This window comes from Ruditapes philippinarum, unplaced genomic scaffold, assembly GCF_026571515.1.
Source record: "Ruditapes philippinarum isolate M1 unplaced genomic scaffold, ASM2657151v2 ctg1825_1_1_1_1, whole genome shotgun sequence".
Classification (NCBI taxonomy): domain Eukaryota; kingdom Metazoa; phylum Mollusca; class Bivalvia; order Venerida; family Veneridae; genus Ruditapes; species Ruditapes philippinarum.
Window position 1 is genome coordinate 2,813 of NW_026861938.1, and position 72,089 is coordinate 74,901.

Below are 72,089 nucleotides of genomic sequence, written 5' to 3' on the forward strand. Positions count from 1 at the left end.
TATGAATGTAAGCGACTTTATAAGTTATTAGTTGCTAAAATAAATTAGTTTTAAAGGTACATTAAGCCTGAAAAATAAAATAAAAGGTGATGAAAACAATAATGTTGTATAAATGGATTTTACCTTACAAAAATATTGCTGAATTGATAGATCCTTACTCCGATAAAGATAGATTTAAAATAGTTATTATTACAGTTATTCAATAGTTAAGTATCATTACTGTTTTTATTATTATTAATATATTATTATTATTATTATCATTACATGTATTATTATTATTATTATTATAATTATTATTATTATTATCATTATTATTATACGTGATAAGTATTGTTAAGCGAATCATGCTCACTCAGTTTGAAGTACCTACCTCAAAGGTCAAGGTCACATTTACAATTTGAACTTTCACTTTATCACAGTAAGAGTTTATAGGTACACACATTTGTGTCCGGTCTGTAACTTTGTCATGCTTCAAAGGATTTTAGAATAACTTGGCATAAATATAAATGTCTACCACATCAAGACAATATGTTGCAATTTTAAGTTAACAATATATAAAATCTATCAATTTTAAGTACTTAAACAAAATAATAGTAGAAATAATTGTTTAAGAAAAAATTCTGCAATAAGAATGTGCGTTGCAGAAATAGCTTTATATTTTAGTAGTAAATGTTATGATGCTCAATCATCATCAGAATGGTGCAAATTAAAGCTACTTAAGTGAACACTTGGCGTTAATAATGGATTTATTGCTTACATCAATTAATAGAATAAGATTGTTTCTCGTATATCAAGCAAGCACATTCATGATTTAATATAAACTGAATTGTATCAATATAATTTTATCAAATAAACATTATATACTTCAGAATCAACACTTGCATAAAAATATACCTCTCAATACATTTTAGGCTGTCAATTGGTTTATTAGCGAAATACTAATTATAGTACCACGTTAAAAGCATATAATAAATCTGAATAAAAATAAAGGGAAAAAAGGAGAAACATTTGTGCATAACAAATGACAAACTTTGGCAACATACAAATTTCATTCAAATTGTCAGTACCAAACGCATTTCTTTTGTATTTGATGCTCGGTGACGTCAGTGTATTTTCTCTAATCATTTATGTAAACAATGAAACTTCATTATACATATCAACAAATATCTATCTACCTGACCAAAATGGCGAATACTGTACTTGTTAATTTTTATATCATAATTACCGTTAGAAAATGTATAAACAAATATAAACCAGGTATTCAGTAATATTTGTTCACGACCTTGACTGAGTTTAAACTGATTTAAGCCAAAAAATACTCATCTTATTGAATGAGTGCACTTGATTATGCTGGATGTCTCATGTTAAATTCCCTGGACGGAATTATAAATGCTCGATATATATCGATGACAGCTTGTATTTAAATGTCTAAATCTTTATTTGCTACATATTGTTGATAAACACAATAATTTGCATTAATCTTCGAAATTATTTTCTGCCATTGTGAAATCCTCGCTGCTCTATTCTACATTTGTGTAATTTTAAAAATTAAAAAATCGAAGTATGATATTTTTCATAATTATTTAAAGAAATTGATCTCGATATAAGTTAAAGTCTACCCTTATACTTCCATGAAGCAATACTTATATTTCAATTCTAAATAATTATATACATTTTATGCTGTTAACATAGCATGGAAGCAACACAAACTTTGCATTTACCGAACTTCATTAATCAGCGAAACAGTGTATTTCCTTAAAAATAATGTTATCTTTAGGCAGCGGTCATTAATTCTACTCCCCCGAAACGAACTACGAACTTAATTATTGATGGTAATAAATACGTGACGAGAATGCCCGAGGAGAAACGATTCTTAATGACATCCACATTGTCTCACAATTAGTTCCAATCGATTTGATCATTGTAGCTAGGGGCTTTTTGCAAAGAACGGTTTTAATCTTGATGTACACCCCGGAAACATGACATCACATTTATCACCTGTCACTTAACGTACATACAGAATAAATAACTATGATCAGGCCAGAAAAATTCCGAGAACGCATCTGCCCGTTTATGACGTCAATCGTTTTTATAAACTGACGTCATAAACGTTATAAACGTGTCATTTAATAAAACACTTGTTAATAACGATCAAGATACAGAAAGAGACAAAACTATCCGAAATCGGATGTTTTTACGTTGGCAAAAGTGCCAAACAGATCCGAAAAATTACATGTAAATCAAAGTAAAAGAATTGCCTAACTGTATCGTATAGTATTTCAAAAGTGATTGTACATTTATTAATTTTATCAAAAGGTAAATTAAAATGTGATACATAAAGAATACGTTTTCGTCATGGATTTGCAATACATAACTGTAAATATCGGTTTATTAGGTTTTGATATTGCTTTTGAAATGATTTGATAATGTATGCAAAAACATTTTAACGGTTTGCTGTAAGAGTTTAGCAGATTTCTGGATAAACACTTTACCGCTTACCTCATTTTTGAGATTGCAACACGGAAATGAAGTTTATGGTTCATTTACACCATATGATTATATTAGTTCGCAGATATACTACCTGGCTTATTATAGGTTGTGCTAACGTCTCGTTCAATGATACAGTTCAGATAGGATAATCTTTATACTATAAAATAAACAAATAACAACGGCGAAATTAGTCTTGACAGATTTGGAAAATAATCATGCGTATCTTTTTTCAGCGTTTTGTTAACAAACGCAACTTGTTTGCCGTTGAAATTTTTGAAAGCTATGAACTGCGTAGCTTATTACTGACTATATGCAAGTTTTTTTTCTTATACAGAAATAACATCAAATTATATTCACGATGTGTAAAGAAAATATATCATGGAAGTAAAGATAAAAGATATTCGTATTGATTATATTGATACAAAATCACTTAATAATATATCTGCAATTATAAATGAAAGCACATTTGTAGATCTTTTAGCCATTCACACCATTCTTAATCCTTTCCAAAGTCAGTGGTATAAATGTTATTTAATGTTGGCACTAATTGATTCATTGATTGCCAACTCCATTTTGTCCGAAACAATTTGTAGTACATGTATTACCTAATATATAATAATTTTGTTGTCTGGCCAAGAAATTGTATCCCATCAAAATTTTTTTTTCTTATACCATTCTATTTCTTGCCTTGAGATTATTGCAGATATTTACTTTAAACCTATGAACTATTTATGCAATCAGTTTCTAGCGGGAACCAGAAATTATCCTGGACTTTATGCTATATAGCACTAATCAATTGTATTAACTGCTGATTTTCGAATACTTTTTTATTTTATTATGTTTTACATAATAATACCATAATACTTCGCATTATTATCATATTATATCAACCAGTGCCTAATTATGCCTTGATCTGTTTATGCACATAGATGTGACATAGCAATGAAATGTTTAAAAACACATATTCAGTTATCAGTATTTACATTGGCACATTTATAAATATAACATGTCCGGCGAAACGAAATTGGCATTATCGTGTTTAATGTATATGCAACACAATTTAAATTATGTCAAGTGCTTACCTATAATTTATTAATTGTCATAAACATCACACGATATTAAAATCAACCTCTTTAACCATAAATAAAGAAATAGCAAATTCAATAAAGTTATACAAATGTTGCATACAGCATTCAAGAAACAATACATGGTGAAATCATTATCTGTAATACATTTTTAGAAACATAATAGAGCATTACCTTTGTGGTTATTTCAAAAACATGATCGATTAATAATCTTCTTCGCATGTTGGAATATATGCTTTTGTTGATATTTATTTTAAAGGGATTGTTTGTTTCTGAAAGATTATAGCGAAATATGCTGTAAATAGAATTCAATGTTATACATTTCAAATGATATTATAAACTTATATGCTATTATATAACAAATACAATATTTTCTTTGGCCCTTTGATTTGCATCATTGATATCGACAATAAGATATCAAGATAAACTAATAAGCGCCGTATGAACACAACTGCGGATGGTTTTAAAAATTACTATTATTAAATGTTACATTCTACGTAAGCCGGTGCTAGGGGGCGTGAATGGTAACTTGCACTTCTCATTACCGTCTATGATCAGGCTCAATCAAACCGAGCCTATAAAAATTTCAACTTTGTCGTTTTGTGCGTTCTTTAGGGATTTTTTTATTTATCTCTATCATATATCAATACAATACATATATACAATATATAAATATATAAATTATATGTATTGATATATTTATATCGGTAATTATATTAACATAGAGTTATATCGACAATTGTAAGAATAAAATATTCATATCGGCAATTACATGCTTAAACATGTCGATAATTTTAAGAATATATCTATATCTACTAAATATACGTTTAAAGGCACTTACATCGGCTCTTTCTTTAATCAACCGATTTATGTATTTTCTTGATCATGCATGTTGCACATAACGGAAGTTATAATCCATTTATTTTATCAAAGGTTTTCAACATTAAATATATAGTTATAAAAACATGGAGTTGATTGCCTTTAATAGACGGATACTCTGCTTGTAAAAATTGCTTTGTACCGAAATTGAAACTGAAGATAAACTGGTAAATAGCATGTTGTCGACTTTTATTTAGTTTTGTAAGATAATACGTGCACAAAACAGTTACACTCATTGAACTTGTTTACGTTTTAACGCTATATTTTTCTTCCACAGAGCATGGTCAAAGAAATATATTTTAAGAAGAGGATTCTGCATGTCGATGCTTCTTCATAACGAAAGCAAACGTCCCAAATCAATTGTAAAATGTGTCAAGTTTCTTTAGACTACAAGTTACAAGCATTCAGTGGTTTCATTTATACATCAAAAAAGTTATGTTCATATATCAAAAGGGTGGTGTTTGTATATTAAAGTGGTTGGGATATTTATAAATGGGGTTATATGAATATATTAAATGGCTTTCTGTAAATATATCAAAGGGTTATTTCTATGCATAAAAGTGCTAGTATTATTAATAAAAAGGGCTGTGTTCAAACATCAAAATGGCTGTGTTCATGAATCGGAAGTTTTTTGTTTACATATCAAAGTGGTTGTACTCATACCTTAAGTGGTTGTGTTCGTATATCAAATGGGTTGTGTTTGTATATCAATTTAGTTGTGATTTGGTTGTGTTTAGTTTATATATCAAATAGGTTTTATTCATATATCACATGGGCTCTGTTCGTATATCAAAGTAGTTGTGTTCATATAATATCAAAGAGGTCGTGTTCAGATTTCAAAGACTTTTTGTTCATTATAATATATCAAAGGCAATTAATTGAAACTTTGGTGCAAACCTTGCTGCGGAAATTCTATACACGTATATTGTAATAAAAGTTATACATTGTCTATTTAACTTTGTAATATATTTTATCTTTATTAAATATTTATTAAGTTGTTTTTAATTGATATAGTAAATTTATGTCTTAACGTTAATTTATCGTCTCCTTTGAAAACGTTGGTATAAAGATGTACCCAAAACCTCAAAGACTGTTGCCACCATGGATGAATATGAAATTGCTTTATTGCTTTTTAAATAGCATTACCAGTATGTATTGTTTACATTAAATTTTCTGAAAAGAAAATGGTATATGTACTTTATAATTGTCGACCCATATAATGTATTTGAACAAATGATCATATACGATAAAATTCTGTAATACATGTAACAGTTTATAATTTTCTTAACATTCATTCAGGCAAAAATTAAATGAAAAAGGCTCGCGTGATCATGGACTGAAATCAACATAAGTTGTACAAACAAAACAGTTTAAAAAAAACTTTGTTGTAAATTATGACACCTGACACTTAATACTAGTATAAAAAGGCACATAAATATTATTAGCTGTTGCTAATAAATTTCTATTAAATTTGAAACTTCATCACCATACTCTGATAAATGGTCTTGGACTATTTCACTAACTGCAGAACTATTTTAAGTAATCTGTACATCGTAATTTTTCATTTGCAGTTTTGTACTCTTTTCAACCCAAGCAAAAAAAAACCAAAAAAAAACAACGTAGGAACGCACAGGTCTTACTTGCTGGACTCCTGGAAAATCATTTACAGCCGAAGTGACTTTTCCAATAGCAGTGGAAATGACTATTCCAATAACTTGCTCTCCAAAGCTTTGAAACTACTTCTTGTCTCCGAATATTTGTATAGGTTTATAGCGTTTGAGAAAATACTGTGGATATAGATATCGTAGTAATAACAACGAACTCTAATTATAAATTCTTGGATTAAAATTAATTTATACGGATAATCTTCGCACATGTAAGTTAAGAATTTGGTAGTTTTCTGTTAAATTTAAAGTTTAAAATTTATGTTTATTTCTAAACCGGTTATAGCAATTACAGAGTATTTTAGTATCAATTTTTCCGGTTATCGGCGTATAAAAAAATACGCTGCATGTCTAACGACTTACTAAATGTCATTTTAAACAAACGCTATATACATGAATACATTGATATCATACTTATAATGATATTAAATCTGCATCAATATTATATTAATGTCATATTTAATTGCTTTTTCAAACGGCAATTAATTTATTACTTATTTAATTTTGCCTTCCTTTATAAATTATTATTTTGAAAAATGAAATACACGGCCAAACTTATTAGTTTTATTTTCAGGTTCATTTTATATCTTCTTTCCGCAGTACTTGTTTGCATTTTTTTTTGTTACGCATCAATTTCTAATATTAGATATTAATCATAAATACTAGTTTTCACAATTTCAAACATTTTCTGATTTTTAGTTTCATTGTCTTAAATGTCGGCCATTTTGTTCTTTATTTAGATTACTTCTAGTCATGTACCGAATGTTTCTGTTCCCATAATGATTATGATATTATTGATTATTATTACTATTTACTATTATCACCACCTCCATCATCATCATCATCATCATCATCATCATCATCATCAATATTATTATTATTATTATCAATATCATCATCATCAACAACAACAACACCATCATCATCATCATCATCATTGTTACCATTATCATTTGGCCCTAACACTTTATGCAACAAATAACCTGAATATGAGGAACTTTGGATATATCTGCAATAAAATTATTTAAATATTACACAGAACAACGTAATACTTGAAAGAAGCATTTGTAATGAAACTGCAAAAATGTGTGCATTCCAGAATCCACTTCATTTTCGATTAGTAATAATGGTTATAACGATAGTCAAACTGATGCAAAATAAAAAGTTTATCATAATATTATTATGTTATCAGATTGTGTAACATATGTTGCTGTATCATAAATCAATGAAACTAATAAAAAGGTGTGTGGTAGCATTGCCGAGTGGTTAACGAGCCGGAATTGTAATCTAATGATCGCTAGCCGCAGGGGTTCAAACCCCGTCAGGGGCCAGTCGTTGTTTTCTTAAGCAAGAAACTTTACAATCATTGTTTAGTTCTGGTTGGTTCCATGAACGGATTCGAAAGTGTGTCTAAAAGCTTATAGCTTCATATACTTTCGAACTAAAATAAATTCTGTATATTAAACCAAAAGGTGTTTTCATATTGTAATAAGCTGAAGTACATTCATGGTAATAATCATTATTACAAAATTGCATTGTCAGGAGTCTACTCAAAATGTACTTCAGAAAACTGACACTAAACACAAAACTAACCTTTCTTCACATTGTCAGACTGACGACACAATGGTAATAAAAGTGTTAGTACCTAATTAATCTGAGCAAAACAAAATAAACCAAATTGCATAAACAGATGACAAACATTGGTAACCTGTACCAATCTTCTATACAATTGTCAGATATATTATCAACTGTTGCAAGGTTGTGTTGCTTTGCTTACTTAACGTCCGAAAATCATCAATGGAATTTTTCCTGCATTCATTTATATACATTGTAAATAGCTGCGAAATCTAAACAAATGAAATGCATTAAACATATATAAATATTTGTACCTGACTGAAATAGTGTGTAGTTGTAGCTAACTTTAAAAAAATGACCCCCGTGTTTAAAAATTACATGCAAATTAAATCAACATTACAATAAGATAATACGTGACCATATTAATATCATGCATGTAGTTTGTATTTATCACCAGATTTCATCCTAAAGATTTTATAAAACTGTGCGAGTCTAATCTTTATAATTTATTTCATAACGGAAATGAAAAGCCATGGTTCATTTTGCAATATATGGTCATTGATACCATTTAACCATTTTTGATAATACGTGACGAAATGAGCATAATGTACGCCGTAGTTCCGATAGGTTTTATAACATTCGGGGTCAAACTGTGTAACTTATAATACGGAAACGAAGTGATTGGTTTATTTGCAATACACGAGTATATTAGCTCAAATCCAACCACGACTCATTAGGTAGGTCAATAAAGATAAGGTTATATTAAATTAATTCCACATCATTTACAGTTACAAATGTATCTATTTTCCTTTACTACTTAAAGAATGTTATACATATGCTTATATGCATTACTCTTGATTTCAAGCAGATTTCAGATATAGTGTGTTTTATATCCTTTGTTTTGTGTTAGGAATTGCAGCATTTTTAAAATGGAAGATAAAACATATGCTGATTTGCACTTTTTAAAATAATGAACTGTTAACTGATAACTCTAAGGAAAGCTACATCTAAATAGCATAATTATATGCTTACAATGTGTTACAAAAACATACACTCATTTTGTTAAGCCTAGTGTCCGGAAAAAAAGACAAACAGCCGGAGTATTTCTAGCTATTGATACTATTTTCTTAACATTTTAACACAATTTCGCAAACTCATACATAAAGTTCTATAACTAATAAATTATTTTACCACATTCACAGCATGAATAATATCAACAGAACATTTTTGACAAAATATTTGAAAAAAAAGAAGATTACAAAATTCTATTTGGATTTCAAGGAGTGTATACCATGTCCATTAACACAATACTTCTTTTCTATTAATTCTCTCTGGTGACCTACCAGAATCTTGCAGTAGAAATTACTTTTCCAATATCTTGCCAATAGTATTTTTGTCTTGAGATAATTGCAAATATTCACTTTGTTAAGACAGTAGTGGGCATTCATGCCATTAGTTGATTCCAGCATAAGCATAGGAAATTATTAAAGACCGGTTATTTATTACCCTAAAAAGCTGCATTAATTTTTGAAACACGGATTATCTTTTTAAAGGTAAGTTTCGAGAATTTCTTTGATTTCCATAAACTCATCGCTGATTTTAAATGTCGGCAAAAGCACCAATACATCTTTATGTTTGATTAAGGCCCTGTCACACTAGACTGCGCTGTCACTGCGTTTGCACGGCGTTGTTAAATTTTTCAAAGCGCCGCGAGATCGCAAGAAAAATCTGATATTTTTGATGACACGGAGACTTCGCGGCGTCTTCATGACGTCCTCACGGCAATCATGGCGCTGCTACGGAGCTTCCACGGCGTTGCAATGCGTTCTTACGGCGTTTTCATTGGCCATTTCTGCGTTTGGACTGCGCTTCTACTGCGTTCTTTGCGCTTCCTCTGCGCTTTCAGAGCGCTCACACGGCGCTATTGCGGCGCTCACACTGAGCTGAAATCGTGCTTCACATACAAGTTCTGAATAGTCGTGTACCTGCAAGCAAGCAGTATTCTAGCTTGCTGCCGTTCATCATACATGGTTTAAAGGATATTCACGTTCTATATATACATTTAAAACCCTCTATTAAGACAACAAAAGGGACTGCAGTAAAGTGGTCTTGATTGCAAGTGTGTGGATATTATTAACTATCAAGGCATATCTATTTCATAACTTCTCTATTTGAATTATTATGTATAAACATGTTGAAACAATTATATTATAACCTTCAAATATTACTATAAACTGATGTTGTTATATTTATTAATTCTAATTAGAACATTAATCTGACGATATTTAATGTATAAATTATATTTTTTCATAGGTCTTGTGTCATGTACATACTTCACCTATTAACGTAACAAAAAATGAGCAGAAAGTAACATTAAATCAATCTGAAATTTATTGTCTTACCTTTATACAATATTCTAATCATAACAGTTTTAACACAATTTTTCGAGTGTCATGCTTTAGAGAATTCAAGCAGATGAATAACAAAAAACTTGTTATCTGAGTAGGTATTTACTGGAATATCAGAAGTCCCAACAGTGGGGTTAGATAAATAAAACAATGAATTGGGACTAAAGCTGGTGGTCTTAAATGTGGATAAGTGGGATAGTCTTAATTGTGGATCATGTAACCATTAACATTACGAACAGAAAATTTCGTTCTTTTAAAAAATGGGTCTAATTAGAGGGTTGGTCTTAATTCTGGTGTGGTCTTAAGTAGGGATTCTACTGTACCGTATTCTGCAATTTCAGATGAACGCAGTAGAATCGTCTTGAGTGCGCAATGGTCGCCGTGACAGTGCCGTAGAGTCGCAGTAAGAGCGTTTTAGAAAAAATAAAGCTGCGTAAAAGCGCTGTACACACGCAGTACAAACGCGATAGAGACGCCGTACAATCTCCGTACAAGCGCCGAGGCTAAATACGGCGTTTATTCGGCGATCCTTCTGCGCTTTCACGGCGCTCCTGTTGCGTTGTAGGAGATGTTACTGAGTTGCTACGGCGTACTTACTGCGATCCCACAGCGCTCTTTTCAGAACGCCGAGTGACGGCGTTTGTTTTGAGCATGCTCAAAATGCGCGCCGTCGGTCGGCGTTCTATGCGATGCCACTGCGATGCTATGGCGATGCTGCGGCGATGTTTGCGATCCTACTGCGCTCACCTCGGCGTTCTGAATTTTCTTTGGACGCCGTGAGAACGCCCTAGTGTGACAGGGGTTTTAGCATTGCACAAATTTATTTTCGTATTGCGTTCAACGAGGTTAGGCATTTGAAACATTTGAATTCTTAAGTTTTTAACTTTTTTTTCTCTCAAAATATTGCCTTTACATATGGAAATGTTAGCTACATTTTAACAATGAAATAAAAAAATGTAACATAGAAAAAGAAACAGATAAAAAGATACGTTTAGAAACCTGTTTTTTTTAAACTTAATAATATATAATGAAAAAATATATATATTGTTTTAAATTAGCATTTTATGCTTAATAAAAACTTTGTTTAAATTTTTTTAAGATTGTTTTGAAATCTCAAATCATTTATTGAAATTGTTAAATTCAGTTAAATTATGATTTTTTTTTAAAATAAATGCATTGTTAACGTTGTGCTACATGTACATTAAAAACATATGATGCCTTATAATTTTCTGAAAGACAAAATAATTATATGTTTTTTTTAAACCACGGGTCTATATCATTTATATGAGAATATATAGAGGATTCTCAAATGTTTTCCTTAATACAGGATTTATTTTCATCGAGCGGTATGAAAATAAATATTTCATGCGTGGTGGTAGCCACGGGTAAAATCAATATTATAATGTTCATACCACAAGATAAAAATATATCATGTATTTATAGAAAAAAACTTGAATTTTCTGCTTATTATATACATTTTTTTCTCTTTTTTGACATTTCAATTTGAAAGACTTTCCCTTAAGTTTTGTGTCCTGGCAGAATTTAAAAGTTTCCGGCAACACACCAGTGAAAATACGGAAAATATGTTTCACTGCAGGGAAAATTAAATTTTACAGTCAAAATACTGAAAATAAAATGCACGTTTTATTTCATCAATATTTCTCAATGTTTCATTTATAAGAATATAATAAAATAAATGTCTGCTTTAAAAATATCCAACCACTAGTTGTATTTATATATACATGTCTTAAAGTAGACGTGTAACAAGAAGAAAAACATATTGTAACGAAACGTCATATCGTAATCAGCACAATCTGTGACCATTTGATAAAATCTGTTGTTGTTTTTTTTAGAAGACATAACATAAAGATTCTATATTCAAATGCAAACGTGTTTTACTATCACTATAATTATTATATTCTACGTGATTTATATTTAAAGACCATTTCTTTGCAGGAGACTTTTTATTGAAATCAGACTCAACATTTAGTTTAAGAAAATGATAAATCACCTATGCCTTTTCTGTACATAAAATTGTACCAAGTTTTATATACCAGTAAAATGTTAAAATCTTCTTGCGACAAAAAATGTCCATTTGAAAGAAATACCTATTTATCTTTTACTAAATAAAACTATTATTTAAACCACATAAACTCATATTTTCCCTTTTTTTCAGAAGATAAAATTGATGTATTGCAGAGGCATAATTAGCCTTTAAGCTATTTATGTTGAGTCACAGGATATTATGCTTACTATAAACTTAATACAGCAGTACAAATTGACCAACTTTTTGCACAACTGATCAATTTCTATCTGTAAATAAAGACAGAATATTTGCAATTATGTAATCAAACGTGGAAAAAAGGCATCAATCAACATTCGAGAAAAGCAAAATAATACATGGTAATCACTGTCTGCAGTACATCCTAAGAAACATAAAAAGATCATAACCTTTTGTAATACTAATAAAGCTTCACACGCAACATTTTCTTCAGAAGTTGTTTTACTTCAGTGCCTGTGTTTTCCAATAGCGCCTTTTTCTCCAGCATTGACAATATTCTGTATCTCTCTCTCACTCTCTCGTATTACCGATTGTTTTTGCAGTAAGTGAGTTAGGGTAGTGAACTAAAGTTAATGACAGACTTTGAGTGTTATGACAGGTATTTGTGTAAATAAAACATTAATGGAATCAACATCGGATTAATGGCAAATCATAAATTTTGCACAATTTAATTGTTTCAGGTAGGATTCGTTATTACACAACCATTTTTTTTTATTTTAAAAAAAGAAACATCTGTTCCTATTGTTTCTTTTTTTTTCTTTTCTTTTTCTTCTTTTATAACAATGACTGTCCATGAAAAAGCAATGCAATGCCAATACTAAAAGATAATCATTAATGAAAAGAAGAAATTGACTAACAACCAGGGAGAGAACCGTTTGTTTGCTGTTTTATTTTGTTGGTGTTGTTGTGGTTTTTTTGCGTTGTTTGGTGTTCGTTAATTGATGTTTTTTTTGCTGTTTTTTGTTTGTTTTTTTTTGGGAGGTTTACATTTGTATTTATTCGTATAGTTTGTTTGTTTTTATTTTGTTTGTATGTAAATATGTTTAAGCTAACGCCCATATAGTAGTTGAAACGTCGACGGTTGATATAAAATATCATACATGTAATACAATGCCCTGAAACATATATTTTTCTCATAGATAAATTGTATTATAGATGTACAAATATGATAATGCTAAAAGAACATAGAATAGACATAAAAGGAACGATTCAAGTATGTAAAATTGTGCAAATTTTGTCTGATCCCAAAAATATTTCTATGTGCTTTTCGATTTTTTATATAAATTCTATTTTAATTTATTTATTATTGTATTTATTCACTGATTTATTTCTTTTATTTTTTTACCATTTTTTTAATTGTTCCTACAAACGTAAGTAAAATTACCATTTAACTGATAAAAAAACAATAATTATTGCTTGAAATGTGTGTGCCTCAATGAATGTTCTATGCATCTTATTTCATGGCCGATTTAAATGTTTGGCAAAATCCGTTATTCTATGATATCATATATTATATCTATCTCGATAACAAGGTAACATTTTTCATTAGCTTAGTTTATCCTTTTATGTTTCAAATATATTATTTCCTAGAAAAAGATAGAGTGGAAGTCAGTGCTTTGCATATAGATTGAGTTCTGTTATAATGCTTATAAGTGCTTAGCATAATTGTTTTAAATAAACGTGAATCAAATTCCGTAATGCAGTAAACAAATTGTTTTGAAGAAAGATTTTATGTATCCATGCAAGATACCACCAACTGTTTTTTTATTTCTGGTAAACATAATGAGGGAAGATAGGGACACAATATGTTAACCACAAATAAGACATTAACAACAGTTTATGTTTTATTGTGTGCAATAACTGAATGTAAATATGTTAGTGAATATAAAACTAACATAATAAAAACATTAAATTTTTGTAAGCCCGAAAGTTAAAACAAACGAATGAGTGCGAAAGTGCCGACAACATTACTTTCTTTCGTATTTAGAGAAACGTCTTCCTATCTATTTCTATAAGAAATATCACCAAAATACTTTTATAATGTTGATTCTATTTAAACAGTCTTTTCCTATGAATTTGAAATGTAGTTCATAAAATTTATTATTGCTAAATGCTTATTAATAAAATTTATAAATAAATAAATTCTTAAGATTTGATTGGCGAAAAATCTTTAATTTCCATAGAAATCATTTTAATGTGACTGCCATTCAAGAATCCAAGATAGTATTATGCAAGGCTTTGTTTTGTTATGTTTTGTTATTTCTTGTTATTTTTCGCATCATTTTACATCATTCCATATTTTACATCATTCCATTAATATTATTTTTTCTTTTGGTTATAATTGGTTGGGTTAAGCACCTATTCATTTGACAATAGCATACGAACTGTGTCGACAGTGTCATGGAGATTTTCCAGACTTATGATTAATTGATGATTGTTTGGGTATATCACTTTCACTTCCGTAACGTGTTGCATCAAAAGTAAATCATTGTTATGTATAACAAACGAGTAATTTCGGTTAAAGATGTTGGCAGGATTCCATATTGCCAGTGAGGTTTACGAAGAAGTTAATATATCAATTAATAAAAATATATATGAACGAGATATGGATAAGATCATGTTTTACTCCTGTTTTACTCTCTGGGAGGAATTCAAGAGCCTGTTATAATGATTTCAATCTTGCCATTTGAACTTTTTAATATGATTGCTACATTGCAACAATTAAAATAATAGTGTTTTCCTTTTGGTGTAAGTCCTTAAAGATATTCGTGTAATTCATCTCAGCGTTTTTTTTTAGGTGGGGGAGGGGATTTTTTTTTTTTTTGGGGGGGGGGGGGGGTATGGAAGAGGTTCTTTGATGTCAAGGATCCAAGCACGTGTTTTGTATTGAATATTTAAATATACTGCTTTAGCGGGGCTAGGGGCCTGAGAAACGATTCGACTTTATTACTGTAATGAACAGCCCCAAGCTCAATTGTGTGCATTTAAAGACTTTTTCTTTCATTTCTTTTCAATGCATTTGGAAGATCTCCCTTTTCCAGAATATCTTAAGGTTGTTAATTAAAAAAAGTAGTTCTTATATTAGTTGAGGACATTAGCATTATCTCTTGAATATTTGTATTTTTTGTTAGTCTGCTTATGGCAGCTAATTTGAAATTTTAAAATAATTCAATTCAAATACAAATTATATTGGCCAGCAGCGCAGATTTGTAGGACATATTATTAGGAAAAGTTGGCACAAGCTTTAATGAGCAGAATAAACTGAAAGTTTAAAATATAAAAACAAATCTGCTTAGATCACTATGTTGCACATAACCGTTCAGTTTTTTTTTTCTGGGATGTACAGTATCAATATTTACAGGAGTATATAACGATAATTATACAGCAATAAAAGGTAAACAAGATAATCGAATTTCATGAAGTTTGCTCAACATTTTGGAAGATTTGTAAAATAAAATGTAGACAACGTGTTTAATCATTTCTTTCAATTTGATTTAGTACTAAAACATACTGGTTCACTTAAATACCGTGGTGCACGTTTCGGCCATAGATTTGCACAGATACCTTATGCATAATTCTTGCACAGTTTTCACATTACTAGGTAACACGTAGACAAAAAAATTAACACTTGCTATTTTGTTATTGGTTAAAGTTGTATCAAGGTAATAATGCAACGTTTAAATGACGCATGTATTGTCTTATATGACTTCATTTAATTGTGCATGTATTATTTGTGTCACTATTGTATCAGTGACGCATGCATTCTGTTTAATGACTTTTTGTTTCATGACACATGTACAATGATATTAGATTTGTTTTGTTTAATAGCGTATATATTGTTTGACCGCTGTGAACGAAAGAAAACATGTATGTTAACATTGTAAATATGCTTTTTGCATCATGCAAATTGTTAACATAAGACGAATGTTGCCTGACCGCTATTTGACATTATATACTTTTATTAGTCAAACACCAACTATTGCTTTATCATATTTGCGCCATAGGATTTAGGTTGGTGAGTTATTCATTTTTTAACAATATAAATGATTTAAAACTAACAGATATATTTATTGATATGCTTTTAGTTTCATACCAAAAGAAACATTATATGATCTAGTACATATAACCTCGTGATTATGAACAATACGTAACCAAATACTTGCCTTAATAATATGTGTATAATTGTATAATTACCTTTATAAATGTAACACTTATTGGAGATATTTTGCGTTGCAAATCATAAAGCCTCTTTTTAGTAAATAATTAAAATTCTTGTTCAGTTATACGAGTATTTGATGTTATTTATCTCAGAAAGAAATATGATTTTATAATGTCACAGTTATGTCTCATTTGATGATATGTAAATTCTCATATGTTTTTATGCATTGTAAATCAATAACAAATATTTGAGGAAATATTTATGCAAATTATAAAACAAATCACTAATTCCAGAACATAAAATAGTGGCTTGAGTTTTTATATCTTTTAAACAAAAAAATATCTTTATGTTAACATATAAAATGTATACAAATGTAATGTAAAAATCAGTTCTATTCATGCATGGATGTTCATTTGATTGCCTGGTCGAGCGGAAGTGCGCCTAAGGTTTTCCTCCACTAGTAGAAAGGATGGCATACTCTTATGTCCTTTATATTGTAAGTTTAACTTAAAACCCAACAAACAAACTAACTAGCAAATTACTATGTACTTCAGATATAATAACAATAACAAATCAAGTATTTAAAATAAATGTTTATACATATATAATTGCTGACTTTAATCTACAACAACAAACAATAGAGAAAAATGCAATTTATTAATCAACAGTCTTTGAATGTAAATATATATTTTAAAATTACAAAAGCAAAAACATCTTGCCGCCTATATAACCTTTCAGATAGGATATAAAAATATTTAAAATTTTATAGTCCACATGCTTCAAGTTACAGTTAAAGTATCTCTCACATAAAAATATATTGCATTTTAGTATCCCTGCGCAAATTTGTAAAGTGCTGAAGGACTTGAATTAAACTATGAGCTAAATTCCTGTTTAATTGTATGGGAAAGAGCTTCTGGCATACAGAATGCAATAAATAAATTGTTAAAATTTTACAATGTAAGTAAATACACTTAATTAAAACCCTCTAGAGATAATTAAAATAAAATTTGCGCTTATTATTCAGTGTTTTTAACTGATTAACAATAAGTTTACATTTGCACTGTTATAGTTTGTTAGGGTTCACTTGCTGAGTGCATCTAATTAAAATGGAACTTCTGCAATATAGCAGTAGCTCACCGTTTCTTCATGCTGTTATCATATTGTGGTAACATTTCAATTTTAATGCATGCAATTAAAATGTTTCCTTTGATGATTTGAAATAAAACCACAAGAGCAATTCGTTTACGTATAAAGAGGTTTATTCAAAGAAAAAATACTTCTTTTAAGAGCAGTTTTCCGGAACTATTATTCTTGATTTTGATATTACAATGTTCTATGAAAATTGCGATTGCCAAAGAATTTGAGAAACAGATCATGGTGTTAATTTATATAAAAAATACATCAACGAATCGATCAATTTCTTAATTAGATATTCTAAGAATCGATGAAATTACTTAAACTCTATTATAGTAATGGATTTAATTATGTAATTATTGCTTGGCATTTCCAGCATCTATTAACACTGTCTGGCACAGATGAGGTCCACATGTGTACAATTTTTACAGATGTAGTTTAGGATAATAAAAATTCTTAACAGTGGCAAACGAAATAAAACTATGTTTCCCACGATGGAAACAGGCTGAAACCAATGTTAAATATTTATGAGTATTCATTACAGATAAGTCCAAAATATGTATTCATTGTTTATGTGCGAGTCAGTTTTATGTACAACTATGTTTAATTAATATTTTACATTAAACTTCTGAAAAGATTAATATTATAAAATTATCATGAAAGATGCTGATCTCTCATTGTTGTGGGTAAAGCACCGGCTTACGTTATTGTAAAACGACGCAAGAAATTTAATCTAATATCTTTTAAAGATTGTATATGAATGTGCACTCATTGTTAAAATATGACAACATATACAGATATTGTATATCTGTTTTCATTTCTTCATTATAAATATTGACGAAAATTCTACAAGTCGGAAGACACGTAAAGAAACTCTAAGTAGGATTGTGAGAGGAACTATAAGAGAACATTTCTTCTTCTTGAATTATAGTATTTTCACACGTAATTAACCTAATCAACATGTTTCGTTAGCATTACAAATTGAATTTAATTCTAAGTGAGTCTGAATTTGTTGAAATTAATCGTATTTACTATTGAATCGTAGAATGAAATTCTAAATGCGACAAAGATTTGAATGTCGACCCATGTCCATTGACTTCTCAAAAACAAATTATAAAGGTTTTGAGCAAAAATTAAAAGCACAAATAAATGTCCTTAATGATCAACATTATTTTTTGTCCAATCACATTGTAGTATTTTTCAAATTTCTGCTAAGTCTAACTTTGGTTAATATGTACTAACTAAATACAATTTACTTAATCTGTCGTCTAACCAGTCTAACAAATTTCAATAATGCAATTAGGGAGGAGTTAGAGGTGTGGTTTGCACTCTGAATTGTAAAATATCTAAGTTAACAAAACAATGCCAACGTAAAAAAATTTACTTGATAGGAATGAATTGCATTAACCATCCTTAATATTAAGAATACAATTATTACATTTTTAGGCTGGAAAACGCATTGAAAATGGACAACCTCCACTTGTAAACCTAAATTGACACACAGAGAAAAAAATGAACTGTTTTTCAAATGAGCAAATCAATGGGGATTTTAAATGTTAGTGAATAACTTGAAGCTAATAACAAAATTGTATCAATTAATTATATCTAATATATTTTTCTCACATTTTCCATTTATTTTAAAATTATGTACACATTTCATTAACTCTATGTTTTTACCTAATTGCATCGTTTTCCTCGCTGTTTTTTTCCAGATATTTTATAGAAACATGATAGTCTTACTGTAGATAAAGGTATAAATTCTGTGACATTTCAGTAAAAAATGTGCCTGATTATATGTTGAAAGGGCCATTTATTTAGCTTATTTAAATGTGACAGGTTAGAAACTTGACAAGGTGTAGACATCTTGTAGAGCGAAAGGGCGGAGCTATCAGTGATTTAGAGAAATGTCTTGTTTTTGGTTGAAAAAAATAATGTTGATCATAAAATTGGTTAATGTTTAATAATACGCATTTAATAAAAATGCCTGCGACAGGCTTGACCAATTATTTTTGTTAATACGTATTATTCAACACTAACCTATACATGGTTCTAAAACTTTGCACTGATTTGTAGACAAAAGTAGTAGTAGTATTATTATTATTAGTTGTATTATTAGTATTATTAGTATTATTATTATTGATGTTTTTGTTGAAGCTGATGTTACTTTTTAATGATATGTTTTGAAATGTGATTGGAATACCATTGACTGGATTATCAGTGCCATCATTGCAGGATATTTTTGTTATGTAAACATGTCAAGATTTTCCTAGGGGTACCAAATCAAAAAATAAAACACAAACAATTAAAAAATGTTTTCATTCTGAGAGAGTTACCTTGAATTTACGTGCGTTAAAAGAGAATATATATTTCTTAAATTACGTACTCATTCAGAAAATCGTTGAAATCGGCATGCATTCTAGAAATTAAGTGGATCCGTTTTTTGGGGGTCATTAAACTAATTTGTTGGCAATCTGTTTAGTATAGTAGGCAGGAGCGGAAACTTATTTTCAAAAACACCACGCGTGCATCACGCTGTGACTAGAGTTTCAGCGACTCCGTCAGAAATGTAACACGTGTTTTTGTTTACTTTTGAGTGTTTTGAATGTGCCAGTACTCAAACAAATGACGATTAAGTTAATTTTTACTTTCAATAGTAGGTGCTTGGTTTTTCATGTCGCTTGTAAAATATTGCCTTTAACGTGTTCGCATTATTATATTTTAAGTAGTGTTAAAGATCAATTCTAGCACAAAATTGCGTCGTGAACAAACTGAAATACCAGCAATCTTAGTTTCCGTTCCTTTTAAGGGATCTTACTGTTTGAAAAACTTTCACAAAATATTTACATATCAACATTTTTGTGATATTTCGTAAACCAAAGCTCTTTACTGACAGTGTATAACACGGCACAATTACAACTTCAGAATGAAGCGCCGGTCCCTCCAGAAATTCCCTGGATGAGTAACGTTTTATGACAAATGAAAATGTAGAAATTTAAATACTATATAATTATTTACTCTATCTTTTCTTCATAAGTCGCGATGGCTTTATTTATTTGATGTAGTCAATTATCACGTGTATAAAATATCTTATAATATGGAACTTTATATGAAGTTTTTATCATTTGTTTAATTGTATTCTTTATAGTTTTAACGTGTGACAAATACAATTAAATAAGATTTTCCATTATGTCAAACAAAGTGTAACACGCTAATCATGAACAAAAATCTCTATTGCGATTTCTTCTGTGTGTTTTTGCCAATATGGAAATCTTTCGTAATTTATCATTCATCACACATAAAGTGCACAAATAAAACTGAAACAAGACTTAATTACCGTTAACAGCATGTGAGATCTCACAGCAAAATGAATAAGGATGTTTGTGATGTATTTTAGGAAATGAATCGGCGACAAAATAATGAAACATCTTTTAAAGTAAACATCTTTTGAAGCAGCGGTATCGGCATGCAGCGCAAACCAACGACACCCACTTTGATTTTAATAACTTAAAAAACCTACAATCGCATTTTTTTTTTATTTTTTTATGTATTTGTTTTTAGACTATGCCTTAAAATAACTGATACGTAATAAAGTTGGGGTCGTGTAAAGTATGCCATTTTAAATCAATGTAGGTTTGAAATACTATCAGTCTAATCTTATAACATTTTCATAACAAATTATATGGTGAATAAGTGTTTATAAATTTTGATTGCGTTGTTTCATTTAAATATCTTTCAGTTTAAGCCATAAAATTGCTGTCTCTTTAACTCAAATACAGTCCTTACGGATCATGTTCCGTAGAATGACACGAAAATATTCCCTTAAAAGTTCCATAATAGCCCCCAAATGAACACATTTATTACTAAGTAATCAAGGAAGGGATGAAGAACAACACATCTATTATTAGTTATAAAGATTGCTGACAGATTATATGGCCCTATATAAACGAGCCGCTATGCGAGGGTTATATTGCAAACAGCCGTTTATATACGGCCATATAACCTGTCAACAATCTTTATAACGAATTTATGATACAGCAAGCATCATTTTTATAGAAAAAAATGTAAGATTTCTTCATAAATCGACAGCAGCCGTGTATATAAAACTAAATAAACGTCACGATTATCCAATGAAAAATGACGTTACAAACGTGCAGTATTATAAGGGTATCTAAGGTACTTAAGGGTATCTTAGTTTGCGTTTATATAAAAATTCCGTTAACGGTAATGTTTAACGCAAGCTACTGTCCATCAAATCTGCGTTCCTTTAGGTTTGGTTTTATAAAAATTGTTACCGTCAAGGCCTGTCAAATAAAACCATTTACGAAAAGTGTACTATGCCGATTAAAATTACTAATTTATAAATTGATAACCTATGCAGCGTGTTTTTTTTTTCTAATATATGTTCATATATTCACTGAGTAATTATAATGTACAGTAATTGTCGGACATTATAATCTTTAAATAATATTATTACGTAAAAGGTACATGTATGTACCGTGAAGAACTATAAAACTTCAAGTTCAAAGTGAATGCCTTCCATTCGATAGAAACATCAATAGATGTCTGTAGTACTTTAAGCAAGTATTATGATACTCTAATATTAAAATATCTTGCATTGCCCGCATATCAGTTCGTTTGCATTAGGTTGAAGTTAGTTTAAGTTGTATTAATTATATTTTAATCATGTATTATATATGGATTTTAATCTTTGATTATTATATTACGCGCACATAGGTTTTCAATCATTGGAAATAATGTCAAAAATTATTTTGCTTATTTTTCTATATTTCTACATGCACCTTGATTATGTCATGAAGTCTTACAATATACGAATCGTTAAATAGCGTCGAAACATCATTGCGGTACTTGTCCACCACGACCTTGTTTTTGTTGATAATCAACACCTAATTCTCACACAAAAAACTGGCCTACTTGATACTTATCAGTTACCATTTCAATTCCTTGTTCACCGCCTGCTTGTTATAATCGTTAACTTTTCTTAAGCGGATAGATGTAAACATGATAAGAATATTCTCTGAATACATAAAAAATCTAGCAAACATGTGTTTAAATTATAAGCAGGGACACCAACGAGCTCACATTGAAAAAAACTGTTAACTTTCATGAATTTAACTCTTCATACTTTATGTACACATTAAAAAAAGCAGAAGGCAATTCTTTGCCTGTTAATTTTAAAAATTAAAAAGATCGACAATGTTTCTTTGTTTTAGTTATTGTTTATAACAATGGTTCCATTGAGACTGATCTGCTGATGTCATGTAGAATAAGTAGTCGTCACCTGTGGACTAATTAGTAATTATTGGTTAGTTACCCAGAAAAGCGGTCAGATGGAAAAACCGCAATACGTGCTGAAATCGGCGTAAAATCAGGAACAATTCATAAAGTACTGTATTATTTAACCTTTGCTATTATATACATGTACAGTACAATTTTAAATGTTCTGTTCAGTTCTGAATGCAGCAGTTTCAACAAACAGATTTCTTTTAATAATATTAAGTAATAGAAATAGTAATTCGCTAATTGATTAAGGTTCTAATTTTGTAAAAACAGTTAATATTGTGTTAGAACAGGAGTTTATTAAACAAAATAATTTTTTTATCTACCTGAATATATCACATTTATGTAAGATGCTCGAAGTAAATGTAAAACTTTTGTTAATTGTATTTTTTTTCTAAGACAAGTAAATGAGTTATACATGCGTGACAGGAAAATCGTGTTTTTATATACGTGTTGTATATTAACCATGCGATACCTGCTTGGTTCTTAAATATCATTTAATCTAACTGTTACATAGTTATACTACAGAGGTTCTGTACATACTTAAAGTGACTACACTGAGGTTTTTGACATGACGGGAAATAAATTTTCGAGATAAAAGTCTCATTTGATGAAGGTCACACAAATAATTTGTGTCCAAATTCCAGATTATTCGCTCACTCTGTTTTAAGAATAAGTATTCTTATTGTATAAAATATCCAAAATTGAAAAGCAAAAGCATTGCAACCTTAGAATAGTACAAAAATGCGCGATTTGAAATTTATTTCTCAGTATATTTTCTAATTATCTTTGTATATCGTTCTGTATATGTGCCCTAACTGATCTATGTAAGAACTTAAAATATCATGTTTTATATACTTTATATTTCTATTTATGTTTCAGATTAAAAAAAAACAATTATATGACTTGTGACCACTCTGCGATTCTAAGCGTAACGCATAACATACCGAAATCCGGCTGCATTCTGTACATATATTGATGTCTTTTTGATCATATTGAAAGCCGATTAGTCAATGTGTTGCGCATTTTATTTTTCACGTATTCCGTTATTTTATGTCAAATTATTCGTCCAGTGCCCGTTAATTGGATGAATAAGGTTTGGTTTGATAAATTTGCTAACGCTGTTTGTTAGTATGGTTCATTTTGAAAACTTCGAACAAAATGATAGCGACTGCTAAGTGCCAATTCATCAATTTACAATTTATTTCTCCTTACGTGTTTCAATAGGTGTCTGTGGCAAGGACAGCTTCAATGTTAATATAACTAGATATCGTTTGCCGAATTAGTACGAAGATAACATATACCTTTGAATAGCGAAATAATTAATTTGATATTATTTGTTCAGGTAGACATATAAATTTTCAAGACATGAGCCTTTCTTAGTGAGATTGATATATTTTTAAAAATTTTAAGAATTTGTTTCTTATTCGTGGTATCTATACATGTATCTGATTATCAACATGATAGATTTGATGACGTTTTTTTTTTCCAATAAACTTTAATATTTTAACTGTTTAATTTTTTTATTTTACATTTTCATCATTTACCTTTTTTGTTGTTGTTGTCGTCGTCGTCGTTGGGTTTTGTGTCGCACCAACACAGTATAGGTCATAGGGCAACTTTCCAATGGTGGAGGGAGACCTCGGGTGCCCTTCCGTGCATTATTTCATAACTTCCATTTATTTTTTATTTTTTGTTTTTGTAAGAAAAACAAATTATGATGCCTTTGTAAATAATGCAATAAACAAAAAGAGAAACGAAATAGAGTTATGGTTTGCTTCAACTAAAACCTTAACCTATAATTGCATGCAATTACTTCTATGTACTTATCCAATATAAACGATTTCCCATAACCATTACATTCCTTTTAGTAATGGACATCAATTACATGTCTGTGATTTTTTAAGTTTCTTAAATAAGATATTCTGATTTATAGTGACGTTTATTCAATTCAAATGCACTACTGCCATGTTACAAATCACAGTAATGGAAGATAATGTTACGATTCGAAATGTGTTTGTCTCCTAAAGAATAGATAACGTTAAAAGGTGCGTGAAATATTAACTGAATGATTTGTTTTTTCATCTTATTCAAATTGCACCTGTTTTGTGTTGTTGGTGTTGTAATTATTTGGTTATAATGTTGATAACAGGCTTTGAACGGGTTCCATCATACCAAGCCTGAAGCATTTTCAGTACTGCCGGTTTGGTTGTTCTTTTTTGGATACTGCTGTCCGGTAATTTGAAATGCCTCATCTTATTTTAATGTAGCACAGACAGACAGCTTATGTATATCAAAAAATTGCAGATGCATTTTATTAATATTATAAAATGGCTTATCATTTATGACATATGCCATAGTTTTCAATGACAGCTTTAACAACAAAGCCTGCAACGGAGGAAGACGTGTATTTTTGTCATTCCATGTCCGATCGTTCGCCGATTGAAATAAAATAAAATGTGCAATAATTGATTGTGTGTGTAACACTATTTCCATAATGCTACATCTATATTATTACAGATTTACACATGTAAGGTATCAAAGCAGAGGTAAAGATGACCTCAATGATGGAGCATATGAACGATTTCAGACGTAAATATGGATTCCTTCAGTCAAAGGTATATCAATTGTTAGTTTGATTAGTTTTTGTTTGTTTGTTTGGTTTTACGCCTTTTCATAACAGTATTTCAGTCATATAGACGGGTAGTTTCCTAACCATCGTTCCTGGAGAGTTACACCAGTACTAGACTATCTTCCTCTGCGCTAAACTACCAAAGCATCTCCCGGGGATCGGACCCACGCCAGAGAGGTAACGTAACTGGATTAGAAGTCATCGACTCTAACCCCTCGACCACGGAGTTTGATTAGAGCATTATATCAACAGGCTAGCTTAACGAAACACAACAGTCATATCATGGATTTCTATACAATCAAAATATTTATATTTCGGATCCAAATGTTTTATCATAGTACCTATTCTTCTGTAATTCCCAATATAGACAATGTTTATGCTACATGTTTAAGATGTTGAATTCATTTCATAAAATTCGAATAACTCAACCGTCTATGATAAAGCCTTTGGTATGCTTTGCGAGAATGATCGTGTTTGTTTAGCTATATTAAGGCATCAAGCAACAAAACGACATGATGTCTCAGTAAATGAACTTTTCACATAGATTTCTATCAATTCTATTTTCAGATAAATATCAGCGACCCATTTTTCTCCCTGTGTTCAAACAATGGCACAAACGGAACGTCGGTCAATAGTACAAATTGTTCTTCGGATGGCCACTTGCTGCGGTCTATTACAGATGGTAACATCTCACACACTTCCTCAGCTGCGCAATCATTCTTCACGTACTTCACTCCTGTAATATTTATGATCGGAATATTTGGAAACGTGTTGTGCTTAATTGTATTTACGTCTAAAAATATGCGTAAATTGTCAGCGAGCATCTATCTTGCAGCACTTTCCACATCAGACTTAATGGCTCTCTTCTTCTATGTACTTCCGGAATGGTTAAAACACGGACTTACGTCACTTCCGGGACATCATTCAGCAACTTTTCTACAACAGCCAGGAACCTGTCAAGTTATGCTATATTTACAGTATATTGCGCGATTTCTATCTTCCTGGCTTGTTGTCTTCTTCACAATAGAAAGGTTTATTGGAGTTTGTTTTCCGCTTCGAAGGAAAGATATTTGCGATCCGAAATCATCGTCAAGGGTAATTCTAGTTGCTATAATAGTTGCCTCAACCGGTTGTGTATTCAAGCCAATACTTAGCGGATCATATACGGCAGTCAACGGTGATCCCCACTGCACAAGTGACCCAGAACACAGATACCTATCATTTATTTTGGATTGTATATTTGGCGTCACCATCACTTTCATACCATTTGTTTTAATCACTGTGTTGAACCTTTTGATTATTCGGAAGCTAGTTTTGAGAAACAGGCGTCATCGAAAAATACGAATAATTACCGAAGAATCGATAATTCGATTGGAATTTACTTTCATTTTACTTGCAATATCAATTTGCTTTGTATCCTTGAATTTACCATATTTTGCGATTTGGTGTAAAAGTTACTGGATGTACAAGCAAATGTTTGACCAGGTGTTTGAACAGTCAATCTTAACACCGAAAGATCACGAAACAAATATTGGTGATCTTGACGAAATATTTCACGTGACAAGAACAATTTTCTATATTAACTATTGTATAAACTTTTTTCTGTACTCCATTACTGGAGCATACTTCAGGAAAGAACTCAAACATTTGTTCCTGCATAAGGAGCGAGGCTATAAGTACAGCCATCATTGTTCAGCATACTATTCGAGGTCAAACTCTCATTCGACTCCACAGTCATGGGTATGACTAGGCCGGCAACGCAGGTCACATGAAGGCCTGCATACGCAAGTGGGTTTAAGACGCTACTCGGCTAGTCACGGCTATGGATAAAAAATGAAATGAAAAAGACAAGCATACACATAATGTTGATATCATTTACTATTTTAGATTCACTATTGAAGTGGAACTTTTTTGTTGGTTATATTTTGCTTTTTTATCGGATCTTTTCGATTATAGGTTGCGGTTATATCAGTAATTCCACATGCACAAGAGTTGTGAATTAAGTAATAGACAAGGAACGTTAGTGATAAGGAACCTATACAAGCATGTAACATTTACTAAAATATACAGGTTGCAAAAGAAATATGTATAATGATGAATGATACTGTTTATTGTAGTCAAAAGATAACTTACCATGTCAATTATGTATGATCCGTTCTGTGTTTGATGAACTTTGTATATAGTAAAGACGATATTGGTGTATTGATTATAGTCTGCCTATCTACAAACTGAATACGGATTTAATTTGTTTTTTTAAAAACTAATTGAAAATTTCATATCAAATAATATCAATATATAATGCAAGTTGAGTAGAAACAGTCCAGGACCGAAGCACTCAAAATCTAGTTAATTGGTCATAAAGATGGTATTAACATCTCTTTTAAAGTTTAAACCCTTTTAATCATGCCAATGTACACAACTGGGATGTATGAGTGTCATAATTGCGAGTGAAATAGTAAGCAAATCAACAAATGTAATCATTTTATGTATGTACAAAGTGTGATGTACTTACAGGATCTTTATTATTTTACTTAAAATTAGAATATTTGATGTATGTCACAGTCCGTGACCGATCAAATACGCATCAATGTAGATACATTACTTAGCAAGGCAAAACATTTTATTGATAGAAAAAAGTTTTTTTTTACTTTGGCAGATTGATTTAGTCTTTCTTTTTGCATATTAACAATTATTTTTTTAAATTTTATTTCGTTGATCAATCAAAACGCGATACATTTGTTTGTATTTAGTAAATTGTAGTATATGTGTATAACTGTAAACTGTTTTACAGACTCAACATTTTAGTGTGTGAATGTTTAGACCATTTAAATGCATTCATGTCATTTGTGAAAATATGTTATCAATAATAGACAGAGGGAACGTCATGATTTGTCTGTATGGCTGTAATACTTTCAAATAGCATAGGCATACTCTTTTGCGTATCATTGATTCAAATACTTTTAATGTTGAGTATACAATACCCTTTCACCCGTTGCTAGGGACGTGAGGGATATTGTTCTATATTTGTTTCTTATAGCAAACTCCAACGAGTCTTCTAGTGTCAGCTTTTTGCATTGTTTTTGATTTCTCTCGAAGGATCTAAATTTTTGTAAATTTGATACTCTTATTTTAGGAATCTGCAAGGATTTTCGAACTAGTGTATGTTAAAAAGTGGTGTAAAGGAAGTTTGGGGTGTCCATGTATTTGGGGTGTACAGTAAATTGCATAACAATAAATTTGCTGATCGTTATTTTCACTGGGAAAATTTGATATTAATGCATTTTTTAAAGCCGGGAAAATTGCCAGCATCTGCATTGCTAAAATGTTAAGGTTTGTATTGGTTATAAGTCAAACGATCAAATAGTCAAATCTTATATGCTATCGGTCGTATAATTTTTTCTTTTTTATACATGCAAGCATATTTTTTTCACTGTATTGTTCTACATTTATTTTGAAAATGTTAAAGACCTTAAAGGTTTACTTCATATTTTGTTAACAGTGACCAAGCTTTGTATACTTTTATTCCTGTATTTCTGTTTTTGTTAAAAATCTGTGATATTCATGTTCGGAAATATATTTTATAAAATGGTCAGATGTGCGACATACAAGACTCTATAATGTTAATTGACAGGGCATACCAAAATGGCGTGGAATGTATATATAAATACTCTTACTGTTGTTTCTTCTGTTGATACAATCATAATAACTCTTGTATTGGTTATTATATCATAAATAAAGTTGTTAATCATTTATTTATATCTTATTTTTATTCTTGATTTAGATCTAAGATAAAAACTTGACAGAAATAACTTTGGGATTGCAATGGGACTTACTGACTTCCCTAAATGCACGTAGACGAAGTATCATCAATAAAAACAACAACAAGAACAACAATTTATTTCAGTATTAAGAAATGTCCTTAACTTCTAGCCTATAAAACAATAGAATGAATATAATTATGTATAGTGATAGATCATGGATATCTAGCTGTTAATGTTTAACAAAGAGGCTTTAGATTAATATAAATTTTGCTGATTTTTATCATTTATATAAATAATATGTACTGTTCTAATTCAAACCAGTCAAATTTCGTACAAGGGTATTTGACACAGACGATCAACATTGGCAGTGTTTAAAATACATTTTATAACCAGAGTATTTTGTTCTTGGTACACGTGTCATATTTGTTCCGATGTACCGTCATTGTACAGGCGTAATCAAACCAGCTTGCAAAATGTTCAATTATGCCTTTTTCGGTTGTTATTATTCCTGTTTTCCTTTCTTCTAGATGTATAGCTATATTTACCAGAAAGATTTCTATTTTCATGTTCCCAGTTTCAATAGATTCTTTCCTTTAGGTGAAACGTTTAATATACGCTTTCTACTGTCTTATGTATAGTGCTCGTAATGGTATAAAGTATAATGTACCTATAATGTACCTATTTCGCTTTTATGAAGACTTAATATCTAAAACTTCATTAATATTATTACAATGTATCAGGTTTTACATGTAACTTAATCAGATACAAATATTAAGTAAAGATTATTTACATACAAAGGAAAATGTTCTGTAAAAAGCACTGTGAGTTTCCTTCCACAGGAGTGTCGAAAAGGTACATAATGCTTTGTAATTATACGAATTATCGCACGAAACAAACGTACATACAAAGAAAACAAAAATAAAATATCGTAATCAACGTGACTGTGAAATCTTCTGAGGATAATAGAAAATTTGTAAATTTATAATGCGAAATACAGCTGCAGTATATTGAAAACACATATTAAAGGATATTTTAAAAAGTTCAAAGTATACCAAAACAATGAAATCTCAATTCTTGTAAATGTGCCTTGGACAAATAAAATCAAAACGGTTTCGATTGTATTTGGCGCTATCAAAATCATTAGAACTGATGGTCCGCAATTTTAGACGTATTGTTTTTGATATTATTACTCCCTAGAAAGTTTTCCTATCCGGAATGTTTATGACCATTGCAAATGGTTAAATATTTTATACTAATCAACCATATATAAACAGGTCATATAACCTGTCAAATTCTGTTCTATGAAATGTGCATTTAATTGATTACAAAATTGAATATTTGATTTACTAAAGAAATAAACAAATACTGCAGCGATATGTTATTTTACAGATGAAATAAATGACACAAGGAAAATCTACGTTATATAAATTAGCAGTGTTACAAATTATGATGGAGTGTTTAGAATGGAACGTATATTGAGAAAGTAATCCATCTCCTACACCTGCTAGAAACTAGATTATATTACCTACTTATATTAATAATAAACAACGCGTATGTAAGTATGAATCAGCTAATAAAAAGTGGAAGATATTTCAAAAGAATACTCCCCATAGTGTATAGTTGACAAGCAGTATTGTTTTACTGTAGCACTTAATATTCTAGAAATAGAATGAGACAGAAAGGAAAGAAAGAGCAGAATGTCATAGTTTGACATAGTTCTTTACTAGGAAAATGCTATGTGGGTATAACAAATTGAAAGATATCAGGCATTTATGTCAGGTCATTAACTTTTTAATGCGTTATTCTAATAACGTTATTCATACACTTTTTAATGCGTTATTTAAATACAAAATGTTCTTCTCCTAGTAAGCATTATATTAACCTAAAAACGGTGAAAGGGGTCTCGGCGGGGGCACCAACTAAGTAATGCTGCACTTGTCCAGGCTACATGAAACTGAGCTTGCAACATATTACACTGGCTATAGTTGGCAAAATTTAAGATTCCAATTTCCAACTTTTATATTATATTAGGTATGTGTGTAGTTTTGGTTTGCCATTTTGTCTGATTGCACGTCAGATGTAAAATACAGACGACTTCGACGTTTGTTGTACAAATCATTGCTGCTCAGTTGTGTTCTATTTCAAAATGCAGATGAAATTTTCTTGTCTTTGAATCGTTCATTTAAGTGTCTGGAACATGAAAACACCTGATAAGAACGTATATGTTTGACTGCAAAAAATATCAAATTTTTTGCAATGAAAGACATGGAATGACCTTATAGAGAAACGCCTCAATTTACATTGAAATTAAATGTAATGTTAAAATTATATAACGATAAGAGATTACGTAATTTGCTTGCTCATCTATTTGCGAATCAACATTATGACGTTTAATTTGTTAATTAAACTGATTAATTAATTTAAGTAATATAATGCAGTATAAATCAGAAATAAATTAGTAATATATCTTGGCAATTTTAAGTTTACATGTATAAGGTAAATGACGGTTTATATCATAATAAAAGACAAATACACACCATTTGACAAGAGGATAACACCGTGAAAGCTTTAAAATGTTGCGTTTCCAGATGTTTCCCGATGTTTGATATATACGTGACTGTACCAATTGCTCTATATATCATTCATTGACTACACAATAAATATCAAAATGTTTGTAAATCCATAAATATCATCAATAATATACTGCGTTGATAAGTTGTAATTCATTCACGCAGTTGTTTAGGCCATTAACCTGTTTATTTCATTAGTAATTGTTTACACTAATATGTCATAGCAATTATACGTTGTTAATGTATTAGTCGATGTATTAGACATGTAAAATAATAACAAAAAAATCCTGCTAATTGATAATTATCATCCACACACGCAGCTTATAGGACATATTCAAGCAGACACTCTAAATAATATATTTTCTTTGTTAAAGCAATAAAGTCCCAGATATACACTGAATACTTTGACTATTTACATATGCTTATAAAAAAACACTAGTTTATATATTGTTAAACAAAAAAGGGAATAAAACCAACGGCCTTTAAATTCTCAAAAGGACAACAGTAACAAAATATTGCATGCTCAGTTTGATGGACTTTGGTGGACAATGCAATCTACCGTTTATGCCCTCTAGCACCGACTTAAGTCGTATTCAAAATTAAATCCTGATATTGTATAAGTTTTGAATTAAGAAACACCTTTAAATGTGTTTAACAGTATAGGAAAACAGAGACATCAAAGCATGTATGATCACTACAGATAGATAACATTTCTACGATTCATTAATCAAACAACTCCTACAAAACACACACTCATCAAACATGTAAAATATAAGAAGTGTCTTGCTTGTTAATATCATTTAAAATCAACAAAAAAGTCGCGTCGCGACAAAACCAACATAATTGGTTTGCGACCAGCATGGATCCAGACCAGCATGCGCATCCGCGCAATCTGATCAGGATCCATGCTGTTCGCTATCAGTTTCTCTACTTGTTATACAGTTCGTAGGCGAACAACATGGATCCTGATCAGACTGCGCGGATGCCCAGGCTGGTCTGGATCCATGCTGGTCGCAAACGCACTATGTTGGTTTTGTCATAGCGCGGCTCAAAATATTTAACAAAAAAGAACAGCAATAAGAAACAGCTACTACTTAACTAATATGCGGTCACGCAGGTCCATCAGTAATGACCCTGAAGGGCAACGAACAAAACCAGGGAAGACGCAAGGGCGGTGCAAGGAGGGAGTCTATAAATTACTATGAATGCTTTTTGTATTCGATGGTTTTTGCTTACTTTTGTATGTGTTTTGTTTTGTGTGTGCTTAAGCGTTTGTGTGCGCGCGTGCGTGTGCGTATGAATAAGGTTATTCCTGTCTAGACATTTCGAGGCCACAGCAATTTCAACAGACATTTTACATTTAATATCATTAAAGAAAGTTTCAATTTGCTAATTAAATGACATTGATTCAGGTTTAACTAATGAATTAGTAATACCAATTACATCAATTTAACGATGAGTGCATTAAATGAAACATTATCCCTTTTTCTGATAAAGAAATATTCTGTGTGAATAAATAATACATGTTGTTGTTTTTAGATTTTTGTTATTAGATTCACAAATTGCATTGATATAAGGCAAATAAGCAAGTAAAGTGTTCAGCTTTTGACTGTTATATAACAAACGTGAAGATGGAGAAACAAGTACATGTTTACATCTTTACATTACTATAGACAAACATATCATTCAGTCTCATAGTAATTGTGTTACAGTGACTCTGTACAAGCTAATGATCTTGATAAAGAATACCCCCCTTTCATTAAGTATCTAATTAAATATACATTATTAAACGTTCCACATGCTGGTTAAATTTATATTTGTAAACATAAACAATGCTTGTAAGGATGAAACTTAATTCGAACGTCTGGATGTTATGCGACCGGTTACCACATATATGTTTCGCTTGAAATGTTTCTGTTATCATGCTAATTTGATGTAGGGAATTAATTTATAGTTAATTATGTTTATATGTAAATGTAGAATACCTCTTTGTGCCGATGCTACGGTGCGTGAGAAATGGTGCACTTACTTTTATCTCTAGTGAACAGAAAACAAACTGAGTTTGCATTTTTTTTACATTTTCCTGTTGTTTACATTGCGCCAATTTACAAGATATTCATTGAGAATATGTGGTGACTATTGCAGGTATTTTATATAATATTGGTGATTGTTTTACCTCACGTATTTCAGCAGGTATTAATACGATGATATATAAAATTGTAAATCATTCATGTTGAGAAGATAACAAAGACATGTCATTAGCTCTGTCGTCCGCTGTTAGATGGCGAAGTGATTTATTAACACATTATTCGTTTAAATTGGCATTTTTGTGTAGATAATACCACATCAGCTTTTCTTCTGAAAAAATAATGTTTTTGTGTGTATATTGTTTTTAAGGGGCTTGTTGTTGATGTTATATTTTTCCTATTCAATAATTTAAATCGACATTATGCACATCTAAATATTTATGGTGATCAAATGACTTATTTTTTACAATTTATAAATATTAAGATTGTTTTCATTTTTTTAAATTGTGTTTCGTGAATATAATCAAATACTCACTTGACCTAAATAAATGTCCTTTTTAACACATTTGCAAGGTCAAATGGATAAAGGAGTGACACAGACTTTTCATATTTAGGCAGTTGTAATGTTTATTCAAAACATTTGTCAATAGCAATTATAGGTCAATCACCATTAAACAGACAAACTATTTGAATATATCGCTTATAGCTAGATCAGCTTAACTTTAACGACATGTTGTCACTTTAATTCTGATTTGTGGTACGCATGTTAAATCATTATGATAAACAATACTATGTGCCTCTTTTGATGATATAACTGTAGAAAATGCATGTTGGTTCTTTGAACGTAGGTCTCTTAATTCAAAATTTCACCGGTTCATGCTAACCTTAAGTCCCTGCTATGTGCGTTGAAGGTATATCGTACTTAATCAAACCAATAATGCAAGCCCAGATACGCTTTTTTATTTCTCAAAAGCTTTCTATTTTTGGTTTTCTGATATAATTTCTAAAAATATACTAAAAATATACTCCTTTACCATTTACCTGAGCTAAATTTTGCTTCTGTTGATTTTAGACATTATTACAGTTGCAGTGATTTAGTATTTTGTACGGATGTCAAAATACTACTTTGTTTACATTTTGCTACCTTCATGATACAGATTTTTTTTTCACATTCAGTCTGACATTCTTTCGGTAACAAGAATCTAACAGTCTGAATTTTAATTCAAATGTTATAACACTCATTTTGCCCTCACGTAGCATTTTTTTTTTATTCCTTTCTGAGGTATATTGTACCTTTAACGCATAATTATACAGTAATATCCTTAAATTGACTGACATCAATTACATGTCAGTGTTCTTCCGACTTTCCACAATAAAGCTATTAATTTATTATGTAATTTTATAAATTCAACAATTTTATTATCGTGCTATATAATAAAACGGATGTTTTATTTCTAGATAATATATTTTTTGTAATAAAGTAAAGGAGTACAACGTATTAAATAAATTTTATCAAATATTTAAAGTTTGCCTTCTTTTAGAATCCAATAAACTTTATTCTTTCTTTTGTTTCAGATTAAGTTACGAACATCTAATGCGCAGAAAAATATAAATGAATGCATGTGATTTACCATTGAACTTGAAACCTCAGAAACCTAATATGTACTGGTAGATAATTACATGACACTCTTTATCTAACTATAAATACAATTTATAATGCACTTAAACAGCCTACTTTTAATCGAAAACTAGTTACAGTAACCGTGTTACACTTTTACGTGCCATGTAGATCTGTTATACATAAAAATGTTAATATAAAAAATAATTAAAAAAAATGAGCAGCTTTAAGACGTTTAACGCTATGTTTGATTAACTGCCTGAAGTGGGTAATAAAATTTTTGAAAAGAAATAAAACAATAATGTTAAGATCACGCTTGGAGTAATACCTGAGGCCTATAGAACTCTAGGAGCATGTGAGAGTAGCCTATCAAAGTGGCATTAGTATTTGTCTTCATTTTTTTTTTCATTTTGATATAATAATTTTTGTTATTTTCAGGGAATTTCCACTTGGTTTAAGCCGGAAACCTTTGTGGGATTTTCTTTTTTATAGGGGGTGGTGGGCTTTTTTGAAAGAGAGTTATAATTAGCTGATAAATTACTTATTTTTCAAGATACGCTCGAACTTGAGAGACTTGTATAAAAGTTGGCATACATTAACGATGGTAATTTATCACTTAGGGTTGCTCTCATTTGCTCATTTAACAGGTCATGTTACTCAATAAAACCGCCTGTAACATGATATAAATCATACAGCCATTACACATTTAACCAGGCAAAATATTTAGACTAAAACTGAAAGCATAATTTTGCAGCAGCCGTCACAGTACAAATCGGCATTGAAAAACTGCGGTATTGTAAATATTGGTAGAATTGTACAGACAGAGGTAAAAGTTATGTAGGAAACGATCACATGCAAGTATATAACATACTTAAAGCAGCATGTCTCCAGATCCATGCTAATTTTCATGAAAATTTAAAAAATGTATTTAACAGTTAAATATTGAAAAATCAACAAAGAAAATAATTTGTGCATTGCAAGTAAAGTTAATTACCAAACAGAGGTCAAAATAAGCAAAAACAAAAACGACCTTACTGCGTTAATAACTGATAAAAAAAACAGTGATATATACTGCAAATCTGTTCTAAATCGCACATAACATGTAAATGATTACTTGAATTTTAAATCTTTTTACTTTTCTTAACATCTAAGTAGATTTTTCTCAGGTTTTATTTATTTTCTTCGCTCATCTAGAGGCATGCAGCTTTAATGTATCAATAACTAACAGGGTATTAGTATAAAGTATGTTCCTGTAATCACCTGATATAATATGTTAACATCTGTAATTGATATATTGAAGGAATGCTCCCCCCTCTAGTTTTAGATTGATAGGTAAAAGGTATTAACAAGAGATTGTTCTGCTTCTTGTGAGAGACGAGAGAGATCGTCATCGAAAATGAAAGAAAGTGCTTTTTTCATAATATCGAATAATGGATCCAGAATAAGATAGTTTAACATTTTTCTACCTGCTAACAAGGTGTTAGTTTTCCAGGTGGAACATTATTTGTTATCTTTATATTATCGTTTTATAGATAAGATATTCATAAATATACCATGTCGTTTTTAAGACAGTAGTCAGATGACCACTTAAACATGTGCCTAGGCGGCGGGAACATTTGCACGCAAGAGTTATTACAGTGCACGAATAGGTTGACTTAACCGAGTCAGCAATATGTTTCTTTAATGTTGCCATGTTAGGCGACTTTTTAAATTGTAACCATATATTTTTTTAAAAAAACTTTTCAACTATCATGAAGACAGTTTTGTCTTGTTAGTCAATATTGTTTGTAGAATGTTCACGTTTGATGTTTGAAACGTACTTGAAACATATTAAAATGTAAAAATATTAATAGTAGTGCCAACATCTGATTACTTTCTCAAAGTGCAAAAAATGAGTTTGCACTATTTTATCGTAAATTTTAGTATGCCCATCATCCTAACAACTGATTAGAATATATGTATAAGATACCAGAAGTAGACCTAGATGTAATCTTAAAACTAATATGACTTTAACAGATGTTACCAGGTTATAGATCCATGACACCTGTTAAAAGAAAATGCCTCCTATACTCGGGCGTGTTTCATGATGTAAGACTTTGAAATAATGTTACGATTTTATAACGATATATATTCTATTACGTAATATTCTCTATCCATTTCTACCGAGAAACCACATTTCTTTATATTAGATTCGAACTAATAATGAGGTACTTATAAAGGTTAATATTTATAAAAAAAAACAAAAACAAAAAGTAATAAGTCTATCCAGTAACATTTAATGTCAAAGACATAACAGTACAAATGAAAAACCTCGTAAAAACTGGAAATAAACCTGATATTCTTTGTTATTTACAGTTAAGTGTTAAATATTAAACTTTCTAAACTGTTCATTTTTTTTGTATCAAAAACACGTGTTAGAACTACAACTACCTTTATTTTATTTTCGATATGATGATCCGTAACCGACGAAAAATAATCTTGTTGTTATGTCTATGCTTTTAATTTTCGGCAAAGTTCATCTTTAGAGTAATATTCTTGAACGTTTATTAATAATTTAGTAATCAATATTTAGTTATTAGTTATTTTATTTCATTATGTGGATAAATTTGATACATATTAATATACTTTTAATTTGCCCACATTATTAAAACATTTTTTTGCGTTTCAGTTTTAAATAGCAGTTTTTTGATATTATTATTTATTGCATGTTTGCTTTTGATTCGATAACATATCTTTTCATTATCATTGATAACCTCTGCGTAAATATAAGTAGGGATATAAAATCTATATGAACGTTATTTGCAATTTACGTTGAATAACCTCAACTAACCACAAGTAATTCAGTCATTAGCAAAGGCCTAGAATAGAGTATACCAATTAGTAAAACTTAACTATCTCTGTAAAATTCAGGGACCTTGTAACCTATGATTTAAGAGGTGAGTTTGTGGATGTATGTATTGCAAAATCAGTTTGACATATTGAATATTTAGAGCAATTGTAAAACATGAAGAATTACAAATGTATAATGTAAGTACGCTATTTCTTAATATCCGTGTTTTTCCAAGAGATGTTCTCAAAACACGACCACATTATATGAAGAGAGGACAAGAATTGTGGATTATTTGATTTTGTAATATTTTACTAAATAATACTCAAAATACAACATTATTTTGTTATCAGCCTTGTTTATTTCACAAGAAGCATATACAATTATTCCTAAAGTTGTATAATTAATAAAAAGCTAATATAATGACGGGAATCTGTAACGATTTCATGCAGACCTATGTATTCTTATGTTTATGTTATATGCTTATGATGCCTTTTATTTACAAAAGAAAGGAAATTATTACGTGATGTTAGCGAGAATTGAAAGGGTATAAATCTATATCATATGATATACTTTAATAACTTTTATCAACATAAAAATTATATTGGTTCCATTATTATATTGTTGATTCCCGAAAAAGTTGTAACATATAATATCTCTGTTATTCAATATAAAATGTTCCGGAACAAAATTTTATTTTCCTATTTTAAGTAGGGTTTTTCTTCGTTTAGCAATGACTTTTTGCATGCGCCATTCGCCATTAAGTCAATAAATTACCATATTTATTTCATCTGTTGTAAACATTTTGGAAGTATACTTCTTTAAAATTCAAACAATACTTTTGCATCAGATATATAGCTTTATACAATTAGTTGAATTGTCGAATTAGTTTTGTTCAACAACATTGACCTTGCGCTCTTACATTTGACCCTGTAGTCGGCATATGATCTACTTGTAAATCGATATGAATATAAATATCCAATGGTTAAAATGATAATTAAAAATCTTTATTATCGCAGTAAACAGGTATGTTCGTATGCTATTTCAGCGATTTATTATTATTTTTTTTTTTTAATTATAAAATTGCCTTTTAAATCTATTGCAAATCTTTTTGCCGTGTGTAATATCTGTGAAGTATTTTAATAACTGCCTTTATAGCGTGTATGCGATTTGCATAATGAGACAAAGAGAATCGTTGAAAGATAGTGTTACAGTAATGAAATAAAAAAATATAATAATTGTGTATGAAAACAACACGTAATAAATAGGTATTCTAAAACCAGGTGTAGTAAAACGATTTTAGATTAATAATTGCAAGTAAATTAAAAAAAATCACAACGTGGTCTTAGTGAGGAATTGGTCCAAAGAACTTCAGAGCAGTTGTCCGACATCTATACCAATACCACACACACACATCACTGGCGTGTGAAATTAGCAAATATATCGGTAAATTCGATAGATACTGGTCAGCATTTATTCAAATGACCTTGACGAAAGTAACCTCTGCTCTGGCATGTACATAAGTTGACAGCTTGCCAGGAACGATGCGTTGGCTCGACTGTGCTCTTACTTAATTCAACGTGGCTGCCTGCCGTTATCTGGATGGAAAACTACCAACAAGATCATTATGCATAAAGGTTTATTTAAACTGCGCAATACCCAGTCACCTCCAAGGTCAAGGTCATACTTGGAAGTCAAAGCTTAACTTAGTCTGTGAAATGGTTTATTTTGTGTCCGGTCTATAACTTCTTCATAGATCAAGGAATTTTGAAATAACTTGGCACGAATGTTAACAATAACAGGACAATGTGTCGTGCTTAATACCCAGAATTCACCTTCAAAGTAAAGGTCACACTTTGAGGTCAAAGCTTAATTAACATAGTCTGTTATAGGGTAAATTTGGTGTCCATTCCATAACTTAGACATACATCAAGGGATTTTGAAATTAATATAATAATAATTAAACGATGTGCCATGCACAACAACCGGACACCTAACTCCAAGTTCAAGGCCACACTGGGAGTTCATATCTTAATATGTTTTTTTTTATTCGGTATATTCTAGTGAAAGCCATAACTATTTATTGTTCAAGGGATTTTGAAAATACTTGGTACAAATGTTCATAATAATGCGACTATGTATAATGCGCAAAAACCCGAATCCTGTTGGTGAATCGCACTTGATGACTTGACACAAATATTGATCACATTTTGTGGCTTTGAAATAGTGATAACAACTAAACAGATGTATTTCTGTTCACATTCACATGAGTTACTTCATTATATTACTTTAATTTATTGTTATTTGCATGTGCAGATCTAGCATTGATCATAATTTTGCACTGAAAGAAAGTCCAGATTCGTACTTCAATTTTTTTAATAGCACAATTTTGTGCTCCATGTAAAACTTCCCTTAGGCGGGAGACGTTGGTAACTCTATTTCAAATTCTTGTTCTACTTCATATTATCATTTTAACACTCAGCTGTGTGTTATAAATGATAGGTGTATCATTTACAGCAGTTAACGGTAACATACCATATTCCCAACCTGCACCCATACCTTATGTGATCCTGAATACAGATACATGTACTTGTCATTTGAAAATAATGTCTGTGCTGTTTATTTCGAATACCGTACTCAATATTTGAGTTATTTGAAACACAGGCACAACATTGAAATACAAATTATTATCTAATAATTAATAAATAATTTTACTAGATTTGACTCAATCAGGGATGCTATATTTCCGATCCTTAAATATCGTTCATTATCGACATTATTGCTGTGTGCTTGTGGTATTTTTAGTTCTTTCTATTCAGCTATTTTCTAGTTGGGTGGTTCCAGTATTCCACATTTAAATACTGTTTAATTACCATTAGGATATGTGGCCTGCATTTTGAATATGTTTTTTGCCAGCTTATCTGTTATATGTTGGCTTCATAACCCCTGATCCTCTTTTATTTAGCTCCGCTAATTGTTTTCTCGTTTAGGGCACACGCATTCTTTTACTTTGGTACCATACGCCGCTTTTCATGGAATGGCACAAAAGTGTCACATTGAAGATTCCATAATAACTGTATGAACACATCTGCGAATGTTTCTAAATTCAAAATTTCACCATTACCATGATTAAGAGTTGAATTCTGCTTAAGCCGGTGCTAACGAGCGTGGACGGCAACTTGCACCTTCCATAACCGTCCATGAACAGACTCAATCAAACCGAGCATGCAACATTTTCAATTTTGTCGTTTGTGTGTTCTTTAGTGATTATTTATTCTGGTTTGTGTCACTGAATTAAACCAAGCCTGCAACATTTTCTTTTTTGGACTTACTTAAGGGATTCCGTTTTTCTTTATTCTATTATATCTTGCTACTTGCCTAATTATAAACTCAGATTTCTTTCGGTTGACGATTGGACAACTTTAAGCTGTCAAAACTTTAGTACAATTAATCATATAAATAGTTTGAATGCACCTGCCATTATTGATTCTCAGTATTGTTCTATTTACAACGAAAAGAATGTGCATTTTGTCTATTTTTTCATTTTGACTATATGATGAAATGTTTATTGTAACATTACTTTACACTCTGTGACATTCACGTTTTGATAGAAATATTACACAATAAGAACACAGAACGCGTAGTAGGGTCACACAAATTAAGTTTCTGACATATCCAAGCCGCACCGTTGTTTTTATAATTAATCGTTTGTCTGCATTGGAGCTTCTTCAAAATGAACTTGTTTAATGAAAAAATACAGGTTATGACCCTTGCCTTGTCCAAACAAACGATGCCATAGTTTGTGTGATAACCAGTGAATAATTTTGTAATGAAATAGCTTAATGTATACTATTTGAATTTAATGTATAAAAATATCACTTTTGACAAAAATAATAACGGAAAATGACAATATCAAAGTCACTTCCGGAAGCTGCCATTATAGTAAGGAAACAGGTTAAGACTCAATCATTGTCAAACAGAAGATGACATAGTGTGTGTGTGTGTGAGAAAGCCAGTGATTTGTTATACTGTTGTATGCTTTTTGTTTGATATTTGTAGTTTAAGTATAATGAATAGTAGCATAAGTGTAAATACAAATACGAAAATTAGCAACATTACCTATGAAATTAACTACCGAAAGTAGTTACGGTATATGAAAAATATTTTCTCCTGTGCTTTAAAAACAGCTAGGCAATATGACATTGTTTGTGTATGTTTTCTTTTCGATGTCACTTAATCTTACATAGAAAGTGTTCTTTTGCGAACTTACTACTTTCGTCAAGTCACTCGAACACACAATAGATTTGCAAATATTTGTTTTAACTGATTCATAATATTTACACAGGAACAGAACATGGTATTAATTATACAAAAGCATGATTGAAATTTGTATAAAACGAACAATTTTATCAATTTAAGTAGCTATAATCTAATATAACATACTGTACATCTTTGAACATACATTATTCATATACGTTATTCTTAAGTAAATTAAAAGCCCTTATCCCATGTACCATCCCGAAGAGTCTACTAAAATGAAAATATGCTACTTTAATTTGCAATTTTCAAACAAAGATTTCCCATTTGTTTCGATATAAAAACCATCCCACAGTCTGAACATTAAATTTCAATTTCTTAATGCACCAACTTTTCATCGGAAACTTGTAACAGTAACCTTCTTGCGACATACAGACATGCTATAAATCAAAGATTAATATAAAAAGTAATTACATACAAACATGAGCAGCTAATTTGTGTTTTAATTGACTGACTTGATAATCAAATAAAAAAATAAAACAAACATGTTAAGATCACGCTTGGAGTACTTGTAATACCTAAGGCCAATAGGACTTAAGGAACATAATCTATAAAGTGATATTCCGGTTAAAATAGTAGTTGTGTACGATTTTTGTTATTATTATTCAGATAATTACTTCATGTTTTAACCCGTAAAAAAAGGAAAAACAAAACACAACCTTTGTTAAAATTTAGTTTTCTTTAAAATGGATTGAAAAGGCTTAAAAAAACAACATATACAATGCCAGCATGGTGTTTTCTTAGGACACTCGTTTTTTGGCCATAATTTTATTTTTATGATGATAGTAAGCAAACGTACATACCTTTGGCTATATGAACTAGAAATTTTGAAGTCTTACGTATGATATATGGGTTGCATTCACGTTTGCTATTATTCACTTAGTTTGGCAAATTTCTACAGGTTATAGGTATTACCCAATAAAAAGGGTTGTAACCTGATAAAAACCAAACACTTATTAAAGCAGCATGCCCCCAGAAGTAATAATTATGATGAAACCGGCCACATTCCAGAAATATACTAGTAATAAAATAACCGTAATTAATGTATTACCAACTAACAGGGCGTGAGTTAGTATCACATATATTCTTTTAATCACCTTATAAAAATGTTAACGTCTGTAAATGATATATTGAAAGAATGCTCCCCATAGTTTTAGAATGATAGGTAATAGGTATTAACAAACTGGTGCTTCTGGTGAAAGGTGGGAGAGATGGTAAAAGAAAATAAACGAAACCAATTTATAAGGTACAACATTGATATAAAATGAAACAGTTTACTTTCCTGTTAACAATGTTAGAATTTCCAATGGAACTTTTTTGATATCTTAATACTTGATATTGAAAAGACATTAAAAATATATCATGTTCTTTTACAAACGTGCAAAAATAAGTTTGCTTTTTATATCTTTCCTTTTAGTATGCCAATCATCCTTACAATTGACTGGAAAATGTGTATAGGAGATTAAGGTCAAACAAGTAGCAATTTAAAAATCTATAACTAAAATGACTTTAACAGATGCTACTCGGTAATAAAAATACAAGACAAGGGAAATGCCTCCTAAATTCGGGCATGTTTAAGGATGTGAGGCTATAAAATGATCTATCGATTTTTAACAACATATTTTATTAGTAAAACGTAATGTTCTCTATCCATTTCTACCACATCCTTTAATTAGAACTAAGAATGAGGTAATTCTAAACCTCACATGCGCCTTAAATTGAAGTGAAATAAAAACTAAACAAAAAAACGTTGAGGTCGTTCTAGACACATACAAAATGAAAGATTTAAGAGTACAAATGGAAAAGATTATCATAAAACTTATATAATTATATATAAAACAGTATAAAGTTAAATATCATTCCTGGCTATCATAAAACATGCATGTGAGGAGTACGTTCTACCTCGGAACGGTCAGTATTAATAACACTACTGGACAATTTAAACCGTTCTAAAACGCGAAAAACCTAGCTCATAGCCTAAATATGTTCCTATATGATTGGCATGGGAACAATATGCAAATGAATAAAATACAGATATAATTATGTAATATATATATTGTTCCGAGGTAGAACGTACTCCTCACATGCATGTTTTATGATAGCCAGAAATGATATTTAACTTTATACTGTTTTATATATAACAAAATATCAAAATACCTTAAAGGAAGACAGAACAACATGACAGTCACCTTAAATGGCCCGACGAAACAAGACAGAAGTCGAAAATTAAAGCTAGTGAAAGGGGTCATTAATGCTATAATTATCTTAACGCTACCCATGAACAGACTCTATCAAACATTTTTCAATTTTGCCATTTTAGGTTTTCATGATTCCGTTTATCACTACCTAATTAAAGATCAATTGGGATGGTTGAAATATATGAAAATAAAAATACAGTATATATTTTCTACGTACAAATGTATTTATATGTTTGGAAGTACAGAGGAACGATGAATTCTATTTGAGTGTATAATTATTTGAAGGGGTATTTTCTTGAGTTATATTTGATTGGCAGACATCTATTTCAGTCATTTGGTAGTCGAAATACCATTTTCTACGGATGTTCAATTGAAACATTCGTTACACAAAACGCCACGATATCACCCGAAGCAAGCTTTTTTATTACATGAAAAGCGCGTGTTAGAATTAACGCCAATGCTTTTATATATACAGACAACAGGAAGTGAAATTGTTGATATATATTTGGTTATTTTTTCCGCAAAGTTCTATCTTAAGAATAATCAGCCTGAAATTTAATGTTATTGATTACATTTAATTACATTGTTACTTTGACTTGTTACTTTTAATAAACTTTCAATTTACACAGATTTTAAAAACAAATTATATTTAACATTCCTGTACACTCTCTTGTTATTCATAAATAGTTAGATATGAAAAAGATAGAAATAGAATTCTTAATGAAAGTCCTAAAATTGAAAATTATTGAAAATGTTGCCGACTCGCTTTGATTGAGCCAGTTCAATGACATTACTGCCAAGTTCAAGCTACCGTTCACGCCCCCTTAACATCGAATAAGGCAGAATTCAACATTTAAACATTGTGATGGCGGAAGTTTGAAGCATCCGTTGATGTGTCCATACGGCTGTTAAAGCTATTTTCATGTTTACTTATATTACAGTAGCACGATGCTTCTTAATTCATGTAATTCTGCATTTTGATTCAATGACATCATAACGTAAAAACCCGTTAAAATTAGTAGGGATGTATTTTCTTACTGAAATTTCTTTCCATGTTGTGTTGATTAACCTCAGCTTACCACAAGTAATTCAGTCAATTAGCAAATGCCTAGAATAGAGTATATCAATTAGTAATACATAATTATCTGTGTAACCGCGAATTAAACGACCTTGTAACCTATAATTTACGAGGTGATTTTGAGTATGTATTTATTGTGATAAGCGCGGCTCTGTAAATATACCTAATTGCAATATCAGAATCATAAAGTGAATAAAAGCAATCGTGAAACGATATAATGTTAGTAAGCTATTTCTAAATATCCAATTCTTCTAAGACAAATTGTTAAATGTGTTAACATTTCTCAAAACATTATTAAAATATAATTTGAAGAGTTTGACAGATGTTTTAAATGTGTATCATTACACTATATATACTTTATAAAAAATATATGTTTGCAATCAACCTGTTCATTTCAAAAGAAACATATACATTTAAACCTAACGTTGTATTGATACAAACGCTAAGATAATCAAGGGACTCTAAGATAATGACGGGAATCTATACTGATTTAATGCAGACAGCTGTATTCTTCTGTTTATGTAATATGCATACACAAAGAAACGTCACATGTGTGATTAGCGAGAGTTTAAATGCCTATGTCTTGTTGATGAACACCGCAATTGTTGACATACACTATCAATATAAGTGTTCTTTTGTTTATTTATAATATGCATTTACCATACATATTAATGCTTATCATTTATTGCTCTACTCCTAGTGAAACATGCGGGTCGTGTTAGAATTAAGAAATAATAGTTCCCAAACAGTGATTTTATCGCTTATTAACATCACTGTTTTGAGTTCGGTTGCGAGGAATTATATCCCGAGGGGGTAGCCCGAATGATATAATGATGCGCATCCGAACGACAAACAGTGATTTTATCAAGTGATAAAATCAACGATTTGGATATATTATTTCGGTTCTAACACGGCATCAACTTATGAATGCTGTCGTACCTGATAATAAGTTAAATTGCGCCTGGTTTGTTTCCGTACTTATTTTCAGCGCGTCGCATTTTTAGTGGTTACGTCATAATGGTCATATGGATAATAATTACGTCACATGTCTAAATATGGAAAGTCATCTGTGATGTTTTTGAATAATAACACGCACTTTCGTTTCTTCTATGTTCAAAAGATAAAAATGCGGGTTGTGTTAGAATGTACAATAACGCACGCTTCCGGCCTTCTTTGTTTATATGAGAGAAATCTCCGATAGCATTTAAATCCGATGATTGAACATATGTTTTTATATCATTACACTACATTTCAAAAAAAATAATAAAGTATATTTCTACAGTAAATTTAATGAAATACCAATTTTGTCATAGTTTGTAATATACATGTAATCATAAACAAAGTGACACAAATGAAGTAAATGTAATATATAAGAAAGATATAACAATATCTGAATACTGAAAAAACAAACAGATCTGATCTAACTAGAGATGGTTCGAGTAAAAGTATGATCTGCAAAGACAGAATTTCTACTCGAATGGGTAAGGTGAAAAATAGTTTACAAGCGTTAAAGGTGGGGAAAAAGTTCAACATTCTATGCTTGCTATTTTTATTTGACTGAAATAATACTTAAATGTACTTAGTTTTTGTTTTCGTTGTTGGTGGCGGATATTCTTTGGGGAAAGGAATTGTGTTATATTTTGTGGGAGTTTTGTTTGTTTTTTATTTTTCTATTTTATTTACCTTTCTATCTAATTCCTTTTGTTTAATATACAGAACATTACGCTTGAAGTACATTTAACTCGTTCATTAAATATTCTTTTATTTAACATCCCTCGTGCCGGTTAATGTTCATTCATAATAACATAAACAATGATTAATGATCAAACATCAGTTGAACACGTTGTTATTTCCGTCGATAACATAACAAAAGTACTACTTTATTACAATGCACTGTTTTCAAAGAGCAAAGTAGTGATTCATCTTAAACGAATATATAAATAATGTTTCATTTATGTGCTACAATACGTATTTTTCAGTATCTGATTGTAATTGTTATATTGTTAATTTTAAGTTTTTTCTCGAAAATCGTAAGTTGATTTTGTTTATTTTTGAAAACCCATGGTAGTAACTATTTTGATATAATTCGATATTGTTGATTGAGAAAATAAAGATAAATCTTTTATGGACTCCTTAATGTTGTTGAGAGGAGTCGTTATCAAACGTGATTTAATGATCAACATTATTTTTTGTCCAATCACATTGTAGTATTTTTCAAATTTCTGCTAAGTCTAACTTTGGTTAATGTGTACTAACTAAATAAAATTTACTTAATCTGTCGTCTAACCAGTCTAACAAATTTCAATAATGCATTATATTAGGGAGGAGTTAGAGGTGTGATTTGCACTCTGAATTGTAAAATATCTAGGTTAGCAAAACAATGCCAACGTAAAAAACAATTAAGCGAGGTCAGGTGTCTCTAAATGTGAGGATACAATCAATTAATTTATTACATAGATAATACATTAGGTGCATGCAGAGACAAATGATTACATAGTAACTTTTTAGCTCACCTGAGCATGCTCAGGGTGAGCTTTTAGGATCGATGATTGTCCATCGTCCGTCGTCTGTCGTCCGTCGTCCGCCGTCCGTTCACATTTAGTTGTTAACACTCTAGCGGTCGCATTTTTGCCTCAATCATCATCAAACTTGGTCAGGATGCTTATCTAGTTGATAGCTCGGATGAGTTCGAACATGGGTCATCTCGGATGAGAAACTAGGTCACAGGAGCTAAAAATAGAAAAACCTTGTTAACACTCTAGAGGTCACATTTTTGCCTCAATCATCATCAAACTTGGTCAGGATGCTTGTCTAGGTGATAGCTCGGATGAGTTCGAACATGGGTCATCTCCGATGAAAAAGTAGGTCACCGGAGCTAAAAATAGAAAAACCTTGTTAACACTCTAGCGGTCACATTTTTGCATCAATCATCATCAAACTTGGTCAGGATGCTTGTCTAGGTGATAGCTCAGATGAGTTCGAACATGGGTTATCTCCGATGAAAAAAAAAGTCACCGGAGCTAAAAATATAAAAACATTGTTAACACTCTAGTGGTCACATTTTTGCATCAATCATCATCACACTTTGTCAGGATGCTTATCTAGGTGAAAGCTCGGATGAGTTCGAACATGGGTCATCTCGGATGAAAAAGTAGGTCACCGGAGCTTAAAATAGAAAAACCTTGTTAACACTCCAGCGGTCAGATTTTTTCATTCACATTTAGTTGTTAACACTCTAGCGGTCGCATTTTTGCCACAATCATCATCAAACTTGTTCAGGATGCTTATATAGTTAATAGCTCGGATGAGTTCGAACAAGGGTCATCTCGGATGAGAAACTAGAAAAAGTAACCAAAACATAATTTTCTTTCATTTGATTGGTCACATTTTCCCATCAATCATCATCAAACTTTGTCAGGATGCTTATCTAGGTGAAGGCTCGGATGAGTTCGAACATGGGTCATCTCGGATGAAAAAGTAGGTCACCGGAGCTAAAAATAGAAAAACCTTGTTAACACTCCAGCGGTCAGATTTTTTAATTCACATTTAGTTGTTAACACTCTAGCGGTCGCATTTTTGCCTCAATCATCATCAAACTTGTTCAGGATGCTTATATAGTTGATAGCTCGGATGAGTTCGAACAAGGGTCATCTCGGATGAGAAACTAGGTCACAAGAGCTAAAAATAGAAAATCCTTGTTAACACTCTAGAGGTCACATTTTTGCCTCAATTATCATTAAACTTTGTCAGGATGTCTGTCTAGGTGATAGCTCGGATGAGTTCGAACATGGGTCATCTCGGATGAAAAAGTAGGTCACCGGAGCTAAAAATAGAAAAACCTTGTTAACACTCTAGTGGTCACATTTTTGCATCAATCATCATCAAACTTAGTCAGGATGCTTGTCTAGATGATATCTCAAATGAGTCCGAACATTGGTCATGTCGGTTGAAAATCTAGGTCACAGGAGCTAAAAATAGAAAAACCTTGTTAACACTCTAGCGGTCACATTTTTGCCTCAATCATCATCAAACTTTGTCAGGATGCTTATCAGGTTGATAGCTTGGATGACTTCGAACATTGATCATCTCGGACGAAAAACTAGGTCACCGGAGCTTAAAATAGAAAAACCTTGTTAACACTCTAGAGGTCACAATTTTGCCTCAATCATCATCAAACTTGGTCAGGATGTTTGTCTAGGTGATAGCTTGGATGAGTTCGAACATGGCTCATCTCGGATGAAAAACTAGGTCACCGGAGCTTAAAATAAAAAAAAAACTTGTTAACACTCTAGCAGTCACATTTTTGCATCAATCATCATCAAGCTTAATCAGGATGCTTGTCTAGGTGATATCTCAAATGAGTTCGAACATTGGTCATGTCGGATGAAAAACTAGGTCACCGGAGCTAAAAATAGAAAAACCTTGTTAACACTCCAGCGGTCACATTTTTGCATCAATCATCATCAAACTTGGTCAGGATGCTTATCAGGTTGATAGCTCGAAAGAATTTGAACATGGGTCATCTTGGACGAAAAAGTAGGTCACCGGAGCTAAAAATAGAAAAACCTTGTTAACACTCTAGCGGTCACATTTTTGCATCAATCATCATCACACTTGGTCAAGATGCTTGTCTAGGTGAAAGCTCGGATGAGTTCGAACATGGGTCATCTCGGTTGAAAAAGTAGGTCACCGGAGCTAAAAATAGAAAAACCTTGTTAACACTATAGCGGTCACATTTTTGACACAAGTGTCATCAAACTTGATCAGGATGCTTGTCTAGGTACTTGCTCCTATGAGTTCGAACATTAGTCATCTCGGATGAAAAACTAGGTCACAGGAACTAAAAATACAAAAACCTTGTTAACACTCTAGTGGTCACAATTTTGACTCAATTGTCATCAAACTTGGTCAAAAAACTTGTCTAGGTCATTGCTGATTAAATCGAACATGGGTCATCTCGGATGAAAAACTAGGTCACAGGAGCTAAAAATAGAAACATCTTGTTAACACTCTAGTGGCTACTGTTGTGATCCAAATATTCTGTAAATTGGTCTGGAAGTTTGTTATGATGATTTCTAAGTTAAGTTCGAACATGGGTCATCTTGGATGAAAAACTAGGTCACACCGCCCAAATATGGAAAAACCTTGTTAACATTCTAGCGGTCACATTTTCGACTCAATTATCATCAAACTTGGTCAGGATGCTTGTGTAGGTAATTGCTCGGATGAGTTTGAAATGGCACGTGAAACAAGGTCACTGGAGCTAAAAATAGAAAAATCTTGTTTACACTCTAGTTGCTACTGTTTTGATCCAAGTATCCTGGTCTGAAAGCTTGTTTTGATGATTTCTAGGTCAAGTTTGAATATGTGTCACCTTGGTAAAAAACTAGGTCACACTGCTCAAATATGGATAATCCTTGTTAACCCTGTATTGGTCACATTTTTCACTCACCTGTCATGAGACTTGGTCAGAATGCCTGTCTAGGTAATTGTTGAGTTTGATGTGTCAGGTGAGCGATCTTGGGCCATCATGGCCTTCTTGTTTTTATATCCTTTTAACTCTAAGAAAAATGTTATAAATTGCTGACTGTTTTAAACTTCTTTTTTTTCTAGAAAAAGTAACCAAAACATAATTTTCTTTCATTTGATAGGAATGAACTGCATTAACAATCCTTGATATTAAGAATACAATGATTACATTTTTTGGCTGGAAAACTCATTGTAAATGAACCCCGTCCACCTGTAAACCTAGATTGACACACAGAAAAACTGTTTTTCAAATGAGCAAATCAATAGGGATTTTAAATGTTAGTGAATAACTTGAAGCTAATAACGAATTTGTATAAATTATTAATCTAATGTATCTTCTCACATTTTCCATTTATAAAGGATGTACACATTTCATTAACTCCATTGTTTTTACCTATTTGTATCATTTTCCTCGCTGTTTTTTCCCCAGATATTCTATACGTATACATTCTGTGACATTTCAGTAAAACATGTGCCTGATTATTTGTTGAAAGGGCCATTTATTTAGCTTATCTAAATGTGATATGTTAAAAACTTGACAAGGTGTAGACATCTTGTAGAGAGAAAGGGCGGAGCTATCAGTGATTTAGTGAAATGCCTCGTTTTTGGTTGAAAAAATAATGTTGATCATTAAATAGGCTAATGTTTAATAATATGCATAAACAAAAATAATTGGTCGCCTGCCTGTGGCAGGCTTGATCAATTATTTTTGTTAATACATATTATTAAACACTAACCTATACAAATATACCAGCTGACTCTTTAGCGCAAGGGCTTCATGTATACTTTTATGAATTGAATGAGTTGCAAAATGTAATGTAATGTTCATATACCAATTATTGGAAGCGATTGACCTCATTATGACAGCAGAACATTAATTATGCAGTTCTGCAGCAATGCATCACACTATGATATTTGACGATTACAGTGACTGTTCAAATCATTTATCGGACTCATGCCGTAGTCATATATTGAAACTTATTTATAGAAGCTTTAGACCATTGGTTTCACACGTTTCTTAAAAATGTCTAACTGCTCGATATTACAAGTGTTCAACATTTACATCATCAATTCGTGTGATTTGTGTGTGTTTTTTTAAACCATATCAATCCTAGCATCTGCAGGATAAAGCTTAAGTCAGCAGAATAAATTGCTAATTCTATGATTAAACGTCTTCACTAAAAGATGATATTCTAAGCCAGTGCGTTTGATCAAATATTACAAGCGCTTTAAAATATCTGACAAGGAAGCTGATTCAATCAAGAATACAAAAACTAATGCACAAATTCCTCCTATATTTGTGAAAGAACTGATAAAATATGTTTTTCCTTATGCAAATCATATATTATAAGCTTTACAATAAGAAGTGATTTAAAATAAATCATGTTTTGCAAGAAAACTTGATTAAACATTGTGCAAGTTAGCAATACACATGTCCAATTGTCATGTAGTAACTTAAAATGGTGTATCTACAAACCTTTTCTACTTCAAATTGTGATAACTCAAAACCTGTTTCAATCTTTATAATAATATAATAAATTATTGTACGTTGATTTTTACTTCTTTTACGAAATATTTAAATTGTGTTATTGTACAAAATACTGTAAACCTAATTATAGAATTTCAAATGGAAATATAACACTATTTATTGCATAACGTAACATATAATTATGTGGTATAACTAGTATTAAATATTTTGAAATAAACCATACCCGTCGTAATATTTCTATATTCTGCACATGTGTTGTCTGTGATTATTCCAGTTTCTTTAAAAAGATTATCTGGTTTAAATTGTAATAATTATATCAAGTCAAGCGCTGTATTGAAATTCAATAAATCACACTATTAGATGGAAATGTTATAAATTGAAATAAAAAGAAAATATAGCATTTATTCTATAATTATGAAAAAGTGATCAATAAAAGGTTGCAACATTTCTTAGCTTACTTTTTCACTTTGGAATCGAAATGCAATTATTTCTCCTCATTACAAATGAAGCGATTTGTCTTTCAAACAAAGCTATTTAATATTATAATGACACTAAATGGAAAGCAGGTGACGAACTAGCGACTTTGAAAATTAATTTGCTATTTTGTGATCCAGTGAATAAACTTGAGGACATTATTGCAACCAAAGTAATTGGAACCAACGATTACATTGTTGGAAGATTGATACCTTAACTAATCATTTTTTCTAATACATATGTTCTGGATATATGAAACCTGTTATTTTACTCTTCACCAAAAACTGGTACTAAGAACACAGTGTTGAAGTTATACTTTATCATATTAAATATTATATTTTTCGAAAATAATAATAACCTTTCCATTCTAAGAACGTGAGCAATGAAAACATTTTAGAAATGATATAAGGGAGTGCTTATATTAACAAAATTTTAAAACCTTTTTCTAAAGCTTAAATATGAAAATAGATTATTGGATAACTGTATTGGCATCTATAGAGCACTACAATTCCTATTTCATAGATCATTAGTTCATTGGTAATAAACTTCCTAACGAAAGTACTTTCTCAACATATTACCCTAATTAACATATTCCTTAAAATGTCAAAACAAACATATAATGTGATATACAGTGTTAGATTATTACACATTTTCTTATATTTTATTGTATTTCTTTATTGTGTTTCTATTTAATCATGCTTTCTCAAATGTAGCGAAATTTGAGCAACAAATGTATTTGTTATTTGGTTTAGTGATAAAACAATATTCTTTCGGAAAAAAGTTACTAACCAAAGTTAACTTTATCTTTACGGAAACCAGATCTTAAATACAGTACTATTAACATGTGGTACATTTCAAGCATATTTTCATCTATAAGACAACATAATACGCCCATTTCTATAATAAAAGACATCTAATGATACGACTCGGTTGATTTGATTTGAAATAGCAAAATTGCATAGTTGTAATGTTTAAACGTCGCTAATGGTACTGTTATGTATATTATCACGACAGTCAACTCACTTGACATTGTGTATAACAGCACACGTACATGTTAACCTTTGGCAGGTCATATTTATTTGTTGCCGTTCATTGATTGATGATATACAACTTATAACCGATTGTTTATTTTGTGAGTAATGTGTGACAAAATATCACCCACACAACAATGTATGCTATCTTAACAAATTTTTCATCGAAAGAGCAACCTGATAATTGATATCATAATTATTAAATTGTACTTTCATCATCTTGCTTACAAAAGCTACAGTCACAAATGCAAAAATGTCAATATGTGATCTTACTCTTATATACGCTTTAATTAAAAGACTATCATCCAATAAATACATCAATCAATCAATTATTTGATCAGACAGACTATGCAGATATATACATGGTATAGTAAATAATATCTTACATGAACAATCATAATTTTTATTAGAACAAGATTATGTTCAAAAAATATTGTTCGTTGTTTAGCAATTAGTTATCTCATTGATAATTATGATTTAAAAAGCGCGTAATAAGCTACCGACAAACTGAGTTATAATAATTGATAATATCATATCTGTTGTATATGTATATCTTAAATGTACAAACAACGTTATTTCGTAAATTTATAAAACAAGGGAATTGAAGCAAGGCATTTCGTCGATGAATACGTCAATTTAAAGGATAGAAAGCAGGTCGAATGCAGCATTATTTTCTAAAAAGGCACTGGATAGGAATGTATTGTTGTCAAATGTTGTTGAGAGTTTTGACAAATGGTCAAAATCATAATTAATTGAAAATCAATTGAAAGTTCCAATTTGCTAATTGAATGACATTGATTCAGGTTTAATTAATGAATAAGTAATACCAATTACATCAATTTAACGATGAGTGTATTAAATGAAACATTATCCCTATTTGTGATGAAGAAATATTCTGTGTGAATAAATAATAAATGTAGTTATTTGTTATTAGATTCACAAGTTGCGTTGATAATACTTCTTCTATAAATCTCTACAACAGTGCAAATAAGCAAGTAAAAATGTTCAGCATTTGATTGTTATATAACAAACGTGAAGATGGAAAAACAATTACGTGTTTACTTCTTTACACTATTATACCTGATTGCTCCCTGACAAACATACCGTTCAGTATAAAAGTATTAAAGTTACAGAGAATCTTCAAAAATATTATGTTTACATAAATAAAATATAAATTGAATGATGTTTATAAACAGCAGTTTAGATCAGGAGTCATTGGTAATTTACCTTTTTTTAATAATATTGTTAATCATTTAGACAATAGCAATAATGAACTTAATAGTTTTTAGATGTATTACGAAATGTAAGTGACCAATTATTTTCAAAAACAAACATGTCAGTTTAAGAATGTTCATGGTTCTGAAGAAGAAAGTTGTATTAAGCATGCTGATTGGTTTGATATAGAAGTGATGTAGGAATGCACGTAATAAGTATTTAGAATCTTTAAGGTTGTTTAATATCTCATAGACAGATTATTTTAGAAAAAAGATGTGTAAAAAATAAGTCATTTTATACAAGTAGTGTTACAAATAAAAGAAAAGATTACATTTCAGAAAGAAAATATTTGAGATAGAAAATTTAAAACAGGTAAACCTAGAGATTTTTGTAAATATTTTAAAAAGAAATCGAACAGTTTTGGAAAAAAATATTACAGTGGAACAATTTAAAGGACATTTTTCTAATATAAGTAACGACTTATTTACTTGTTGCAATGAGAAGGCTAATCAGTTTTGTCATAATAACGATTTTATGAAGTCAAATGATTTTTTTCCAGAATTAGAACAGCCAATTACAGTTTGTGAAATTTTAACTGCTATAAAATCACTAAAGCGTAACAAAGCGTATGGTAGCGAATGCTTATCAAACATAACATAATTGGTCTGCTCAAGTGAAAAGTATTTTAGATGTACATGGATTGCGCTATATCTGGAATCAACAAACGGATGTGAATAATATACCGTTCCAGTTGATAAAACAACGCATATTAGATACATATTATCAACGCTGGTACTCAGACATAAATAATTCGCCACGCCTTCAATCTTACTGACGTGTATATTTTAAACATAACTTTGAAACAGAACATTATTTAGATTGCATTAAAAAGAACAAGTATAGGATTTCACTATCAAGACTTAGAACATCGTCGCACAGTTTACTTATAGAAACCGGACGTTACGAGATTATCGCGCGAGAATAACGGCTTTGTAAATCATGTAATATGAGAAAAGTTGAGACTGAATTCCACTTTATTTTAGTATGTCCTAAATATCGCGAATCGAGAACTAAATATTTTCGGCAGTATTTTTGTCATTGGCCATCTATACATAAATTTGATCAATTAATGAATGCCCCTTTTAAATTTTTTGAAATTATCGAAATATATATATTTTTCCCAATAAATAAAATTTTAATTTTTATACCCCCATAAACTGTAGCCTTATTTTAAAAAAAAAAAAGCTGACATTTTTAAAAAATACCTGTTGTTAAATGTGAAAACTTTTATTAAAAATAAATTAATTAATTGTTTTTCTTTTCTAAAAACACTTTTTCGTATCCCGAAATTATATATTGCTTCTAAAATTTTTGAAAAATTTTTATGCAAAAAATTTTGTATGTTTTTTGTATTTATAATGTTAAAAAAATATTTCGCCATCAAACCCGGGGACGAAGGGGAATAAGTCTTTTACTTTTTAACATGAATATTTAAAATTTAAAAAGTAATTAATCCCTGTGAAAACTGAGGTAAAAATCAAAAATTTTTATAAATCCCTCAAAGTCCCAATTTTAAATAAATTTGTAAGGGGAGAAATGTAAACAAGCAAAAATTTAAAAATTGCGAGTAGTTTTTTGTTCATAGGAAAAAAGAAAGTGCACCATTTCTACCCCCCCGTAGCACGCAACAAGTTTCACTTTAATATAAACATAATTACTATAATTAAATTCCCCTACTCAAATTACATGTAACAAAAACTTTTAAACAAAACATAATGTGGAAACCGGTGTAACATCCAGAGTTCAAATTAATTTTCCCCTTTAAAAGATTGTTTATGTTTACAAAAATTAAATTAACCACATGTAAAACGTTTTAAAAATGTATATTTTATTAAATATTGTTTAAAAGGGGGAAAGAAAAAAGGAAAAAAAGTATTTTTAAATGTCATTACCGTACAAAAAACCCATAAACCCGAAACAAAAAAACGTACTTTTTATTAGGATTTGTAAATTGTAATTCTATAATACAATACTTTTTACGAACATAACGAAACAGAACGGATACTTTATTAGGATTTGTACATTGTACATCTATAATACAATACTTTTTACGAACATAACGAAACAGAACGGATACTTTATTAGGATTTGTACATTGTACATCTATAATACAATACTTTTTACAAACATAACGAAACAGAACGGATACTTTATTAGGATTTGTACATTGTACATCTATAATACAATACTTTTTACGAACATAACGAAACAGAACGGATACTTTATTAGGATTTGTACATTGTACATCTATAATACAATAATTTTTACGAACATAACGAAACAGAACGGATACTTTATTAGGATTTGTACGTTGTACATCTATAATACAATAATTTTTACAAACATAACGTCAATATAATGGTAATAGCAATCATGACATTTTTCAAAATTCTTAATCTTAATTCATCTAGTAACAAGAAAATTAAATAATAAATGTGTATATTACGAATTAAAAAAAGTAAAGACATACGAAAAGGAGAATGAGCAATTATGATGTTGAACGCTCAACATTTCTCAAAGCAAGTGTTTCTTTTACAAATTTGGATAACTGAATTAGTTCATATTTACTATTTGAGATCATTAATTGTAAAAAAATTATAAACTGACGGGTTTCTGGTATACTTAATTTTCCAATATTTTTCTTCTTAACTCTGCATAACAACGACATATACAAACAAAATGAAATTCATCTTCAATGTCTGAGGCATTACAACATAAACAATACCTTTCTTCTCTAGCAATGCTATTCCTAGAATATCTGCCAGTTTGCATTCTCAAAGACAAACTACTCATTCTTAATTTACAGAAATAAAATCTAAGATATCTAAGTAAAGTTCATACTCAAAACTACATTTAACATTTTTGTACATTATACAATACAGAACTATTATCTAAAGTAGCATATCATTCCTGTTTAAAAGAATCAACAATACGACTTCTAAATTCATATGAAAATTTTTTTTTTCAATAGTATTAACATGATGAAATATATAATGATATATACATATGAAATTCCATAATCATTCAAAAGCTTTCTTACATTTGAAATCCAATTTTTATGACCATTGTTGCTATCATCTACAGCTTGATTTTATACTGTTTTAAGGATTATGTTATCAGTTTCTTCAATTTTTAACCAGTATTTTATTATTTTTACAAACCTATGAATATAATAATATAATATAAGGTATATCTTCCCAATTCATCGTATACACTAGCATTACAAGTGTTAGGGTAAACTCTTAATAACCGTTTACAAAATTTCAAATGTATTCTTTCTAGCTCTTCAGACTTCGTACACATGTATAATTTAATATCGATGAAACAAATGAGTCAAATAACTGACATAATGTTCTGGGAGAAAGGTCAAATTCTCTTCTCAATTTACAAAGAAGTACATTCATTGCCTTAAAGCTTTACCACTCAAATATTTCTAATTTAATATAAAATTGTCCGTATAATTAAAAACTGTCCCAAGATTATTAAATCATTTACTACTTCAATATTTTGGCTATTACAGTTCCATTGCTCAGTTGGTAAAATACGACCTCTTTTTTTCTAAATACCATTATTTTATTTGTTGTTGTATTTACTTTAAGGCCACAGTTTTTACAATATAAATGCAAAAAATCTAATAGTTCCTGTATCTCTTAAGGGTTTTTGCCTTAAATTGCCATATCGTCTGCAAAAAGTAAGAGTATTAAAACAATATCATCTAATATTAAACCTGAGTCGGGATTGTTTTGAAGATACAATTCGGTGTCTTCTACAAAAATTGAAAATAGAAGAGGGGACATGAACTCCCCTTGACGAAGACCAACAGCATATTGGAAATATTCAGAATAATTTGAACAAAGTTTAAAACAAGACTTAATTTTCTGGTACATATCACGAACCATTCTTCACAATTCCAAGTTATTCCAAAATTATACTTTTTTAACCATTTCTATCAATATAATCAAAACACTTCATCATATCAACAAAAATAACATAAAATCTTTTATTTTCAAGTAAAAATATAGCATCTACAGAAGACTCTCCTTTATGTTATCCGAATTGAGCATACGAAATAGTGTTATGTTCGTTACAAAATTTCTCAATGCGATTATTAATAACAGTAGTAAACAATTGTGACATACAACTAACAAGAGTAATACCTCTGTAATTATAAACGTCATCGTGACAACTTTTTTGTGTAAAGGGATTATAATACCCTGTTCCATTCCATTCCCGAATTTAAAATAACATTCAATAAATCACAGATATGAGCCGATAAAATATCTATACTTTCAATAAAATACTTGTTATTATTATTCGTTAAAAATGTTTGTTTTTTTGCGTATGTAATTACACGTCAGCTTTTGCTTAGATTAAGATAGGTTAATGTTTGTGTGTATGTGTGTGTGCGCGCGCGTGTGTGTGTTCTTGCATGTGTGTCAATAACACACTTGAACTAAATAAATGTCCTTTTGAACATATTTACTACGTCAAATGTATAAAATGAGTGGCACAGTCTTTTTATATTTAGGCAGTTGTAATGTTTATTCAAAACATTTGTCGTTATCAATTATAGGTCAATCACCATGAAAGGAAGACACAGGCAAAATTTTCATTTATTATTCTGTAATTGTCCTCAGAATGAATACACTAGGAAGTCACAGGAAAAAAACTTTTCTCCTTATAAAAAATAAGATGGTGGTTTCTTAACTAGAACATTAAATCATTATAATGGCAAATATTATGGGTTTCTTTTGATAATAAGAATGAAAAATGCATGCTGGTTCTTTGAGCGTAGGTCTCCTAATTCAAAATTTCACCAGTACATGCTAATGAAATTTTGAATTTTGCTAAGTCGCTGCTACGGTGCGTTGACGATATCTTGTACTTAATCAACATTTTGATGTTTGCCGTTTAGAAACTCCGTGTTTTCACGGTTTACTTTCCTTCTATTTCAATAAAGTATGATACGACTTATGATGCAATTTAAATAATAAATAGAGGTATGGAAATGCTTTTGATATATATTTAACCAATTATGTTGTGTTTTAACTTTTATGTAGTATTTTAACATGAACAAATTATTTTAATGCTATATTATACCGTAATATTCTTTTATTAATTACCATCAATTGCATGACTTATATCTTCCAAAAAAGATTATTTGATTTAAAATCTAATTATCGTGCTATGATTTACACTTAACGCTATATAATGAAACGTTTTAGTCCGAGATAATAGTCCGAGATAATAGATGTCATAAAGTAAAACAACATATCAAATAAATTTGACCAAAATTAACTTTTACCTTCTTTTTGAATCGCAGACACTTAATTCTTTTTTTTTCAGTTTAAATTACAAAAATTTAATGCGCAGAACAAAAATGAATGCATGTGATTTACCAGTAAACTTAAAACCTCAAAAATGCCTAGTAGATATTAATTACATGAAACTATTTATCAAACTATAAATACAATTTATAATGCACTTAAACAGCCTACTTTTCTTCGAAAACTAGTTACAGTAACCTTGTTACACTTTTACGTGCCATGTAGATCTGTTATACATAAAAATAGTAATATAAAAAATAAGTACATAAAAAATGAGCAGCTTCAAGACGTTTAAACGTTATGTGTGTATTAACTGCATGACGTGGGAAATAAATTTTTTGAACAGAAATAAAACAAAAATGTTAAGATCACACTTTGAGTAATACCTGAGGCCTATAGAACTCTAGGAGCATATGAGATAGCCTATAAAAGTGGCATTGTGATAAAATAGTAGTTGTGTTCATTTTTTTTTTTCATTTTGATATAATAATTTGTGTTATTTTTAGAGAATTATACCCCTTGGTTTAACCCACAAATTTTTGTGGGATTTTCTTTTTTATGGGGGGAGGTGGGCGATATACTAAGCTTATGAATTACTTATTTCTTAAGATACGCTCGAACTTGAGAGACTTGTATAATAGTTGGCGTACATTAGCGATGGTAATTTATCACTTAGGGTTGCTCATTTGCTCATTTTAACAGGTCATGTTACTCAATAAAACCGTCTGTAACATGATATAAATCATACAGCCATTACACATTTATCCAGGCAATAAATATCAACTAAAAATGAAAGCATAATTTGCAGCAGCCGTACATAAAGATAGTATTCTTGTCACAGTTGTCCAGTACAAATCGGATTTGAAAAAAAAAACACTAAAACGTCCGTTATTATAAATATTTATCAAAAGGTAGAGACAGAGATAATAATTATGTAGAAAACGATCACATGCCAGTATATAACATACTTAAAGATCCTGTAACACATTTTTTTCATGGTTTTATTTCATAAATATGATGCTCAAATTAAGATTTGTCAATATTGTAAGTTCAAATAAGCATTATTTATGAAGATATTACCCAATATAACATTTCATGTAAATAAAGGGAGGTAATTAGAAATTTTTTTCCCATAAATTCTAAGTCAAATTTTCCAATAAGAAAAGAATGCATGTAAATGATTGATTAAATATAATGTGCACAAATATTTGCAGTACACATTTTACATATCCTTTGATGTTTGAAAATTGTTTTATTTGCATAATTATTTACATATATAAGTTTTGCAAGTGTGATATTCAGACAGCTGTAGGTTCGATCCTCACTTGGGTCGAAATCTTTCATGTGAGGAAGCCATCCATGGCTTACGGAAGGTCGGTGGTTCTACCCGGGTGCCCGCTCGTGCCTGAAATAATGCCCGGAGGGGCACCTGGGGTCACCTGGGGTCTTCCTCCACCAATAAAAGATGGAAAAAAATCGACGAAAAAATCTCAGCGGGACGCTCTAGGATGGCCCGACTTGAGTGTACGGTCGCCCATATGGGCTTTCCGGCGGCGACCTTAAATAAACGCATTAAAAAAAAAAAAAAAAAAAAATTCAGACAGTCATAATTTTGATCTTTAAAGAGCAGCATGCCTCCAGATTCATGCTAATTTTCATGAAAAATTTTAAAATGTATTTTACAGTTAGATATTGAAAAATCAACAAAGAAAATAATTTGTGCATTGCAAGTAACACTTGCAATATACTTTAATTACCAAACAGAGGTCAAAATAAGCAAAAAACGCTTTAACTGCGTTAATAACGGAGATGAAAAACATTTATATATACTGCAGATCGCACATAACATGTAAATGTTTACTTGAATCTTAAATCTTATTACTTTTCTTAACATCTTAGTAGATTTTTGTCATGTTTTATTTATTTTCTTGGCTCATTCAGAGGCATGCAGCTTTAATGTATTAATAACTAACAGGGTATTAGTATAAAGTATGTTCCTGTAATCACCTGATATAATATGTTAACCTTTGTAATTGATATATTGAAGGAATGCTCCCCCTACTTTTAGATTGATAGGTAATAGGTATTAACAAGAGAAGGTTCTGCTTCTTGTGATCGTAATCTAAAATGAGAGAAAGTGTTGTTTTTATTATATCGAATAATGGATCCAGAATGACATAGAGCGGGGTCGTCATTTGCCGAACGATGTCTATTTCCGAACAATATATATGCGGTCGTAAAAATAACAGTAAGGTTGCGTTTTTTAAAGTTTTTTGGCGCGAAATATTTGAACATTATTGTTTGCTTCCGGTTGTTTACAATTCCAAGGTTGTCCTGTCATCTTTAAAAGCGGAAGATATCATCGAGGTAAGTCCTATAAATTTTGTCATAAATTTAGCGGTACATGCTAAGGAGACTGCTGACGTAGATAAGCGATGCAAGTTTTGTATTTTGTGTCTAAATGTAAACATGTATGAAAGTATGTAGATGTATCCCTTTCCCACCCATTTAAATTAGAATGTTCTAGAATTGACAGACGTAGATCATGCCACGTGGTTGTTCGGAATTATCCTCTCACTTTTTAACCTAGGGTCTAATTCCGAACAAATAAGAAAACACAAACATCAATAAAAAAGCTAGAGGACTCTAATTTGTATTTAATAGTTTTTGTAAATTATAAATAAATAGATCTAAATGAATAAATAAATAAATAATAAATAGATAAATTTATAAATAATCAATCAATAAATAAATTAAACAATCAAACAAGCTGGTTAATGAATGAAAAATTAATAAATTCATTCATTCATTCATATCTTACAGGTAACATGAGCCGTTCTATCGGTGCAAAGTCTTATACCCCGGATGTGCTGGCAGAGGCTGCCAAGCTTGTTCAGGGTGGGAGCCTTACGTTAAGTTGTGCGGCCAAGTCGTACGGGATACCGAAAACGACTCTGCATGATAAAATCAAGGTATTTAGAACAATTTTATGAATCAATAAGTACGTTTCATCGGGTCATTGTAGTTTGCGAACAAAGCAGGCCAGTTTATATAATTCCAAATTCTAGCTAGTAATTTGATTTGTTAAAACGCCATTTAAATGTCGTTTAATCATTATTGTTATATAAATGACAGTAAAAGATTAATTTTATAAGTGATGAAATGGTTCTCAGTGCACTATTGTTTATTATCCTTGTTCATATCACACTCCTACTTGTTTTAGGGAAGATACGCAACAAACAAAACAGGTCCCCGCACTGTCCTCTCGCCGGCTGAGGAGACCCGCCTGGCAGAATGGGCAGTCAGCATGTCCAGGATCGGCTATGGAAGGACGAGGCAGGAACTGTTGACCACGGTAAAGAAGATCCTTGATGACGATGGTCGTAAGACGCCCTTTAAAGACAATCGACCCGGCAAAGATTGGTACAGGGGCTTCGTCAAGCGTCACCCTGAGCTGACGGAAAGAGCGCCCATGCAGCTCGGAAAAGAAAGAGCAGTGATAACGCCGTCAAAAATCTCAAATTGGTTCTCAGAGTTAGAGTTCTTTGTAAACAATGAATTGAATGACCCATGTCTGTTGTCTGATCCGTCTCGTTTGTATAATGCTGACGAGTCCGGGTTTCCTCTATGTCCTAAAAGTGGACGAATCATTGCCATGAAAGGGGAAAAAAATGTTTATAACTGTACAAGTAGTAATAAAACTCAAATTACTGTGTTGGCCTGTGTTAGTGCTATTGGACACTACATAAAGCCAATGATTGTATATCCTGGCGAGCGTGTGAGGGCTGATATTCTTGAAGGTTTTCAGGAGGCTGCAATAGGTCGTTCTCCGAATGGGTGGATGGAGTCTGAATTATTTTTGACCTGGATAACGGACGTATTTATACCCTTCTTAGACGAGCGTCAAGTCAAACGTCCAATCTTACTATTGGTTGACGGCCACTCAACACATGTGACTTTAGAGGTGTCGGATGTGTGTAAGGCAAATGGCATTCACGTGTTTTGTCTACTTGAGCACGCCTCACACTTGATACAGCCGCTTGATCTTCGGGTTTTCGGGGTATTAAAAGAAAACTGGAGTCAGGCTGTGAGAAATTTTCAAATTGAGAATATCCCGAATACAGTTACGAAGAGGACATTTGCTCAAGTATTTAAGGGCGCCTGGGAATGGTCAGCCAGCACTGAGAACGCAATATTGGCATTTAAGTATGCTGGCCTTTTCCCTTTAAATAGAGACATTGTTCTGAAAACAGCAAAAATGAAGCCATTGACAATCTACAGCTCAAAACTTAACACACCAAAACATTGTTCTGAAAACAGCAAAAATGGAACCATCGACAATCTACAGCTCAAAGCTTAATGCACCAAAAGCTTCACCTGCTGGAGGTCAAATAAATGTGCAGCCTGACTTGCTTCCAGATGTTCAGCCGGACGTGCAACAAGCTGTACAACAGGAAGTGCAGCAAACTGTACAGTCAGACGTGCAGCAAGCTGTACAACCGGAAGTGCAGCAAACTGTACAGTCGGACGTGCAGCAAGCTGTACAACCGGAAGTGCAGCAAACTGTACAGTCGGACGTGCAGCAAGCTGTACAACCGGAAGTGCAGCAAACTGTACAGTCGGACGTGCAGCAAGCTGTACAACCGGAAGTGCAGCAAACTGTGCTGTCGGATGTGCAGAAAACTGTACAGTCGGACGTGCAGCAAGCTGTAAAACCGGAAATACAGCAAAATGTACAGTCGGATGTGCAACAAGCTGTACAACCAGTAGTAAAGCAAGTTGCACTACCGGAAGTGCAGCAAGTTGCACTGCCGGATGTGAGTCAAGCTGTACAGCCCGACGAACAGATAGATCTACAGTTTGTCGCGAACCCACAGACATCCTTGCAGCAATCGCCATTTTCGAAACACCTAGCAATGCCAAAACCCAGAACTGAAAAGAAAACGATTAAAAAAATTAAGTTGCCGAAGGCAGTTACTGGTGAGGCATTTAGAAAGATAATGCTAGAAAAGAAAGCACTTAAAGAGCAAAATGAACGCGAAAAGCAAGAAAGAAAACTAGAACGTGAACGAAAACGCAAAGAGAGAGATGAGGAAAAACAAAGGAAACAAAAAGAAAGGGAGGAAAAAAAGCGGCAAAGAGAAATTGAGAAAGCAGAAAAACTAAAAAGAAAGGCACTAGCAGAAAAAGTAAATCAACATTTAGCAAAACGGAAAAGAAATGACGTATCTAGCAGCTCCGATTCGGGGTCTGATTTTCAACCGAATGACGACTCGGAATACGAATGTGACATTGACAGAATGAAATGTTTCAAGTGGGGAGAACTTTACAATGACGATAACCCGCTGGTATGGATCTCGTGTGACAACTGCCCTCGTTTATTCCACAGGAAATGCACAGACATAGATTTCAGTGGAATGGACGAGGAAGACATCGCAAATTTCCCATTTGAGTGTCTGTACTGCTGAAAAAGAGTTGCACGAGATCGAAACCGGTGAACTTGATAGATACATATCGTCTCTGGTTGTGTTTGGTCACATCCATACTCCGAGTCATCGTTTGTGTTTAAGACAATTAAATATTTTTGTTATAATTATGTTTAAAGATATTGAATGAATTATCTTGTTTAAATTGTTTAGATTTAACGAAATTAGATAAATTAGATTCTAGTTATTTTTAAAAAGCCCGTCATGTTCGGAAATAGACACCGTTTGTGTTCGAGTGACCCGCACTGTTCGGAAATGCACGCAGTCACAAGAGTTTTTCTGGCGCGATTTTCCTACTTACTGTTTATCATGAGCAAATGCCATATGTCTTTGCACCTTATTTGTTATCTTTATATTATCGTTATATTTATAAGATAGTCATTTTAAAAAACATGTCGTTTTTAAGACAGTAGTAAAATGTCCACTTAAACATGTGCCTAGGCGGCGGGAACATTAGCACTCATGAGGTATTAGAGTGCACAGATAGGTTGAATTAAACCGAGTCAGCAATATGTTTCTTAAATGTTGCGATGTAAGGCGACCTTTTGAATTGTAACCATATAATTGTTTTTAAAAATTTGCAACTATCATGAAGACAGTTTTGTCTTGTCAGTTAATATTGTTTGTAGATTGTTAGCTAAAATGTTCACATTTGATGTTGGAAAACGTACTTGAAACATAATAAAATGTAAGAAACGAATAGAAGTGCAACATCTCATGACTTTCTCAAAAGTGCAAAAAAATGAGTGTGCACTATTTTATCGTAAATTTTAGTATGCCCATCATCCTAACAGCATATGTATAAGATACCAGAAGTAGACCTGAATGTAATCTAAAAACTAATATGACTTTAACAGATGTTACCAGGTTATAAATCCAGGACTTAACACCTGTTAAAGGAAAATGCCTCCTAAACTCGGGCGTGTTCCATGGTGTAAATCTTTGAAATGATGATACGATTTTATAACGATATATTCTATAACGAAATGTTCTCTATCAATTTCTACCAAAAAACACATTTCTTTAACTAGTCATAATAATGAGATTATTATAAAGCTCTAACGCGGAATCGATTGAAGGTAAATATTTAACCTAATCATAGGGCTGCAAGCTCTGTGGTATTTTCTGATTCGTAATGTATATTTGTATGTATTTTCCTGTATAAGTTTATTTTGATATACTATAATTCATCTTGCATGACGTGTTGCAACGAATGCGTCTAGATTTTTTGCTATAAGAGTTTGCGTTTGATACACACGAAATTTTGCATACTTGCATTATGAAATCATTTATATACAGTTTTTGACAGCCACATATTATCCTTGCATATCATGGCTTATTCCTTAAGAAAGAATGTTAAAATCGCTAAAAAGACACTTAGAAAAATAAAATGTTATTTGCCTTGACTGGGAATTTAAACCTACACCTCTCATGCCTTACACGAGCGTCTTATCCCTAGACCACGGTGAAGTTATAAACACGTCTGAAACAAATCAAATCATTTTAAATTTAGCATTTCCATTTTAATTTTGAGATATTTTGTTCACGGTAAACCTATTGTTTAACACTGATGTAAATAATTCAGCCCAAACAGTCCGACATGTATATTTCACTACTCGACAGTCAGATTTATTTGTTTAATACGCACTGAAGCGTTCGTTAATCGGCATCGCTAAACAATAGCGATTTGTTTACGTGGATTTATTATTGGGTGCCCTAACTTATGGTAGAAATTGATTATCGATCGTCGACTGCCCTAAATTCGTCCCTGTTCTAGAGTCAACATCCTTACCTTATTTTTCAGAAAGTCTAAATATCAAATGTTCTTTTTCTTCTTCTGTTCATTTAGGCGGCGTTTAATCGCAATTATCCGAAGCTTTACGTAAATAACCGAGCAATCTTCATTGATTAAAATGATATTCATCCGCGTCATTTGTGATTGTGCATTTATTGCCAATTCTATAAGCCAAAGCTACTTTTAAACTTCGAATGCGTTATAATTCGTCGGATTCTTGTAACAAAATGAAAATATTTCTTTCGTTTACATCGCTAGTTTTAAGCTGTTTTAAAAATGCAGTTACTAATTTTAGATGTTAGGATTGTCGGGAAGATATTGAATGTCAGCATTGTATTTCCTGATCAGCGATACAAAAACAGTAAAGTTCCCCCAAAAGAATTCAATGTGAACGACATGGAACAACTCGAAAAAACTGAAAATAAACCTGATATACTTGCTACTTGCAGTAAAATGTTAAATATCATTTATGGATATTTAACCTTCTATAGTGTTTTTTTCTGTTGATTTCTTTTTGTATCAAACACACGTGTAAGAACTACATTCGATTTGTTTTATTTCCGATAAGATGATCGGTAATCGGCGAGATGTTCCAAATGCCACATTTTACAGACTACTACAAGTGTAGTTGATGTTATGTTTATGCTTTTAATTTTCCACAAAATAATATCCTTGAACGTTTATTAATAATAAATTAATTACTATTTATTGATTAATAATTTCATTTCATTAATTAGATTAATTTAATAAATTTTGATCAACGTGTACCTTTAATTTTCACACATAATATAAAGAAACTTTCGGTTTTATTACCAGTTTAACATGTATTACTTTATTACATTTAAATTTATTTGTACCTTTATAACAGTAGCACGTTTTTAGTATGATATTATTAATCATTGCAAATTTGATTTGGTTCGATAACATCATCGATTTATCTTTATTGATATCCATTGCGTAAGTAGGTTTATTAAAAGTCTATCTGAACGTTATTTTCATCTTGCGTAAACATCAACTTAGTCTAGAAAGGAGTATATCAATTAGTAATACATTATTATCTGTGTAAAATTAAAGGATCTTGTAACCTATGATTGAAGAGGTGAGTTTGTGGATGTATGACATGTATGAATTGCAAAAGCACTCTGACATATTGAATATTTAGAGCAATTGTAAAGCATGAAGGATATAATGTTAGTACGCTGTTTCTTAATATTCATTTTTCTCAAAACTCGAACACATTATTTAAAGAAAGGACCAGAATGGCGGATGTTTTGAATTTGTTCCATTACACTAAAGAATAATAAATTACTTCATTATTTTGTTATCATCCTTGTTTATTTCAAAAGGAGCATATACATTTAAACCTAAAGTTGTATTGATAAAATAACTAATAAAATAACGTGAATTCTTATGTTTATGTAATACTCAGTATGCTTGAGATGCCTTGTATTTACAAAAAAAGTGATGTTATCAAGTGACATAAAAGAGAATTAAATGATTATGTCGAGTTAGTAAAGTCCACATTATTTACAGAGACAGGCATATCAATACAATTGTCCATCGTAAATGTATTATATACCTTGACCATACAGGTAACTTCTTATAATTAATTGCTCTATTCCCACACATCTAGTAGCACATGTTCAATCGAAATTGAAAGAATTGAAGGCTTATAACAATGCTAAAAATGTTATAAGTAGACTGGTACAATATAGTACAATTAAGAAAGCACAGTTAAATTGCACTGAATTAGCCTTTTTTTCATCGAAAACATCGTAAAAATTACCATGTTCCTCTTTTACATATCATACAACAATGTTGTACACAAAACAACAATATATAAACTGAACATATCTCAAGACATACTTTAACCTAATTCCAGACGTTGTAATTCAATTTAAAAACACAACATGTTTTCATCATGCTGACATGGTACCTGAGGCCTATATAACCAGGTAAAACCGTCCAGTAAGCTCAACAGATAGAGTGTTGGACTGTGAATCAGGCGACCCGGGTTTGATTCCCCGACGGTGCATGTCACTTTCGTTATGATTGATCATTTATTCATTCTACGTTTATAAGCACTGCATCTCTGGTCTGCCATGTACAAAAGTTATTTGTTTTTGTGGATATGAAGGCTCTTGTACTGGTAAACTGATTGACAGCATGTCCAGGAACGACGCGGTGACTCGATTGTGCTCTCGTAAATTCAATGTGTCTGACTGCCGTAAACTACCAGCACCACCACTATATAACAAAGCTAAAGTCATAAAGGTTAACTTATACTGCACATTAATTTCTTTAATTTAAAATAAAGATAAAATCAGTACAGTTGTGTAGTGTATTTCTAAATGTAGATATGATATTGATTTTGAAAGAACTTTCAGTTTTGTGTAATATGTCAATGTAAACAAATTCCAACGCTGGTTTATACCGTAATCTATTTCACGAGTAAAATCAGTATGTTGTCAATGGTCTTCTCAAAAAAGTTATTTAAAATGAAGTGTAATTTTATCAGTTCGAATGTATTATTTTACACTAAAATTGCATTATATAATGAAAAAGGATGTTTTATTCCTAGATCATACATATCCTATAATAAAGGAGCATGAAACATAAAATAAATAAATATGGCAATAAGGTTTTGTTATGAATTAAAATGTTCTACTTCTTTTTTTTCACATAAACCTACACGAATTAATGTCAAATATCTTGTTCAAGTAATAAAAAGTAGAAGGAAGAAATTTTATACTCCGGTAACATTAAAACCTTAACAACTGTCCAGCCTTTGATACTTTAAAAATGGGGAAAATATAATGGAAAATGATGATGATGACGAACGAAACAGATGTTGCAAGTAACAATTGTTTTTCAGATAACAGATTGTAACATCTCACACACCTCCAAGGCTTTCTTCACGTGTTTTGCACCTATATTATATGTATAGATCTAATAAAATTTTATTGAAACTTGATGTGTTTAATTGTGTTCACGCCAGAGAAATGCTAATATTGTCAGCAAGCATCTTTCTCGCATCACTTTCCACATTAGACTTAGTATCTCTATGTCCTTTCGTGGACTGGCGTCACTTCCGGGACATCTATTAGCAACTTTGTTCAACAGACAAGAACCTGTCAAGTTATATTTTCATGCTACATGTATTCTAAGTGTTTGTGAAACGGTTATTCTACTTCATATTATCACTGAACCAACCGATTGTCTGTTCAAACACATAATAAGTGGATCGATCACAGAAGTTTACGGTACACCCCATCATCCCAGCCTGCCCCAATACTTTATATGAAAGTGATCCTGAATACAGATTCATGTTATTTGGAAATAATGTTTATGCCGTTTATTTCGAATACCGTACTTAATATTGAAGTTATTAGAAAAATGGAATCGGAAAACAGGATCGACTGTGAAATACGAATTATTATCGAATAATCGATAAAATTTTATTATAGTTGACTTTAATTTTGCTTGCTATATCAATTTGCTTTGTGTCATTAAATTAAACCAAGCCTACAACATTTTCAATTTTGTCTTTTTATGCTTTCTTTAGGGATTGCGTTTTTCTTAATTCTATCCTATTTTGCTACTTGCCTAAATATAGACTCCGCTTTCTTTTTGTAAGGATTGCATAAACAATCCAAAGTAGTCAAAACTTAAATACAACAATTCATATAAATAGTTCAATGTCCCTGCGCTATTAATTCTCAGTATTGTTTTATCTAATATAAGAGAAAGCGAATACTGTGTATTTTGTCATGTTTTGTTCATTTTCACCGAATAATTATTTTGGAGAGGACACTAATAACTTTTATAGCTTTCTGCCCAATTCCAAAATGTACTTTGTAAATATTGTTCACTTGTTAAATGTTTTGTTGAATAAATACGT

General features: G+C 31.0%; 3 protein-coding genes across 5 annotated transcripts; all 3 read left to right on the forward strand.

The window, feature by feature from the left end:
• Positions 1 to 6,171: 6,171 nt before the first annotated feature.
• LOC132717418 (C-C chemokine receptor type 3-like) lies at positions 6,172 to 29,138 on the forward strand. 3 transcript variants are annotated; one of them, XM_060700882.1, is made up of 3 exons: positions 6,172 to 6,330; positions 25,275 to 25,372; positions 25,954 to 29,138. In XM_060700882.1, exons 2-3 carry the CDS (start codon positions 25,310 to 25,312, stop codon positions 27,130 to 27,132), a joined length of 1,242 nt encoding a protein of 413 aa, XP_060556865.1. In that variant the 5' UTR covers positions 6,172 to 6,330; positions 25,275 to 25,309; the 3' UTR covers positions 27,133 to 29,138. The 3 variants fall into 3 exon arrangements, with proteins under 3 accessions (XP_060556865.1, XP_060556866.1, XP_060556863.1); XM_060700883.1 differs by lacking the exon at positions 6,172 to 6,330 and adding an exon at positions 9,110 to 9,246; XM_060700880.1 differs by lacking the exon at positions 6,172 to 6,330 and adding an exon at positions 12,606 to 12,843.
• A 34,238-nt stretch (positions 29,139 to 63,376) lies between these two features.
• LOC132717417 (uncharacterized) lies at positions 63,377 to 65,200 on the forward strand. Its single transcript, XM_060700879.1, has 4 exons — positions 63,377 to 63,386; positions 63,731 to 63,879; positions 64,131 to 64,994; positions 65,141 to 65,200. Exons 1-4 carry the CDS (start codon positions 63,377 to 63,379, stop codon positions 65,198 to 65,200), a joined length of 1,083 nt encoding a protein of 360 aa, XP_060556862.1.
• Positions 65,201 to 65,232: 32 nt separating this feature from the next.
• Positions 65,233 to 66,673, forward strand: LOC132717415 (uncharacterized). Its single transcript, XM_060700877.1, has one exon. The coding sequence runs from the start codon at positions 65,233 to 65,235 to the stop codon at positions 66,373 to 66,375; it is 1,143 nt and encodes a 380-aa protein (XP_060556860.1). The 3' UTR covers positions 66,376 to 66,673.
• The last annotated feature ends 5,416 nt before the right edge of the window (positions 66,674 to 72,089 follow it).

What these genes read in the sequence shown, in the direction of transcription:
- LOC132717418 (XM_060700882.1), top strand. Translation starts at nt 25,310, where the DNA reads ATGACCTCAATGATGGAGCATATGAACGATTTCAGACGTAAATATGGA. An exon ending in ATGGATTCCTTCAGTCAAAG is followed by an intron (nt 25,373 to 25,953) that starts GTATATCAATTG and finishes TTCTATTTTCAG; the next exon opens with ATAAATATCAGCGACCCATT.
- LOC132717417 (XM_060700879.1), top strand. An exon ending in CTCTGCATGATAAAATCAAG is followed by an intron (nt 63,880 to 64,130) that starts GTATTTAGAACA and finishes TACTTGTTTTAG; the next exon opens with GGAAGATACGCAACAAACAA. An exon ending in AAGAAAACTGGAGTCAGGCT is followed by an intron (nt 64,995 to 65,140) that starts GTGAGAAATTTT and finishes CCCTTTAAATAG; the next exon opens with AGACATTGTTCTGAAAACAG.
- LOC132717415 (XM_060700877.1), top strand. Translation starts at nt 65,233, where the DNA reads ATGGAACCATCGACAATCTACAGCTCAAAGCTTAATGCACCAAAAGCT.